The 72089-nt window shown below is 40.6% G+C and overlaps 1 protein-coding gene across 1 annotated transcript; it reads left to right on the forward strand.

Annotated features, from left to right (window-relative positions):
* Positions 1-36679: 36679 nt before the first annotated feature.
* On the forward strand, positions 36680-56116 carry LOC133825530 (uncharacterized; the record flags this gene model as incomplete). The annotated part of the gene is made up of 5 exons (XM_062258459.1): positions 36680-36739; positions 39829-39836; positions 39949-40211; positions 40444-40532; positions 56102-56116. Coding segments are annotated over 5 exons (435 nt in total), but the record flags the coding sequence as incomplete, so codon positions are not given.
* Positions 56117-72089: the final 15973 nt, after the last annotated feature.

Consider the following 72089-nt stretch of genomic DNA (forward strand, 5'->3'; position numbering starts at 1 on the left):
AGTTTCATTCGGTCCCACTGGAGCTCCTCTAGAGGTGTCCACAACACTTGCTAGGAATCCTATGCAACCTTCCTGCATCAGGTCTCTAGCCTTCAGTGCCGAAATCATAGGCACTCGCGGTCCATTCACCATCCCCACAAACACAAAAGGTACCTTACCTTCTGGTTCAAAAGTCACCATACGCCGCTTGCAATCAATCGTCGCTCCATACCTCGTTAACCAATCCATTCCTAATATCATATCAAAGTCATCCATGTCTAATTCAACCAAATCAACGAACAATTCTCTCCCATCTATCTCTACTGGTAATGCTCTAACCCATCTCCTAGAGACTACCAGTTCTTCTGTTGGCAACAAAGTCTGAAAATTCCTAGCATACACAATACTAGGTCTACAAAGCTGGTCTATCACCCTAGCAGATACAAATGAGTGGGTAGCCCCTGAATCAATCAATGTAGTATACAAAGAACCAACGCTAGAGATCTGACCTGTCACAACTGAGGGACTAACCTCCGCCTCAGTCTGAGTCAAAGCGAATACCCTGGCGGGAGCGAGACTGTCTCCCTGCTTTGGCTCCTCCTTCTTAGCTTGTGGGCAGTATTTCTTTAGATAGTTGGCACTCCCACAGATAAAACATGCCCTAATCTGGCACTCACCCTGATGTCGTCGTCTGCACCAAGGACACACTGGAAAACTCCTCCAGTTGTCACCACTGCCCTGACGGCCACCAATAGAACCCCGCACCCTCCTATCAGAACTAGGAGGAATAAATGAATCTGGTACCCTTCTTTTCTGCTCACTGGGGCCACTGCCCCGACTAGACCCAACAAAAGGAGGCACCGTCCTCCTGGCATTGCGCCTAACAGCGCTGTCCTTCCATATCTGATCCTCAGCCCTCTCTGCAGTAAGGGCCTTATCCATAGCTTGAGCATAAGTAGTGGTCTCTGGAATCAACGTAATATTCACATCACGGGCGATCATCACATTCAACCCCCGTTTGAATCTATCTCTCCTGGCCGCATCCGTCAGCACTAGGTCTGGCACAAACTTCGCCAGTCTGTCGAATCTCATGGCATACTCAGTAACTAACAACCTGTTCTGAGTCAGGTTGATAAACTCATCAACCTTCGCAGCTCGAACTGCTATGCTGTAGTATTTCTCATTAAAGATACTCTTGAATTCTTCCCATGTCATGACTGCAACATTCCTCCACTGACTCACTACTTCCCACCAGATGCGGGCATCCTCCCTAAGCATGTAGCTAGCACAAGCTACCCTTTCATTTCCTTCGACCCTCATAAAGTCCAAGATCAAGGAAATCATATTCATCCACTGCTCTGCCCGTTGTGGGTCCGATCCACCCTCAAAGGTAGAAGGTTGTTGCTTCTTGAATCTTTCGTACAAGGGTTCCCACCTGTTCTCAATCACAAGCTGAACCGGCACTGGCGCCACATTCTGCTGAATTGGTAACCTTGTAACCTGTGGAGGGGCCTGTTGCCTCATTTGACGGAGTTCTTCCTCTGTTCTCTGCAATCTAGCCTCCATTTCGGCTAATATCTGTTGCTAGTTCTGTGGGGCAGGTGGAGGGTCCTGACCCTGATTGTCATCCTCGGCTCTGCTGCCGCGGAGTCTAGATGATTTCCGAGGCATTACAACTATATGCCTGCAATCAGTGACATCGCTCATCAGGCATGATAACAAAATCCAATTCCACCTCCCATTCCCAACAACCAACCAAAATCAACAATCCAGATAAGATACAAATAGCATATAACACACAACGGGCCTTGCCCTGGCATCATGCATATGATATCTCATTCATCATGCTCTTTATAAACCAAGCAGGAAAACAGGGCATTTAAACACATATTCAAGTATATTAATCAACCATACCAATCAACCCTGAGTCGAGCTTTTCAATGGCAGCGTGCGTACATGTTCGGTCAATCTCCAGAACCAATAAACCTTGGCTTGCTCTGATACCATATGTGACGCCCCACGTCACTATGGCTGCTTTCTGGAATGACGACTGGCCCTACAAACCAACACGAGTCTTTCCAGCGTGCTTTATCCTCACTAGCATGCTTCCTGGGAAAACTTCCCAAGAGGTTACCCATCCCTAGATTACCCCAGGTCAAGCACGCTTAACTTTGGAGTTCTCAAGTGATGGGCCACCGAAAAGAAGATGCATCTTGTTGATATAGGTAGTACCCATCAATCCATTTAATCCCTCTTCAACTGTGTAGTCCCATACCTACACAGTCTTAGAATCATCACACTTGACCTTCCCCAGGAGGTGTGGGATTGCACAGCTTACTCGGTCTTTCCCCTTACAGATCACGGGATTCTGACTGTCACAATCAACCCCCCTTACGGGTCCGACGTCCCCGTCGGCCACACTTCCGGCTGGGTCAAGGCTCTGATACCATAGTTGTAACGCCCTACTACCTTAGAGTCGTTACTAAGTGGGTTTAAAATGTGCAATTAACTCGCTAAACGAGGTTTTTAGAACAAAAAGTGTGTTTAAACAAAAAGTCAAGGCTGTAATCTTTAAAAGTACTCTATTTCATTAAAAGTTCAAGAGTTTAACATATGGGATCCCAAAACGAGGTTTGTACAATATTTACAATTCAAAATAGATTTACAGATGACTAATTATCTAAAACATAGTTTAATACAGCCATTTCTCAAAATGCCCCCAACCAAAGCAGTCGGGCAGGCCAAACATGTACACCCCGCCCCCATGCTCTTCGTACTCATGGCTGGTTGACTTTCTCTTTGCCCCTACCTGCAACACAGAGCACCCGTGAGCCGAAGCCTAGCAAGAAAACTCATATAGCACATAACATATGCATATCATACAATCATTATAGCAGATAACTCATAGATAATTAGACAACCCATAAGATTTAAACACATATACGACCATGCCGTCCCATAAGCGTTACCAAAGCCTGGGATCTCAGTCTACACCGTAAGGATATCCCATGTATCCATTGGGGTCTCACCCTAACCACAAGCACCCCATGTGTTAAGTGATATTCCCGGCCCCACTGTCGTTCTCGGCCCTTCGCCGTTCCCGGCCCCTTTGCTGTTCATTCTGCTATTACCACATTTAGCATTCTCAAGTAACAATCTAACATATAATCATTCATTTAAAGCTACATCCTAGCAATGATACAACCTAGGGCCGCGCCGTGCAACAATACTATGGGCCTAAGCCCTGCTCTACGGGTGCTACAGTTTTCTTACCTGTATCCCGAGCTTTCCGATGCACGAAGGTCACAAGCACGGTCCTCTATCACGAGCCTCTCCAAAATCCTAGTCACCACACATATAAAACAATTTTAATACAAACCAATCCCAAAACCACTTCCCGGGACCAATCCCGTACTCTCGGGTCCTCTAATTCCCTAAAACAATGCATTGTAACCATCCCCCGAGTCCCCGGGCAAAAGCCTTAAAAATACAATATTTGGCTGTAAAAAATGGCCTAGGGCCGCGGCACTCCCATCAAGGGCCGTGGCACCCAGAGGCTTCCCCCTAATCCTGATGCATGCCTGCGCCGCGGCACCAAAGAACAGGGCCGCGACGCCCCTACCCAAACCCAGATTTCTGGGTTTTCTCCTGCATTTTTCCCGAGCCAAAACAACTCCAATTCAACCCAAACAAGTACCTAAGCCCCAAAATCAATTTAAAACCCCAATTGAACCCTTTAACAACCTATAAACATCTAAAACAAACTCAATTACACAATCACACTCAAAATCCAATCTTGAGTTTTTAATTCCTGAAACTTAAACCATGGCTTCCAAGACCTAAACCAGAGCTTGAAAACTATAAATCATGCCTCTAAAATCTTAAACCACATCAGATAAAAAAATTAAACATGCTAAGGATTTGTACCTCAATCAAAACTCAGCTTGAATTCTCCTCAACTCTAGCTTCAAGCCACCTTCCTTTTGATTACCCAAATTGAATTTTCAAATAAAACTAGCCATCCTATCTTTAAATTTCCACACTCAATCGCTGAAAATCAACCTTAAACTCAAGCAAAAATAGAGGATAACCCTTACCTTTGAACAGGCCTAGCTTAACTTTGATTTTGGTTGCCTTCAACCCTCTTGAATTTCCTCCTAGGTTCCCAAATTCAGCTTTCCTCTTCTTCCCTTTTTCTTCTAGCTTTTTCCTCAAATTCCAGCATAAACCCAATTATGACTAAGTATAAAATGTGATTCCTTTTTCCCTCAGCTGAACCTTATCTAACCCTTGCCTAATGACCACTTTACCCTTCCATTAGAATTCCTTCCTAACTAAACCTCAAGGGCACTCTTGTCTTTTCTCCTATTTTACAATTCTACCATTTTTTCCCCTCTAACCTTGTTACTCTCAGTAGTTACTAATGGTTACCCAGGTTACTCAATCACCAATAACCATTAACCACTAATTCTCAACTCAACTTACGAAATTCCCCAAAGTACCCCTAGGCTCCTCCCGAGCCGGGTATAAAATCCTGTTGTGACTTTTAAGTTAACTAGCTCTCCAGGACCGTCTCAGCACGTGCATCACATTAATATCACCACACTCACGTGGTACAAATCACATAATACAATTATCACATTTATGCCCTCAGTGGGCTAAAATTACCAATTTACCCCTATCATGCAAATGGGGTCCACATGCATATTTATACCACCTAAACATGCATTCTAATCACATACTCATTTAAATTCATATATTATCATGTTAATTCACTTATTGCCCTCCAGACACGCTAATCAAGGTCCTAAACCTTATTAGAAACTTCGGGTGTTACAACCACACTAGCTAAGAATCCAATGCAACCTCCTTGCAATAGATCGCTAGCCATCAGAACAGAAATCATAGGTATACGAGGTCCATGCATAGTACCAACAAACACAAAAAGATCCTCACCTTCAAGCTCAAAGGTGACCATCTTCCTTCAGCAATCAATGGTTTCCCCATACTTCACTAACCAATCCATACCCAGAATCATGTCGAAGTCAGTCATAACTAACTCTATCAAATCCACTGACAACTCTCTGCCCTCCACTGTCACTGGAAAAGATCTGACCCATCTCTTGGATACTACTAACTCCCTAGTAGGTAATAAAGTTCCAAACCCCACAACATAATAATCACATGGTCTACACAGTCTATCAATAATTCTACTAGCAATAAAAGAATGTGTAGCACCAGAATCAATCAAAACATTATAAGGGGTTCCAGCACTAAGAAGCTGACCTGTAACTACTGAGGGTGAAGCCTCAGCTTCTGCTTGTGTCAATGTGAACACTCGAGCTGGGGCCGAGCTGTTGATTCTTCCTTTCTTGCTTTAGGGCAATCTTTCTTAAAATGACCTACTGCTCCACACAACAAGCAGGCCATTGCCCTACACTCTCCCAAACGACGCCTCTTGCATCTAGGGCATTCAGGATGAGTCTTCCAGGCTTCACTACCACCCTGACGACCCATTGAAATACCACAGGGTCGCCTCTCAGGACCTGGAGCTGGGAAGGTGCCAGGAACCTTCCTCTTCTGATCACTGGGGCCTCCACCCCTACTTGAACACACAAAAGGAGAACCTGTCCTCCTAAACTCTTTTCTGGCTGCATTGTCTCGCCAGATCTTGTTCTCTGCACTCTCAGCTGTGAGTGCCTTCTCAACCACCTGTGCATAGGTAGTAACCCTAACCACAGTGGTAATACGAACATCTCAGGCTAATCTAGGTTGTAGCCCTTGGAGAAACCTCTCCCTTCTGGTCCCATCGATGGGTACTAGCTCCATGGAAAACTTTGCCAATTGATCAAACTTCACGGCATACTTAGTCACTGACAAACTCCCCTGAAGTAACCTGATAAATTCTTCAGCTTTTGCTGCCCTGATGGCATCATTGTAGTAGTTCTCATTGAACAGAGTCTGAAACTCATCCCAACTAAGGGCATTGATGTTTCTGGTTTGGGATATAACTTCCCACCAAATTCGGGCATCCTCCCGAAACATATACGTGGCACAGGCTGTTAGGAGTGTGTCTTAAAGCATGTAAAAGACATTTGTTTTTTCTGTTAATAAATAAATACAATGGTTTATTATTATTGTTATATTTAGATTGTTAAATTATTGTTTGAATAATTTTGTAAATATCATAAAAATTCCATATTCATTATTGAGGATGTGATCTTGTATTAGTACGAGAGAATTAAGATCACATGGATGAATAAAAATAGTCAACAACAACAAATTAAAATTATGGAATTCTTTGATTGGAGTTGTAAGTACGGTTTACTGAGTATCATAATGATACAAATAATCTAGATTCAGATTATTGATGTGGTAAGACATCTCGGTAAAGGTGCTTTATATAATATGATTATATATGACATGGACCGATATGAATTAAAGTCTTTATCCAAAAACCATTTAACAATAAAGACTTGTAATTCATATCATAATTGATGATTATTTATAGATTAACCTAAATCCTGAGTGTTCATGAACTCCTGTTCATGTTTATTAAATCTTTTGATTCATTCGTTAAGGTCTCTTCATAGAATGAGGCTAATGACTTTTGTTTTGGAGATTTAATATCATGGATGGCTGGGAACATGTATCAAGAATACGGAATCTAATCTTTCCCAACAGATCGTATATTAGTTCCCTTAAGGGCTAATTATGGAAATGAATGATTTTGAGCTCAAATCTATAATTATATTATAGATTAATTATTCACTAGTGAATTAATGGTACTTAAGGAATAAGAAGTAAATTAGAAAGGTAAAATGATAATTCTTTCATTCCAATTTATGAACTAATTAATTAGAGGGTTGACCTATTGAAAGATGGTTATATCAATGGACGACTTAAGAAAAGATTTCTGTAAAAGTATATCTATAACATAAAGAGTGCAATTCTGAATTTATAGTGGAGAAATATCAGAATTAATAAATTAACTATTATAATTAAAGAGTTTAATTATTTATTTTCAATTTATTGGAGCTTAATGTTATAGGTCCATGGTCCCCGAAATGGTTCAAACAAACACTGACAAAGGTAAATACAAAAATGGGAAAAAAAGACTTATTTGATAAGTAAAATATTTTTCTATGTATCAAACATAATTATTGTATAATTATGTGTAGTTAATTAATTAAGAATTAATTAATTATTTGATTTAACAAAAATATAATTAATTTTGAATTAATTTATTTTTGGGATTTTTGGTATTTAAATAATAATAAAATTTTGGAAAAATCATATGCCATCACTGGCATATGGTACACGTGTAGCATAGTGCACAGTCACTGTGCTACACACATAAGAGACTGAGAAAGTTTCTTGGTTCCACAATTTTAGTTATTTAAATATTAAATAAATAATGAGATATTGTAATATGATTAAAATATTATTATTTAAACAAAAATCTGATTAGTTATTTTCAAATTGTTTAAAATAGCTAAGATTTTATTTTAATATATTGGATATATTAAATATAGGATATCAGTTTTTCAGAACGTAACTTTTCAGGGATAGAAAAATATCTAGAAATCTCTCTTAGAGAAAGAGAACAGTGATACATACAAAAGTCACTGTTCTTCACAAAACCTAGGTCCGAACTTTATCAGATCTCATGTGTTGAGAACATATGATAAATAGATTTTGCCTATTATTTTGTATAGCGAGCCCACACTCGTTCTTTGTGTGCTGAGAACATTTTGGAAGATCTTGGTGTGAGATCTCAAGGATTTTGCCATACAAAAAGATAGCAGCAAGGAAGGACCTGAGGTAATTTTTCTATTCATGTCTTTGATTCAATAAATATATACATGTGAAGAAGTAGATCTAGAAATCTTGTGGGATTAAATTAATAATTTGATTATTGTTCCGCTGTGTATAATCTCTAATTTGATCAATAAAAACCAACAAATGGTACCAGAGCCATCTTCACATTATATATATTGAATCTGTGTAGGTTTACTTTTATGCATTTATTTATTTTGATGAATGAATGGATGACTTAATATGATTGAATGCATGGAAATGTTGAATCGTTAATTGTATGGTGTTTTTTGGTTAGGATTTTTTTATGATTAGATCATTGTGTAAGCCATTAAAGGGCATAGGATTTATGTAATTTTATTTGGTTTTTGACACCATAAAATTGTAATTCCGATCACACAAAAGTCAGAACGGAGCCCGGGATTCAGAATTCAGCCGCCGCTCCTCCAAGGCCGCCCTCCGGGCCGCTGCTGGGACGTCGTACGGACGGGTCCGTACGGATCCGTACATCCCGGCCCCGGCAGCCTCGTTTGACGCCACGTGTCCTCGTCCTGCTGGTCCATAATTTTTTTATTTTTCTGAATTTTTTTTTAAATTTTAAAATGTTAAATATCCTATTTATTAGAAATTTGATATTTAAATAATGTGATAATTTTGTTATCCTAACAAACATTTTTTTAAAAAAATCTAATTTGAAAATTTAATTTTAAAAATAACAGATTTTATTTAATTATTTCAGTTTCTAATTTTAATTAAAAGTTGTTTTAATTAAAAAGAAAAATAAAAATAATGATTATTTAAAAGTTTGTTTTAATTAATAAAAAATAATTAGAAAATTGTTTTCTTATTATTATTCTGGACCAACAACGACACATATCCTACCGACAGCAAAGTAAGGAAGCCCGATGGAGATCAATACGTTTTTATTTTAATTTTTAATTTTATAAAGTGATTGTAAAATTAGAAATACCCAAAAGCACCCGGTTCAACATTTATTGTTTATTTATTTAAATCATTATTTTCATGTGATTGATAACATGTTCATCCATAAAAATCCACACAGTCATAATCATGCATCTCATTTGTAGAAACATGATTATTAGGATTGTCCTATATGTTTATATGAATTGTTTTACGAAATCAATTGCATGTAAATTACTTAGTTTTATTTTGAAAACTTGGTAAAATATCACACCAATATTTAAGTCTTTATGACTTATTTTCTTTAAACCAACTTTATTTTAAAAGTTTTTTTTAGTAAAGTTTAGATGAACATGATTGGTAATTTAAAATTGGATATGGACCTAGAAACTCGCTTTCTTTCCAATTTTAATTATGTTCATAAGGTTTAAAGATGTTATAATTAATTTGGATTTAATTAGGTTAAAAACACTTATTTCAAAATAGTGAGTGGGAGAGGGTTTATATCTCAAACATAACCCGTGGTCTCCATTATTAATATAACACCGTGAGATATGAATAGCGCCTTGTGACGGCTTTGTTTTCGTCCCCCTAAGGAAGGTGTCTAGACATATCAATAGCAAGGTTGTATTTCTTAAAAAAATAGGAACTAATGATGTATTTTAGGCTTGACCGACCCTAAGGCGGCATGTCCTAAGTTAAGTCATGAACTCCGAAATAATGGGTTACACTCACAAAGCTATGATTAAGCTTTTGCAGTTGATAATCATAACTTGGCCAAACTAAGCGGTACTTTAATGTTTAAAAGAGAAAATAAAGAGTTATTTTAAGTTTTCAACAATAAAGATAAGAATGTCTTATAAATTCTCTAAAATTAATTTGACCGACCCTAAGGCAGCACTTTAATTGTTAGAAAATTTTATCGTGGAAATTAATCTTTATTTTATGTGTTTTAATTGTGCTCATGCATCACGTTTAATTTCTGAAAACTTTGATATTTATTTTTCTAAATATAATAATAATATTTGTATTTTTTATTTTTTATTTTATTCAGAATATGTTTGTGTCTGGAAATCCCATCACTGCTTTGATCGCACAAGAAAAATTAACTGGTGATAACTTCATATAATGGAAATCAAATATGGATCTGTTGTTGGTTAGCGAAAACCACAAGTTTGTCCTAAATGAGGAATGTCTTGAAGAACCTGGCCTCAATGCCCCGAAACATGTTCGGGACAAATTTGATGCATGGATTCAATCCAACAACAAAGCTAAGTGATATATGCTTCTAAGCATGAGTGATGTCTTACGAACAAAGCATGAATCCATGGAAACTGCTTTTGAGATACTAGAATCTCTTAAGGAAATGTTTGGGCGCCCATCTGATCAAAGCTGTCATGAGGCTACTAGAACCTACATGAATGCTAAGATGAAGAAAGGTCAATCTGTGTGTGAGCATGTTTTGAACATGATCAATGTACTTCATGAAGCTGAGACGCATGGAGCAGTCATGGATGAAAAGACACAAGTAAGCATTATACCTGAGTCTTTAACTCCTGCTTTTTCTACATTCACAACAAATTATGTCATGAACAAATTAGATTTTAACATGACACAATTGCTGAATGAATTACAAACTTTTGAGTCTTTGAATAAGCCCATCTCAAGTCAGGCTGAAGCAAAACCATCATCTTCTAAGAAGAAAAGAAAAAGCAATAACAATGACTGCAAACCTAAAAAGGACAATCCGAAAAAGGCAAAGAAGTCATCCAAGGCACCTGAGAACAAAAAGAATAATGACCCCAAATAAAAAGCACCCAAAGGAAAGTGATTCCATTGTAATGTCGATGGTCATTGGAAGAGAAACTGTCCAAAGTATCTCACCGAGCTAAAAGAGAAAAAGAAAGGTAAATCAGATTTACTTGTACTCGAAGCTTGTATGGTGGAACAAGATAAATTATCATGGATAGTTGATTCTGGTTCCACTAATCATGTTTGTTCTTATTTGCAGATGCTTGAGTCCGCAAAGCAGTTGGAGCAAGGAGAGATGACTATGAGAGTGGGAAGTGGAGCGCTTGTTTCAGCTAAAGCATGTGGAACAGGCCGTTTAAATTTTAAGAACAATTTTCTAGTTTTGAATAATGTGCTATTTATTCCTGAAATTACTAGAAATATTATTTCTTTATCTTTGTTACATGAACAAAAATTTGGCATTTCTTTTAATAATAATATGATTTTTATTTCAAGGAATGGGAACAATATTTGTCATGCAAAACAAAAGGACGGACTGTACATGCTTAATCCAATAGAAAAATCGCTCAATAATTCTGAATTATTTAAAGTAGTTGTTCCACAAAGTAACAAAAGACAAAAGGTTTCTAAAGAAAATGACATGTATCTATGGCACTTAAGATTAGGTCATATTAGTCTAGATAGGATAAATCGGTTAACTAAAGATGGACCTTTAAGGGAACTAACAGTTGGAACCCTACTGGTTTGCGAATCCTGTTTAGAAGGAAAATTGACTAAACGACCTTTCCCTTCAAAGGGAAATAAAGCCAAAGAACCACTAGAGCTAATACATAGTGATGTATGTGGTCCAATTAACATTCAAGCTCGAGGTGGTTATGAATATTTTGTCACATTTACTGACGACTATTCTAGATACGGTCATGTTTACCTAATGCTTAAGAAGTCAGAAACTTTTGATAGGTTTAAAGACTTCAAAGCCTTAGCTGAGAAGCAATTAGGTAACTCTTTAAAAACACTCCGATCTGATCGTGGTGGTGAATATTTGGATTCTGAATTCAAAGATTTCTTGCTAGAGCATGGAATTCAATCCCAACTCACAACACCTGGAACACCACAACAAAACAAAGTTTCAGAAAGAAGAAACTGGACCCTGTTGGACATGGTCACGTCTATGTTAGGCTACTCTTCACTTCCCTTATCGTTTTGGGGATATGCACTTCAAATGGCTAACTACCTTTTGAATGTAGTTTCGTCCAAAGCTGTGACAAAGACACCTCTAGAACTATGGAATGGAAGTAAACCTAGTTTGCGACATTTTCGTATTTGGGGTTGTCCTGCTCATGTGCTAAGACATAAATCTGGAAAACTGGATTCTAGGTCTAAAGTGTGTATATTTGTGGGCTATGCTCCAGAAACAAGAGATGGATATTTCTATAGCACAAGTGATCAAAAGGTATTTGTTTCGAAAAATGCAACCTTTTTAGAACACGACTATATGAATGATTTTAAACCTCGGAGCAAAGTAATTTTAGAGGTCCTAATGACAGATAATATTTCATCTCCATCTTCTTCATCAGTTAATGATAAAACAACAAAAGATACCACAATTCCTTAAAAGGAAAAACCAGTGCAACGTCGTAGTGGGAGGATTATGAGACAACCTATTCGTTATGAACATGAGGCACACGTTCTTGTATCAGATACTGAAAATGACGATCCATTGACTTTTAAAGAAGCAATGGAAGACCCAGATGTTGATAAGTGGCAAGATGCCATGAATCAAGAAATGGAATCAATGTATTCCAATTCAGTCTGAGAACTTGTAGATTTTCCTGACAATGTTAATGCCATTGGATGCAAATGGATCTACAAGAAGAAAATGGGTGCAGATGGAAAGGTAGAAACCTATAAAGCAAGGCTTGTGGCCAAAGGCTACACACAGAGAGAGGGTGTGGACTATGAAGAAACATTTTCTCCTGTGGCCATGCTTAAGTCCATTCGCATACTTTTATCCATAGCTGCCATTTATGATTATGAGATATGGCAAATGGACGTCAAGACAACCTTTCTGAATGGCCACCTTGATGAAACCATTTATATGGAACAACCAGAAGGGTTTATAAAGAAGGATCAAGATCAAAAAGTATGCAAGTTATTGAAATCCATAAATGGATTGAAATAAGCATCAAGATCTTGGAACTTAACATTTGACGAAACTATTAAAACATATGGTTTCGAACAAAATGTTGACGAAGAATGTGTTTATAAATACATCAAAGGAAAATTTGTGGTTTTTTTAGTTCTTTATGTTGATGATATCCTACTCATTGGGAATGATGTAGAGACATTATCAAATGTAAAGAAATGGTTGGTTGACAAATTCCAAATGAAAGATTTGGGAGAAGTGAGCTATGTTCTAGGCATTAAAATTCTAAGAGATACAAGCTCCTAGCACTTTCACAAGCAAATTATATTGATAAAGTGCTTGAAAGATTCTCTATGGAGAATTCCAAAAAGGGTCAATTGCCGACCAGACATGGAATTACTCTTTGCAAAGATCAGTGTCCAAAGACACCACAAGAGTAAGAGGATATGAGAAAGTATCCCTATGCATCAGCTGTAGGGAGCCTAATGTATGCAATGTTATCTACTAGACCTGACATATGTTATGCAGTAGGGATTGTCAGGCATTATCAATCAAATCCAGGTTTGGAACACTGGATTGCGGTGAAACATATTCTCAAGTATCTCAGGAGAACAAGAGACTATATGCTAGTATATTCGGGTAGTGACCTCGAACCTACTGGATACATTGACTCAGATTTTCAATCTGACAAGGATTGTAGAAAGTCTACTTCTGGGTCAGTATTCACTCTTGGAGGTGGAGCAGTTGTCTGGAGAAGCATTAAGCAATCCAGTATAGCTGATTCAACCATGGAAGTTGAATACGTAGCAGCTTGTGAAGCAGCTAAGGAAGCAGTTTGGCTGAAAAAGTTCTACACAGATTTGGAAGTAGTTCCAGAAGTGGAGAAACCACTTGTTCTTTACCGTGACAACAGTGGAGCAGTGGTAAGATTTTATTAAGATTACTAAGGAGCTCGAGGTAGCTAATATTTTATTAGGATTACTAAGGAGCTGAGTCGGGGGTATGAAGACCGCGGGTTAAGAAAACATCCAGCTCGAGGTGCGAGCTTGAGTTGGAGGTTGTGGCTCTTTATAAAGTCAACCACGCAATGTAAACGTGCATATATCAGACATCACGTGTCTGATATATCCCTGGATTCTCGGACACGCAGCATAAACGTGCGTGTTCAGGCACCCACGACTGGGTTGGGCCGTGCGGCCCATTATCCCCCTTACCTATTGATTAGACCATACTTCATTTGTCAAGTTTAGGAATTAATCATGAATGTCACAGAAGTGACATGATGGGTCAGAAGGTCACGAGATGACCCCCCTTGCCAACCCCCAGGTGTCCTTTCCTATAAATATGGAGACCCTGGGAGTTGCAAGGGGTTGGATTCGATTGTGTAACGAAATACCCTATAAAGAATACCAGAAATATAGCAATAATATTGGCTGGTGGAGTAGAAGGATTTTAACCTTTGAACCACCTAAAAACGTATTCGTATCATCAGTTCATTTTAAGATCATTCATTTGTTTCGGTTCATTACTTAGCACTAATCCCATTCTCTTATTTTCTTAATTACCTGTTGGCAAATAACCGTGTCAACACCCGTGTAGCTAGAAATACACGTCTTAATACCAAGTCTCCCAATCCGAATATTATATCTCGAACCCTCTTATTGAAGTACCTAGTAGCTCGTTGCTGATAGACAACATTTTTCAATTGAGCTTCATCTCGTTTTTCTTCAATGAGGTCTAGACTCTCTTCGAATTGGGATTGGTTCGAGGTCTAATTGTAGGCATGGCTTCATATTGTAGGTATTTCGACTTCAATCGGCAACATGGCCTCACATCCATACGCTAGGGAGGAGGGAGTGTGCCCTGTCGAAGGTCGAGCTGTGGTTCGATAAGCCAACAAAACCTGAGGTAACTCCTCGGGCCACCTTCCTTTAGCCTCCTCTAACCTTTTCTTTGTGGGGCTTTTTAGGGTTTTGTTGACTGCTTCAACCTGGCCATTTGATTGAGGATGTGCGACTGAGGGGAAGCTTTTTATTATCCCATTATTTTTGCAGAAAGGGGTAAACATGTCACTGTCGAACTGGTACCATTGTCCGACACTATCTTTCTGGGCATTCCATATTAGCAGATGATATTTTTTACCACAAAGTATAAAAATTTTTATGAGGTAATCGTAGCAAGGGGTTCGACCTCCGCCCATTTCGTGAAATAATCGACCACGACCACAACATACTTTACTCTGCCTTTGCCTGTTGGTAGCGAGCCTATTAGGTCGATTCCCCACACCGCAAATGGCCATGGGGAGGTCAGCATGGTAAGCTCGGTAGGTGGAGCTCGTGGAATTGAAGAAAATCGCCGACACTTATCACATCTTTTAACATATTCAAATGTGTTTGCCTTGACTATGGGATAGAAATACCCCTGCCTTATCACCTTTTTGGATAGACTATGCCCCCTAGTGTGATCTCCACAAAATCCTTCATGAATTTCTTCCAGGATTTGCCTTGCCTCGGGTGGAGTTACACATCGGAGCAATGGCATAGATAACCTCTTCGATACAACCTTCCTTCCACAATAGTATATCTCAGGATCTGATACATCAGTTTCCGAGCCTCGTTCCGTTCTGCTGGGAGAATTTCGGTTTTGAGGTAATCGACTATTGGGGTCATCGAGGCAGGTTGAGAATCGATCATGCATACGTCCTCCTCGTCAGGCTCGCTGATACTTGGGGTCGATAGAAACTCTACCGGGACTACGTTCAATGTATTGACCTTGCTTGTTATGGCGAGCCTGGCCAAAGCGTCTGCATTTGAATTTTGTTCTCGGGGAACTTGCTCTATAGTGTAGAACTCAAATTGTCCGAGCGTAGCCTTGGCTTTTTCTAGATATGCAGTCATTTTCACGCCACGAGCTTGATATTCCCCTAAAATTTGGTTGACCACCAGCTGTGAATCACTATAGTAGTGTATAGCCTTTGCTTAGAGTTCCTTAGCTATTCAAAGTCCTGCAAGTAATGCTTTGTATTCAACCTCGTTATTCAATGCTTCAAAGTTGAACCTTAAAGCAGAATGGAATCGACTCCCTGCTGGAGTGATCAGCCCACTTTAACAATCTTCTAGAAGCTTCCAGTTTAGATAAAACTTGTTGTAGTGGCTGGTCAGTTAGCACATGAATAGGGTGTGCTTGGAAATAAGTTTGAAGCTTTCAAGATGAATGTATCAGGCTAAGAGCTAGTTTTCCCATTAAAGGATATCTCAATTCTGCCCCCAATAACCTTTTGCTAACATAGTACACTGGTTTTTGTACCTTCTTCTCTTCTCAGACGAGCACGACACTAATGGAATCCTCGGTTGTAGCAAGGTACAAGTACAAGAATTCTCCCGTGATAGGCTTCGACAAGATGGGTGGTTTGGCGAGATGTTTCTTTAGGTTATGGAATGCAAGCTCGCAATCCTCTGACCACTCGAACATTTTGTCCTTCTTAAAAGGTTGAAAAAAGGAAGACAGCGGTCTGTAGAGTTTGAAGTAAACCTACTTAGTGCTACCATCCGTCCAGTTAAACTCTGGACATCCTTATGCTTTTGAGGTGAGGGCATATCAATCAATGCCTTGATCTTGTCAGGATTAACCGCTATTCCCCGTGCATTCACTATAAATCCCATAAAATTTCCCGAAGACACTCCGAAAGAGCACTTTTGAGGGTTAAGTTTCATGTTATATTTCCGTAGTACAGTAAAGCATTCAGAGAGATCATCCACATGGTTACTCTTATGTTTGGACTTGACCAGCATGTCGTCAACATAAACTTCCATGTTATTCCTTATCTGCTCGGAGAACATTCTATTTACCAGCCTTTGGTACGTAGCTCCAACGTTTTTGAGCCCGAAAGGCATGGCATTGTAGTAGTATAGCCCTTTATCGGTTACAAAGCTCGTATGCGCTTGGTTCGGTGCATGCATGGCGATCTAGTTGTATCCAGAGTAAGCGTCCATGAATGAGATGATGCCATGACCTGCAGTGGCGTCTACGAGCTGATCTATCCGAGGTAAGGGGTAACAGTCTTTAGGGCATGCCTTGTTAAGATCGGAGTAGTCGATATAGGTTCGCCATTTGCCGTTGGGTTTTGGAACCAACACTGGATTGGCAATCTAGTCTGGATAGAAAGCATCTCGTATGAATTGATTTGCCTTTAACCTGTCGACTTCTTCCTTGGGGGCCTTCTTTTTATCATCGTCCATGAGTCTTTGCTTTTGTTGCTTCGGGGGGAAGCTTTTGTCAATGTTAAGTGTATGGCTCATGACATTTGGACTGATTCCCACCATGTCCGAGTGTGACCATGCAAATACATCCTGGTATTTTGCTTCTTCAGAAAGATTCTTACCCACCTTTACCATCTTTGTGGGCTTTACTTCTTCGAGCTTGACCTCCTCGAGCTCTTCTAGAGGTTCAAGGTCAGCCCTTTCTTCTATTCTGGGGTCGATCTCTTCATTTATCTCAAAGACTGTCCCATCCTTGTTCTGAATAACTACAAGTGTCTGTTCGCTTGTTTTTTTTTTCCCTTTATGGAGATGATGTAGCACTCCCTTCTCGCGAGTTGGTCCCCTTTCAACGTTCCGATGCCACTAGAAGTCGGGAACTTGATGGCTAGGTGCCTAACAGATGACACTGCCCCCAGCCCAACTAGGGCGGGTCTTTCGAGTAGTACATCGTAGCCAGATGGGAGGTCCACCACGACAAACTCCATCATCTTGGTTACTGAGACTGGATAGTCCCCCAAGGTCATGGGGAGTTCAATAGATCCCATACAGGCAATCCCTTCTCCTGAAAAACCATATAGTGTGGTTGCACATGCTTTCAGATCGTGAAGCGCGAGTCCCATCTTTTCTAGAGTGACTTTATAAAGGATATTCACCAAACTCCTGTTATCAATCAGGACTCGACTTACCTTCTTGTTTGCGAGTTAGAGGGTTATGACCAGGGGGTCGTTATGGGGAAACTGGACGTGTGATGCATCCTCTTCAGTAAACGTTATGGGCTGAGTCTCAACCCTCTGTTGTTTTGGAGCTCGTGGTTCGGGTTCGTAGGGAGAACCGTCCCCTGTCTTAAGCTCATTCACATATCTCTTTTCGGCGTTCTTGCCCGATCTTGCGATATGAGGTCCCCCCGAGATGGTTATTACATCTTCTCCATCAATCGAAGGGGGTCGCTCGTCCTCCCGAGCTTGGGAGTTATTGTTTTGGGTAGGTTGTGCAGCTGTTGCCCTTTGGCTTGTTGAAGCTTGATTGGGATTTTGGTTTCTGACGTATTTTCTGAAATAACCCCTCGAGATTAAGCCTTCAATCTCGTTTCTCAGCTGTCGACATTCATCAGTTGTATATCCGATATCTCTATGAAATCTACAGTATTTATTTGAATCTCTCTTTGCCATTTGGTTCCTCATGGGGTCAGGTCATCTGAACGGGACCTGGTTTTCATTAGCCAGGTATATATTCTCCTGATACTCGTTGAGCTCGGTATACACTTTGTATACAGAGAAACATCTGTCCCCTTTCTTCTTCTTCTCTCCTTCTGCCTCAGGGTTATTCCCTTCGTTTTTCTTCCTTTTAGAAGGGTTATCCCCTGAGGGTTTCGAAGTCGATGGGTTTGTCGGGGTCGAGGCAGATTTTACATTCATCATTGTAGTTACGGGTTGAGAGGTCAAGTTCAATGCTGATCTCGCCTCTTCTACATTGACAAACCTTTGGGCCCTCCGATTGAACTCGGTTAACGGCCTAGGTTTCCTTTGTAAGTCTTCCCAGAGGGGACTTCCTGGCAATACACCCACTCTAACCGCCATTAGGTGACCGCTATCGTCAAAATCTCGAGCTTGGGCCACTTCTAAGTTAAACCTCATCAGGTAACTTTTTAACGACTCATTTTGTTGTTGTCGGACGTTGGTTAAGGCTGAGGTCTCGGGCCTGATGCCAACCATAGCCTTAAATTGTTTTTTAAAGTCTCTAGGCAATTGATCCTAGGATGTGATCGAATGCCTTTTGAACTCCTCAAACCAGTTTTTTGTTGGTCCTATAAGTGTGGCTGGGAACATCATACACCTAAGCTCGTAACCAACATTGGTGGCTCGCATGATGGTGTTGAACGTGCTCAGATGGCTATAGGGGTCTGAGTTTCTGTCAAATGGCGGGACATGAGGTATCCTGAATCCCTGAGGAAACGGAGTGCTGGAGATATGTGGGGCAAATGGCTCGAGCTCTTCATCGACTCTTCAGCCTTGCCCTTGTTACGTTCGTTCTATAAGAGCGTGAATGCTCTCTCTAGTTGATCAATCCTTTCCTGGACTAAATCCATTGAGGGTCTATCTTGGACCTGAGGGGGTTGGTTATCGTTAATAAAAACTCCAGCTCCCTGTCACGGTATAGGATTATACTTTGACTATTTGCGGCCATTCAGATGGTCTCGCAGATCCGGGTTTAGAGGATCATCTTGACCCCGATTATGGTTTAGGTGTTCCCGCAGATCAGGGTGATTCCCTCAATTCCTGACATGCCTCGGTTCTGTGTTGTAAATACTCACGTACCGAGTGTAATATGAGCTTTCACTTACATAACTCGTAGCTCGGTGATTACGAGGTGGGTCCTCTGCTGGCCTCCTTGTCCCAACAGTTTGTGATCTTGACATTTGGCTTCCCAAAGGCTGAGGAGCCCTGCAATCTCGGGTAGCTTCTCTTTCATTCCCCTGTCCATGCCTAGCCCGTCGATTTCCATCTCGATGTGTAGGTCGTGGAACCTCTCGGACTGGCGAAGGGTGCCTTATTGGCGATGGTGGGTGTCTTATGGGTGACGGTGGTTGTCTCCCATTGCTGGGCCTAGATGGTCCAGAGTATGCCCGGTCAGGCTCCAGGTTGTTTTGTGTAGCCTCAGGATTCAGATTCCAAGCCGCTAAGGGGGCTCGGTTATTTCCCGATCCTGTTGGTGCTTCTGCAATCAGGTTGGCCGTACCCTCAGCCCAGTTACTCCTCTGGGGCCTTGGCTGAATTGGCTGGGATGTTAGTGGTGGCTCTTGCTCTGCCCTCCTGGCGACCGTGCTCCCACGAGGACGTTCCCTAGGCCTCTGAGGAGGTGCCTGGGCATTAGCAGCCTGTCTGGCTAATTCTTCGTTGCGTTTTGTTGCCTCTGCCAACTGTTTTCCCAGTTGGCGATTTTCAAGTTCCACAATTGGAACATATCTTTCAGGATTGTAATAAATATCCTCATTAGGCCTGGGGGTAGGCGGCCCTCGGGAGTTGGACGAATCACTCTTCTCTTCAGGATCTGGGTCCACCATGGGCTGCTTTCCAGGCCATCGTGGGTAATCCTTAGCATGAGGAATTTGCTCCTCAGATATATTGGGCATTGGTCACTCACCCGTACTGGGGTTACTTGCAGCGACCATTGATGATTCAGGAGACTTTCTGACTAAACAAGTTCACGTCTTGTTTAATAGCTCTCAATGAAAGCACCAAACTGTTGACGCTGTTTTTTGTCAACTTAGAAAAGAAGAGCAATTAAACGAAAAATACCATAGGAAACAATATATATAGACACGATTTTTTACGTGGTTCAGCAGTTAAAATCTGCCTAGTCCACGAGTCTGTGTTATTAACGCTTTGGAATTCTCTCAAAGCTTTCTGGAAGCAATTATATAGAGTTTTCCTAGTCTCAGTTTTTTCATCCATACAAATGAATAGTCCCACTCTATTTATAGAGTTGTTTACTAAATATCTCCCCACAGAATTTGGGAAGATATGATACAAATCAACTAAAATAAATACCATTAAATGCATTAGTTACTACGTACGCGGTAATATCTCATGATATTTGGAATTTAATAACAGATTACATCAGATCCCTTAAACATAGGAATTTTATAACAATAAACATGTTCATACACAGCTTACGAGCTTAGGCATTTGACTCACATGCCTTCGATACCGTTCACCCATCGCGAGCTTGTCACTTCGATTTGCCTCTGTTGTCAACAAGTAACGTTGACGAGACCATCCTCTTCGAGCTCACAAAACTCGAGCTCGAATCGTCTTGTCTGAGGGCAGGAAATGAATCAAGATATTTATACAAGTGTTGAACCATTGCCATTGTGATTTTCAAGCCTAACTTATAACCTCGGAACACCTCCAAGACTATGTAGTTTTCGAGATCACTAATCCCGATGTTGTCGCATTTACTGCTCAGCGAGACTGTCTCTAACTTGCTGATTACATGACGACTATGCTTATTTTGAGCTTATACCTTACAAGCTTGAGTTTTGAGATCAAGATTTCCATTCTCGAAATCAGGGTGTAATAGGGCCCATAATACATGTTTTAATAAGGTCTCGCTGAACTTTTTTTTTTTTTTGGAAAATTTTGGTATTTTCCTAAATAAGTAACGATTAGTGGTCGTTTGCAAAATATAGCAAAAGAGGTGTTTTACATAAAATATGAAATATATTAAGATGCATTACAAAGTCAATCACACAAAACATAATAATAATAACTTATTGCTACAAAAAAAAAAAAAAAGAATACAACTTATCTAGATTTATTAACATTTTTTTTTGACAAATAATCAAGTAATTAACTTAAAAAGTTCAATATATATGTCAGATATCAACTTAAAATTTGATAAAACATTATAGTTTATTTTTTAGGAGATAAAATATTATAGGTTTAATAAGTCAAATATCATACAAATTATTAAGATTTGTCCCGCCCTCTATAATTTTATTATAAAATATCTGTTTGTTTCGAGTTTTTTTAGAGGGCAATTAATTTGTGTTCTCATTAGGTTGATTTTGAGAATGAAAGTTGTACCATACATTTAACATAAGGATGTTTTTTTAGCATACATGTTTTTTTTTCTCTTCTTACTTCTCAATAATTAATGGGGTATTATATTAATACCACCAAATTTATTAAGATACCCCATTTATTATTAAAAATTAACGTAAATTATATATTTTCTTAACTTATGTTAACTTTTCTTTTCAACTTTTTTACATTCTAAAAAGAATACACATAAATAAAAATATATTTTATATATTATTTTTATATAATTAGACTTAAATATATATAGAAGACTTCTTAATGGTTACTACCCACAAATGAATATTAGCAATTATGATGATGTGGCAACACAGTAACTTGGTATAACAAGTCACCAACAAGTAAATATTTTTTTCTAAATTAATTTTGAAATTTTATATATATATATATATATATACATTAAGTTTTTTTTTAAATTACAAAGACAAAATTAAAAAATGATTGAAAATAACAAAAAAAAATGAAATTAAAAAACGTCAACAAAAATTGAGAAAAAGTGTTTACAATAAATTTTTTAAAAATAATATAACTTGGTTTTTTTTTAATTATTGGGGTGCCTTTATATATTATTGGGATGTAAATATCATCATTCATAATTAATTAATAATTATTTATAAAAATAACCGTGACTAGCATGAAGCACCATATTGTTTCCCCGATTTTTTTCATTTATTTATTCAATTAAGAATAGATAACATTTTTCCCCCGAACTATGACAGATTCAAATCATACCCCCCAAACAATGAGCGATCACATCATGCATCTTGAATGATTCGCGATGTTGCAAATTCCCCATGAACTAGAAACATGAGACTTTTATTAGATTTTGTCCTATGTGGCTAACAGAATAATGATGTGGCATTTTGCTGCTGATGTGGCAATGCCACATGTTGAATAATTAGAAAATTTTCTCTCCAAACTTTGACCACTATCAATTGTGCTCCTTTTATTAATTTTTTTCTTAAAAAATAATTCAAACCTTAAAAAAATTAAAAATTCATTTTAAAAGATTAAGAAAATTAAAAAAATACTAAAATTTTCAAATTATAAACAAATTTGCAATTCATCAAATAGAAACTCATATTATAAATTTTTTATTTTATAATTTTATAAGAAAAATTAAACAAATGGGTGTCTTCAACTACCCCGAATCAATGAAGTGAGAATGAAATATATGACTGTGAAGAGTAGAATCTCAAAGATTACAATTACCATTGATATTACTATAGGTCGTCGCTTGCCGTCGACCCTCCAATTCCAAATTTGCGCGGCACATACGTCCTTTGCTCTTTTGTCTTCTCGCATCCTCTAACTGTCTATGTTGTGTCCTCCGACCGTCCATCTTGCTGCAGAACCTAGAGTGACTGGGAATGATAGAGCAGATGTAGTGAATTAGAAGAAGGACGAAGGGAAAAACTTAGTTGTAGGGTTTATCTTTAATTTTCATTTAAAATAGATTTATTGTATATTCTAAAAGAAAATAAATAGAAAAAAACTTTAATTTTTATTAATTATATTTTTAATTTTTGAAGAATTTAGTATTTTCATTTTCTTAATGTTTTAAAATTATTTTTGTAAAACAACATTAAGGTTTTAATTATTTGCTTAAGAAAAAAATAGATTTTAAAAAAATTAATAAAAGGGGCGCAATTTGGTAGAGGTCATAGTTTGGAGGCAAAAGTTTTAGTTATTCTACATGTGGCATTAACACATCAGCAGCAAAATGTCACATCATCATTCTGTTAGCCACCTAGGATGAAATCTGACAAAAGTCCCACATTTGAGTAATGTGTATAGTTTGGGGAAATTTTTAACATTGCAAATCATTCAGTGACACGATCTGAATTGGTCATAGTTTTTTTTTTTTTTTGGGAGGCAAAAATGCTATTTATTCTTCAATTAATCAAGACAAAATATTTATGTATTTAAAATAACATAAATATCAGTTAATTCACAATTAACTTTACCTTATAAAATCTAATTAAATTATTATCATATAATAAATTAATATCATTCTCTTTTAATATTAATTGAAGACTAATAATATTATTTTCAACTAATATATAGTTTTCAAATAAAATATATTAGTGAAATTAATTACATATAATTATGTGTTTGCCTTGAAAAATTAATTGCTTTTTCAATTTAGTCCGTTCTCAATTTATCTTGTCAAATAACATCCACACAATAGAGTGTTGTATAGGGTGACTTGGAGACCATGGACCTATATCATTAATACCAAGCCATGATTAATAAATATATCTATACATTAAATCTACACATAAATAGGGAATGAGATTACTTCTTGTAGCCTCTCAAGATTCCTTGAGTCTTTTGTATAATCAAATGATCTTCCTATCAAGCCAAGTGTAACGTCCTCTATAAATGATCAACCAGGTCATAAATTCTTGGCAGAGGATACTTGTTCTTGATAGTCAACTTGTTCAGTTCTCTATAATTGATACACATCCTCATAGAACCATCTTTTTTCTTCACAAAGAGATCTGGTGCACCCCATGGCGAGAAACTGGGCCTGATAAAACCCAAGTCTAGTAACTCCTGTAGTTGAATCTTTAGTTCCTTTAGCTCAGCTGGAGCCATCCTATAGGGTGCCCTAGACATTGGATCTGTCCTTGGCGCCAATTCAATCACAAACTATATCTCCTTGTGTGGAGGTAATCCTGAAAGATCCTTTGGAAACACATCCAGAAACTCACAGACTAATCGGGTCTGTCCTGGTCCCACTGGCATGACCTGAGTGGTATCCACAATGCTAGATAAGAACCCTATGCATCCCCCCTACAATAGGTCTCTAGCTCTAAGTATAGATATCATAGGTATATGAGGTCCATGCACAGTGCCAACGAATACAAAAGGGTCCTCACCCTCAGGCTCAAAAGTTACCATCTTCTTCTTGCAATCTATCATTGCCCCATACTTTCCTAACTAATCCATACCCAGAATTATATCAAAATCAGTCATCACCAATTCCACCTAGTCAACTGACAATTCCCTGCCATCCACTGTAACTAATAGTGATCTAATCCATCTCCTGGTAACCACTAATTCTCCAGTAGGCAGCATAGACCAAACCCCACAAGATAAAGGTCACATGGTCTACACAATCCATCTATAATCCTACTAGCAACAAAAGAGTGTGTATCACCCGAATCAATCAAAACATTATAGAAGGCTCCAACAGTAAAAAGCTGACTTATAACCACCGAGGGACTAGCCTCGGCCTTTTCCTGGGTCAAGGTGAACACTTGAGCTAGCATCAGGCTGTCCACCTTCTTGGGCTCTTCCTTTCTCGCTTTCGGGCAGTCCTTCTTCAAATGTCTTACACTGCCGCAAACAAAATAGGCCTTCGCCTGACATTCCTCAATATGGCGCCTCCTGCACCGGGTACATTCTGGATATTCTCTCTAGGTCTTATCGCCACCCTGGCGGTCCATCTATATGCTCCGTAGCCTCTTATCTGGCCCTGGAGTTGCAATGTATTTGGATTCTTTCTCTTTTGGTCACTGGGGCCTCCGCCCCTACAAAAACCTGTAAATGGAGGTCTCGACCTCCTAGAATCCCTTTTTGTCGTATTCTCATGCCAGATCTTGTTCTCTATGCTCTCATCTGTAAGCGCCTTCTCCACAACTTGTGCATAGGGGGTCAATCCTGACACAGTGGTAATATGAACATCCCGAGCTATCATAGGTTTTAGCCCCTAGAGAAACCTCTCTTCTATTCCCATTAGTGGGCACCATATCCCCGTCAAAATTTGCCAATCTATCAAACTTCAGGATGTAGTCAGTCACTGTCATGTTACCCTGAAGTAGCTTGCTGAACTCCTCAGCCTTAACAACTTTAACTGCGTCATTGTAGTACTTCTCATTAAGAAAAATTCTGAACTCTTCCCATTCGATGGTGGTTACTACTTTGGTTTGGGATACCACCTCCCACCATATTCGGGCATCCTCTCAAAACATGTAAGTGGCGCAAGCCACTCTGTCATTACCACCTACCCTCATAAAAACAAGGATGGTGGTTATCATGGTCATCCACTGCTCAGCCTTCAGTGGATCTGAGCTGCCCTAAAAAATTGGAGGGTGTTGTTTGTGGATCTCTCATACAAGGGTTCCCATCTATCTCCCCCTAACTGGGGTTGTACTGCCGCTGGTACCTCGGAATGTATCACTGCCAACACTACGGGATGTGGGTTCCCTGTTGGAACCTGTTGTTGTCTCAAGAGGCGAATCTCTTCTTCCTGCCTCTCTAATCTGGCTTGCATGCCAGCAAGCACCTGTTGCCAGTTGTCTGGGGCTGGTAGTGGGGCCTGGCCCTGGTCATTCCATTCTCTGGCCTATAATTCTTGGACAGCCAACCTCTCTCACCTTCGAGGATTCATACCGATATCTACCCACTCTACAGTAATCAAATCGACCGTTAGGTAAGTAATAACCATACCTCATGCCATGTAATGACCCACTACTCTAGTCTTTTGGACCATTAATGAAACTATACATACAAATCCTTAATAAAACTTACATTTGCGAAAATACCATAACTTTATTGGAAACTTGTAGAAATAAGAGTTACTTTCATAAAATAAGTAGGATATGGGATCCCATTGTCTTTAAAAACAAAACATGATTTAAAATGAAAGGAATTACATAACAAGTGCGGAAAATACATGTAAACCATAAATAAAAGACTACATCCTCGAAATCGAACTCTCAACTCCTTGAATCCATTCATCACCGATACACATTCTCCCAAGCATCCACGAATCTTACCGCCACTATAGCTATTTTCCTGCACATATAAAAAAGGAATGAGCCTAATGCCCAGCAAGGAAAAATCTAACACATAGTTCATATACATAATTTCATAAGAAACATAAAAACTTAACATAACACTTTATCATACACATACTATAATGGCCATTATTACTTGGGGACCCATAGACTAAACAAGTCATATGCCCATGAGATTAGTGGGGTCCTACTAGCTAAGTAGGTCATATGCCCATAATCTATTTGGGGTCTTGTTAGTCATATGGGTCATATGCCCAAGCCTACAAACATACATATTCATAACATATTTTATAACATATCTCATAACATAAAACATAAGATAACATAAGCATAAAACATATAGATTATATCCTATTTTCCTTACCAAGGTTACCGGGATGTGAGGACAGAGTTTGGGACTTTTGGAACACTCCTAAAACCATATATAACAGGGTGAGTAGATTTGAAGAAAAAGAAATGAAAGGAATGGAAGGACTAAACCTTGAGAAAAATACTTACCAAAACCTTTTTGCTCAAGAACTTAGATTTCCTAACCAAAATAAAGATTAAGGTTAGAGGCTGAGTAGAAGACTATGAGAACTTGAAGGAAAAGTACAGAATTGAACTAGAGTTTTAGGTTACCTTGAAGACTTGTAAGACCAATCTACACCTCAAACTGAAATACTATAAAACCTTACTTCCCCAAGTGTTTGATAAGCTTATGGTGATCAAGCTTATGATTCCCCAACCCAGGTGTTTACACTCTCACACTCACTTAGCACTTGCAGCCTCTGAACTTAGAGTAAAAGGTGAATAATGGCTGGGTACTAGGTCCTATTTATAGAGTTTAGGAATGAAAGGATCTTAATTTTACTTGAATAAAAATAATAGCTTTTTAGGTGAAAATAATTTGAATAATCGTTCAGCAGAGGCTGAAGACTCGTTCAAAAAGATGCTGGACTTATCAAGAGGTTGAATGGCTGAAAGGAAAAAGAATTCAAAAACTTTTGAAATATACTGAAGGAGGCGATATATCGCCCCCCCAGGCGATATATCGCCTGGGCCAGTATGCCCGAGGCTATCGTGCATCGTCTCGTGTTTTTCGTATCTACGTGCTGCGATATATCGCCCCCTATAGCTGCGATATATCGGCACACGCTGATTAATTAAACAGGAAATTACACATTTTTAGCTAAGTTTGAATGGAGTAAATAGCCTTGACTAAGCCCTCAATGTATTCAAAGCTGCTGACTGACCTTATAGCATTCAAACTTTTACCCTTAATAAATTTAATCCTCAAAATACTTAATCCTTAATCATCTATACATAACATGTGCTTAAAATCCTATTGGTCCTTATCTAAACCTTATAGTATAATAAATATTATCCTTAATATCAGTCATATAATCAAACCTTAGGTTAACATTAATATTCTTAAACTATAGGTTAAACTTAGTGTTGACTGCGTTTTTAGCCAACGACGTGAGAACGTCAATAACGACAAGTCTTCAAGAGAAATAAAAACGACAACAGACGGTATAAACAAGAAAAGTAAATAACACAGGAGATTTTATAGTGGTTCAGCCCCGATTGTCGGTAATAGCCTAATCCACTTAGAGTTGTGATTTATAGATCCGTACTCAAGATCAGATGGACTGAGCCAACTGAGTTTCTTCAGTACAGATTGTGAAAATACAAGAATTCTCTCTAATTTCAGCACTTTCTCTCTCTAGAATAGACAGACCCAATTTTCTCTCTCTAGAAAGAAGAAGCAAAAGAAGAACCCCCCTCTCATCCCATAAGCTCTCTATTTATAGGCCTGGGATCCTCAACTGATATCCCCTTATGATAGGGATATTTTATTATATTTATTACATTTAAACATTCAAAATGTAACAAACCCCCCATTTGTGGGAAGAATGAGAGATTCCCGCATATGTTGTTGGAGTTGTGTCTGACTTAGTCTCCTCTAGCTAGTTGGTCCACCTCCTACTCACTACCCATGCAAGTGCTGGTTGAACATGCATGGTGGTAGGATATGCATGGTGGTAGGACATGTTTTTGGGTGGGTTGAACGTGCATGGTGGTAGGACATGCACTTCTCTCCTCTAACATGACACTCTCCTCTAGCATGCCATGTTCCCCCTTGAACCAATCTCCTTGGCTTCTCCTCGGACCAAGGTGGTCCGAGGCAACCTCCTTGGCACCTCACCTTGGACAAGTTCAAGGCATTCTCCTTTAGCATCTCCCAAACATGTCCGATCGAACATTGTATAGGCTCTCCTTATCAAAATCTAAGTCTCCATTCTCTTGCATGAGACTCCTCCTCCTTAGCTACTTACCTTGGACACGTTCGAGCCAACACTTAGAAAACCTTGGGAGGCTTACCTCCTACACACCCTTGGGGTCTCCTAGGACCACTTTCTCCTTGGGGTCTCCTAAGACCACTTTCTTGAGTTCTCCTCGGACCTCATCCTTGGTTCTCCTAGGATCACTCTCTTGGGGTCTCCTAGGACCATTCCCCTTAACTCTCCTAGAATGCATTCCCCTTAGCCTCCTAGGATGCATCTTCCTATTTTTTGGGTATAACACTTAGAAAATATACAAGTACTACTATGAGTGTCCAAATAATTCCCGGTCTGAACCAAAAAATCCACAGTTACAAAGATAATGCTATAAATACTATAATACTACTATCTAACTAGCTAAGTAAAGTTCTTGGACTCTACATGCCACCTGCCGGTCAAAGATCAACCAAATGCAATGCTAATAAGCATGCCAACACGTATATGTTCATTCATGGTGCTAAAAAGCACTTTCTGATATTCATCAGCAAATAACAATGCTAATAAGCATTTCTGGCATCCATGGGTAATTAATGATGCACATAAACATATTCAGATATTTACACATGTATAACAATGCTAATAAGCATGTTCTTTATCATTCATGCAACGTTCAAGGGCCAGGCCCTATCAGATTATCTCATGCTTCCTAAACATGCACACAGATAAGGCATTTATTTCTTATTTGAGCAGTTAATCACATAAATAATTATCTAACCCTGAGTCGATCTTGTCCTTAGTGGCGACTGTACATGCCCAGCCAGTCTTCAGGAACCCTTAAACCTTGGCAACTCTGATGCCAAGTTGTAACGCCCTACTACCCAGGGACCATTACACTGTGTACTTTAAATTGTGTTAGAATTACACTACAAAAACACCCTTTTAGGATATTTTTTTAGGGCACTCACCTATATGCGAGCCCTAAAAACAACTCCTTGTCTTTTTAGGGCTCGCAGAGCGAGCTCTAAAAACTGATGCGTGTCCTAAAAGTTTGATTTGTTTTTTTAACAAACATATCCTAGAATTTTTAGGGCTCGCATTTTTAGTAATAATAAAATTTTAAATAGTACAGATATATCATGAAATAGAGTTTGGTGTGGTGGTTTTCTACCCATTTAATTATCTCAAAGGTTTGAATCTCGGGTTTACAATTTCGTTTCCTTAAAAAAAACAATATATCTGGAGTTATCAAGTTTCGAACTCACACCCTTGAAGTCAAGTTAAGTCTTTACCATTACACCAACACAACTTATTGAACAAAAACTGACCATTAAAATATTTTTATAGGGGTCCCAATTTTTTTTTTTGCCTTGGTCCCAAATAACTTATCATAATAGACAAACGTTTTTACAAAACTACAATTAGGGTTCATACTTCTTTTTTTCAGCAGCACAAAACCACAAAGAGAAGAAAGGGAGAAAGGGCTCGAGCCGTACGATGGTAGGGGAGGCTCGGACTAGGCTCGATGGTGGCAGGGGAGGCTCGGGCTATTGGTCGATAGTGCAGGGGGCTTGGGGTCGGGCTGTACGGATCAGGGGAGGCTTGGGCTGGGCTCGACGGTGGTTGGGGGTTCGGGGGCTCGACGACGGCTGGGGGGTCGGCTCGATGGTGGGTGGGGTTCTCGGGGCTTGCTAGGCTCAACGGCGCGGGGGTCTTGGGGGTGGGATCGACGGTGGAAGGTCGGAGCTAGCTGGGCTCGACCGCGCAAGGTCGGCGCTGGCTGGGCTCGACAGCATGGGGGCTGGGTTCTAGAGGCTGGCTTGACGGCGGCAAGGACCTCTCAACGGCGGCAGTGGTCTCGACATGAGCTAGTTGCAAGTATTTTGTTATTAATAATTATTTATATTTATTTTATTGCAGGTATGCTTTTTTAAAATTTGTAATGGACTGCTTTAATAATTAGAATTGTTCTGTTATTTATTTGGCTGCCTGAGATTGTTTGATATGTTGTGTATGTAGGTTTTTTAAATTTGGGGATGTTCGATTTGCAATTATTATGTTGCCGGAATTGATAAAAAATTGATGGATCTTTATTTACTAAATTTCTGTCAATTTTTTCGAAGTAATTATAGTATTTATTGAAATAATTATAAATATCGATTTCTAATCCAACGATTTAAGTTTACGGACTTTAGACATCGTTATTAAAGGATTTTATGGTTTCTTTTTAACGTCCAAGGGATGGTTTTTGAATGGTAATTCTATACTAAACTTTAGAATGCAGCTTGATGAGTTTCGAGCATATGTTTTATTATAAATGAATTACTATTATTATGATTATTTTATTAATAATTATATATATGGAAATCATTAATGAACGATAAATTATTATGACCCCTAATTGAATTGATTATTCTTGTTGTGTAAATATCTTTGAAAGTTTATTGATTAAAGTTTTCTGAGCACTAAACATTAGACATTGGTTTGTTTGTACTCTTTGAAATTTTTTTGATAAAAAATGGGCATGTTTCTTTTGTTTGTTCACCTTATTTTTTGTTTGTAGGAAAGTTTAATAATCATAACTTTGTTCACAACTTAAAATTAAATTCATAGATGCTATAATAATTAATTATTGCTCAAATGTAAAATAATAATAATTTTATATTATAATGTGATTTTTCATGTTTCAGGGATGATTTTATTAAGAAATTCATGGCAGTCAATCCTTGCTTTGGAAAGACTATTGGTGACGAGGGTGAGTACAAGGACAAGGACAAGAAGAAGAAAAATATGTATTTTGACAATGAATTTAGTGTTTTATTTTATTTGTGATTTTTATTAGAGTATAAGTTTTCTTTTTTGAGTGGTTAATTATTTACTTTGTAAATCTAGTTATATTTTTTTTATTTGATTTGTAAATTGAATGTATAAATTTTGTTATTTTAATCTATAAGTTTTCAGATTTGTATATAAATGTTTCATTTAAATCATAATTTTTAATTTAAAATAAAAATAAATAAATTTTCTAAAAATTGAAAATATAACTTTTAAGGGCACGCAATGCGAGTCCTAAATTTTTTACATAAAGGCACTCAACAGGATCTTTTAGAGCTCGCGTCCAAGCCCTAAAAAAAATCTTTTAGGGCACGCGGTGCGAGCCTTAAAAAACTGTACATTTAAAAGCTCTCAAATAGAGGGCTCGTGCCCCACGAGCCCTAAAAAACATTTTTTTGTAGTAGTGTTGCTAATCAAGTCAATTGGTTATAGACGTGTAACTAAGGTTAATGTCAAGGGTAAGGGTGAAAAATTTTGATCAAGGGAAAAGTTTCATACATACATGGGATCCTAGAATATTACAAACAAATATTTAAAAGGGTGTATATACATAGAAAGTTACTGTCGGCCAAACTAAGCGGCAAAATTAGGGCTGCAACCCTTGTTCCTCTAAGATATCCTCGGTCGTAGTGGATGAGAAGCCACATATGCACATGCCGCCACTGAAGCTCTCCAACTCATGGCTGGTCAAGCTTTCCTTTTCCCTTACCTACACCACATAGAACCCGTGAGCCAAGGCTCAGCAAGAAAACTTAAACATGTGCATGAACAGAGAATACATATTCTCAGATACTTATCTAGCATGTCCAGCAGTAATAACCTACTAATACATGCATACAATTACAAATAAATGGTCATTGGATCATTCTGGGGCCACTGCCCTAAGTAGTTGACCATAGAGTCAACCTCGGGGCCCTATGCCCTAGCTATGTGACCATAGAGTCACCTGGGGCCCCTACCCATAGCTTTGGGTAACTAGCCATAGAGCTAGCCAAACACTCTTGTTTTCCTTCAACCATTGGTTCGCCCAACGTAATAGTACATTACTGATTTGGACCAAAGCATTTCAACTAGCGTGCAGCGCGCTATTGTCGTCATTGACTAATAAGTGAAGCCCTGAACCAGGTATTCAAAAATAGTCACAGAAACAGATATAGAGAGGCACACTTCAACAATATAAGCATGCATATATACTAATCGTAATATATCATCAAGTAACCGCAAACATAGTAATAACCATGCTCCTTAACGGGGCCAAGACCTAGCTACGGAAACGATACGAACAGTCATGTAGCACTTAATCAGATACAGAATTTCCAAGTATGTTTAATCAACATAATCATTCTCAGGGGCCCAAGCCCTAATGACATATATCACGTATTGGGTGTAGTTTTCTTACCTCAGGTCCGAGTATAGCGTAAATATGAACGATCCTCGAGCACGATCCTGGTTCTAAGCCTTTAGTGATAACCTAGTCACTACCATAATATAGGATTCCATCAATAACAAGCAAATAAAGGCTTCCAGACTGAATCCTAGCCTCAGGGACCTCGAATTCTACTAAATCGGGTTGTAGAATCCATCTCGAGCCCTTAGGAATAAATTCTCCTCACTAAAAACTCATAGTGGACAAAACAGCCCAAGCGGGCCGCGACTTGCCCCTTGAGGGTCATGAAGTGCCCCTCTAGTTAAAGGACCTCCTCCTCCTCCTCCTCCTCGAAATGGGACACGGACCGCGACTTGCCCTTGAGGGTCACGGTGCGCCTCGCAGATAGAAGCCCCCCTAGGGCCCTGGGTTCGGTTGGGTCATGACGCCCCAAGAACAGGGTCGCAACCTTACCCTGTGAAGCCAGAATTCCTCCACTTCTCCCCAACCAAACTCAATGAAAACAATCCCAAAACCACCCTAAAACAACAATTCAATCCCCATAACAGATTTTATTATCCTCTAGCAACAAAACCCCACTAAAAACTGGATGAAAACTAATCAAAATTCAAAATCTCTTAGTTGAGCTACAAGCTCTAGAACACCTCACAACTCAAGGAAAAACTTGGCAGAAATTCAACTGAAACATGGATTAAAGTATTACCTTTGCTATGAGTGATGATCCTCTAGCCACAAGCTATCCCAAATCCTAACCCGAGCCTTCAATTCCTTGGTTTCTAGCGAAATTCTTCTTAATTCTTCAATAATTCACTTAGGAAGCTGAGAGAGAAAGAGCGAGAAGGAGAGTCAATTTGGGTGAAGGAGTGTTTCGATTGTTTTTGTGTTTCCTTAAGGCTTAAGTTTACTTAAGCTAATCCCGAGGCTCGGGGTACAAAAAACATCCCTGAGGGAAAAATGGTCAAAATCCCGGGTATTCCCTCCTGATCTCACTAACTCCAAATATATCCTCAATTATTCATTCCTATTTCCCGATAACCCAATACAATGCTAAATACCTAAAATACCCTTTGACTTGCCCCGAGTCGGGTATTGGGTCCCGTTGTGACTTTCTCGTTAACTTGCTCCCTAGGATCGTCTCGTGCCGAGTAACCCAAATAAACCCACATAATAATGTGGTCTCTCACATATATCACATACATGCACATATATACAATAATGTCCAAAACAAGTCAAATTACAAGAATTGCCCTTCTAATAAGAAACGACCCCGCATGCATATTTAACATTCTCAAACATGCATAACTAGTTATATTATCATATATCTCACATAATCACATAATCATACACAAATATATCATATAAAAATATAATTCCATATATTACCATCCTGGCCCCCTAATCAAGGCCCTAAGCCTTATTACGTAATTTGGGATGTTACACGAAGACTCACCCCTTAGTCTGCCAAGCCGTTCCTCAAACACACAAGGACGTGTGTGGGCAAGTAAGATTCATTGGTAGATTATTTAGACTCTCTAGATGTTCTCAACACAGGAGATCTAGAAATTTCAGAAAAGAGAGAAGGTTGTAGAGATTTTTAGAATTTTTTAAACTTAGGAAAAATTCTACTGATTATTTTTCTCTAACTAAAACAGCTGATTAAAAGGAATTTCTTTTGTTTATAATTATGAAGATAATAAAACAATTTTAATTTATTTTATTTTAATTAATTCAAAATGATAAGTTATCCTTTTATTTTAATTATTTATATCAATCAAATTAAAACAATAATTAGATAAAAAAAATAATATTTGTGTGAATGTGGGAATTTTTCCCTTGAGAAGTTCCTTCAAAAAGACCCCAATTGTGAAGGACGTTAAAAGACCATGAAATCCACTCTAGCAAAATGGCGCCTCACTCCACTAAACCCGAGTGCACAAGGGCCTCGCCTACGCACACCTCTACGCGCATACGTGTGCGGCCTCCCTAAAATGAGGGCCTCGCACGCATAAGTGTGATGCCTTCCTCAGACAAGGGCCTCACTATCAACCTTCCTTCGCGCGCATAAGTGCCCCGCCTCCCTGAAGTAAGGGCCTCACATAGCGAGTTCTAAACTACCTATGGGCGTGAGTGAACAACCTCCTTTGAATTAGGGCCTTGTTATACGAGGCTTGACATGCCTTGATGTCGAGGGTCACCGAGGACACCTATTAAAGAGGCACTACTTCTCCTCCTGAAGTAGGTGCCACCAGTGAACCACCCTCACATTTTGATCTCTCACAACATGTACGTGCACAACCCCCCTCATGTACGTATGAGGAATTCTCATAAACACCCAATCATCATTTGGTGTCAAGATAGAATTAGTAAAGGCGACTAAGTATTTTGCTCATGATAACTTGAAGCTTTCCCACACTTAGAAAAATACAAGGAAGCTTGGAGAAAAGGTGTATCTTGGAAATGTAAGAAGGACCATCATGTACGAAGCATGAGTACGAGTACGGGATGTACGACCCTGAGGAAGATGGAGGTGTGACTCTAACATTCGTATATGACAACTAGTGGAGGTAGGAATTAGTACGAAGAGTGGAGGCACTACCTGAGCACCCCTGACCATGTACTAGGGTCGACACCACGACCTCCTGCACCATTACGTCCTGTACCACTATGCTAACAATGTACCCATGTACTATTTTGTCCCCAGAGACCACCACGTATCAGGGGCCATTAGAGCCCAACTATATTAATACCTTCACCCCTCAGACTAAGGGGTTGGGAAATTCAATTTATACTAGGGCTATTGAGCAATATACGAGCATTTCCTTCATTGTTGTTCTACACTTTTGTTTCTTAAGTTTTTTCTAAGTTCTATCTACGTAGTTTTCATAACAAGCTTTGAGTTTTTTATCCTTATATCATAGTTGAGTTCTTGTTATCAACAATTTGAAATTCAAAATTCAAATCTCAGGGACATGTGGCAAATGTGTGTGGTATCACTCAATGTGCATGTTATAGTGTCTCAGAATTTTACTAAGCTAGATAGTAATCGTAGTAGCAGCAGCAGCAGCAGCAGTAGCCTACTACTACTACTACTACTGATGCTGCTGCTGCTACTGCTACTGCTACTGCTGCTGCTACTGCTACTGCTCCTGCTGCTGCTGCTGCTACTACTACTACAGCTGCTTCTTCTGCTGCATAAGTAGTAGTAGTAGTAGTAGTAGTAGTAGTAGTAGTAGTAGTAGTAGTAGTAGTAGTAGTAGTAGTAGTAGTAGTAGTAGTAGCAGTAGTAGGAGTAGAAGAAGAAGTAGTAGCAGTAGAAGATGTAGTAGGAATTGCAGTAGTTGCAGTAGTTGCAGTAGCAGTAGTAGTAGTAGCCGAAGTAGCAGTAGCAGTAGAACAAGTAGTAGTAGTAGTAGTAGCAGCAGCAGTAGTAGTAGTAGTAGAAGTAGTAACAGTTGCAGTAGCAATAGTAGCAGCAGTTGTAGCAGTAGTAGCAGTAGTAGTAACTTCAGCAGCAGCAGCAGTAGTAGTAGTAGTAGTAGCCGTAGTAGTAGAAGCAGCAGAAGCAGTAGCAGTAGCTGTAGTAGTGGCAGCAGTAGCAGGAGCAGTAGAAATAGCATAAGCATTAGTAGTAGTAATAGTAGAAGTAGTAACAGCAGCACGAGTAGCAATATTAGTAGTAGTAATAGCAGCAGCAGAAGTACAAGTAGCAGAAGTAGCTATATTTCCAGTAGCAGAAGTAGTACGAGTAGCAGAAGTAGTAGGAGTAGCCGTAACTTTAGTAATATCAGTAGCAGAAATAGCAGTAGCAGTAGCAGTAGCAGAAGTAGCAGTAGTAGTAATAGTAGCAGAAGTAGCAGTCGTAGCATTAGCAGTAGCAGTAGTAGGAGTAGTAGCAACAGTGGCAGTAGGAGTAGCAGAAGTAGCACTAGCCGTAGTAGTAGTAGCAGCAGCAGCAGTAGTAGTAGTAGTAGTAGTAGTAGTAGTATTAGTGGTAGTAGAAGTAGTAGTAAGATTTTAGCAGCTAGTAATAGTAGTAGCAGAAGTAGCAATAGTAGTTGCAGCAGGAGTACAAGTAGCAGAAGTAGCAATAGTAGCAGTAGCAGAAGTAGTAGGAGTAGCAGTAACTGTAGAAGAATCAGTAGCAGAAGTAGCAGTAGCAGTAGTAGTAGGTAAAGTAGCAGAAGTAGTAGCAGTAGTAGAAGTAGCAGTAGTAGCAGTAGCAGTAGCAGTAGTAAGCGTTACAGTAGTAATAGCAAAAGTAGTAGTAGTAGTAGGAGTAGAAGAAGTAGTAGTAGCAGTAGAAGAAGAAGCAGTAGAAGCACTAGTAGAAGTAGCAGTAGTACCCGTAGTAAGAGTAGCAGTAGCCGAAGTAGCAGTAGTAGTAGAAGATGTAGTAGTAGTAGCAGTTGAAGTAGTAGTAGTAGCAGTTGAAGTAGTAGTAGTAGTAGTTGAAGCAGTAGTAGTAGTAGTAGTAGTAGAAGTAGTAGTAGTAGTAGTAGCAATAGAAGAAGTAGTAACAGTAGCAGTAGCAGTAGCAGCAGTACTAGCAGTAGTAGCAGTACTAGCAGTAGTAGTAGTAGTAGTAGAAGAAGTAGCAGTAGTAGCAGTAGAAGAAGTAGCAGTAGTAGCAGTAGTAACAGTAGCAGTAGAATTAGAAGAAGTATTAATAGTAGTAGTTGTAGTAGTAGTAGTAATAGTAGTAGAAGTAGAAGAAGTAGCAATAGTAGTAGTAGTAGCAGTAGTAGTAGCAGCAGTAGAAGAAGTAGTAACTGTAGCAGTTGTAGCAGTACTAGCAGGAGTAGTAGTAGTAGTAGCAGTAGTAGCAGTAGTAGCAGTTGAAGAAGTAGCAATAGTAGCAGTAGTAACAGTAGCAGTAGAAGTAAAAGAAGTAGTAATAGTAGTAGTTGTAGTAGTAGGAGTAGTAGTAGTAGTAGTAGTAATAGTCGTAGGAGTAGCATAAGTAGTAGGAGTAGCAGCAACAGCAGTAGTAGCAATACGAGAAGTAGTAGTAGCAGTTGCAGTAGTAGTAAGAGTAGCAATAGCAATAGTAGTAGGAGTAGAAGAAGAAGTAGTAGCAGTAGAAGATGTTGTAGTAGTTGCAGTAGTTGGAGTAGCAGTAGTAGCCGAAGTACCAGTAGCAGTAGAAGAAGTAGTATTAGTAGTAGTTGCAGTAGTAATAGTAGTAGTAGTTGTACTAGTAGTAATAGTAGTAGTATTAGTAGTAGTAGTAGTAGTAGTAGTAGTAGTAGTAGTAGTAGTAGTAGTAGTAGATGAAGTAGTAACAGTAGAAGTAGCCGAAGTAGCAATAGTAGTAGTAGTAGTAGTAGTAGTAGCAGTAGTAGAAGTAGTAACAGTAGCAGTAGCAGCAGTTATAGCAGTAGTAGCAGTATTAGCAACTGTAGTAGTAGTAGTAGTAGCAGCAGTAGTAGTAGTAGTAGTAGTAGATGAAGTAGTAACAGTAGCAGTAGCAGTAGCCGAAGTAGTAGTAGAAGTAGTAGTAGTAGTAGTAGTAGTAGTAGTAGAAGTAGTAACAGTAGCAGTTGTAGCAGTTATAGCAGTATTAGCAGTAGTAGCAACTGCAGTAATAGTAGTAGTAGAAGTAGTAGTAGTAGTAGTAGTAGATGAAGTAGTAACAGTAGCAGTTGCAGTAGCAGTAGGCGAAGTAGCAGTAGCAGTAGTAGTAGTAGTAAGAGCAGTAGTAGTAGTAGTAGTAGTAGTAGTAGTAGTAGTAATAGTATTAGTAGCAGCAGCAGTAGTAGTAGTAGTAGTAGTAGTAGTAGTAGAAGTAGTAACAGTAGCAGTACCAGCAGTTATAGCAGTTGTAGCAGTATTAGTTGTAGTAACAACTGTAGTAGTAGTAGTAGTAGTTGTAGTAGTAGTAGTAGTAGTAGCAGTAGATGAAGTAGTAACAGTAGCAGTAGCTGTAGTAGTAGTAGGAGGAGTTGTAGTAGCAGTAGTAGCAGCAGTAGCAGTATTAGTAGTAGCAATAGCTGCAGCAGGAGTACTAGTAGCAGAATTAGCTATAGTAGCAGTAGCAAAAATAGTAGTAGTAGCCGTAACTGTAGTAGTATCAGTAGCAGAAGTAGCTGTAGCAGTAGCAGAAGTAGCAGTAGCAGAAGCAGTTGCAGTAGTAGAAGTAGTAGGAGTAGGAGCAACAGTGGCAATAGGAGTAGCAGAAGTAGCAGTAGCCGTAGTAGTAGTAGTAGTAGTAGTAGTAGTAGTAGTAGTAGTAGTAGTAGTAGTAGTAGTAGTAGTAGTTGTAGTAGCAGTAGCAGTAGTAGTAGTAGTAGTAGTAGTAGCAGTAGTAGATGTAATAACTGTAGCAGTAGCAGCAGTTATAGCAGTAGTAGCAGTATTAGCAGTAGTAGCAACTGCAGTTGTAGAAGTAGTAGTAGTAGTAGTAGCCGTAGATGAAGTAGTAAAAGTAGCAGTAGCAGTAGTAGCATTAGTAGGAGTAGTAGTAGCAGTAGTAGTAGTATTAGAAGCAGCAGCAGCAGTAGTAGTTGTAGTAGTAGTAGTAGTCGCAGTAGCAGTAGTCGTAGTAGTAAGAGTAGCAGTAGCAATTGTAGCAATAGTAGTGGGAGTAGAAGAAGAAGTAGGAGCAGTAGAAGATGTAGTAGTAGTTACAGTAGTTCGAGTAGCAGCAGTAGCAGTAGTAAGAGTAGCAGTAGCCGATGTAGCAGTAGCAGTCGAAGAAGTAGTAGTAGTAGTAGTAGTAACAGTAGCAGTAGAAGTAGTAGCAGCAGTTGTAGCAGTAGTAACTGTATTAGCAGTAGTAGCAACTGTAGTAGTAGCAGTAGTAGTAGTAGTAGTAGTAGTAGCTGTAGAAGCAGAAGCAGTAGCAGTAGCAGTAGCAGTGGCAATAGTCGCAGTAGCAGTAGCAATAGCATAAGCATTAGTAGTAGTAGTAGTAGAAGTAGTAGCAGCAGCAGGAGTAACAATATTAGTAGTAGTAATAGCCACAACAGGAGTACAAGTAGCAGAAGTAGCTATAGTAGCAGTAGCAAAAGTAGTAGGAGTAGCAGAAGTAGTAGGAGTAGTCGTAACTGTAGTTGTATCAGGAGCAGAAGTAGCAGTACCAGTAGCAGAAGTAGCAGTAGTAGTAGCTGTATCAGAAGTAGCAGTAGTAGTATTAGAATTAGCAGTAGTAGAAGTAGTAGGAGTAGCAGCAACAATGGCAGTAGGAGTAGGAGAAGTAGTAGTAGCCGTAGTAGTAGTAGCAGCAGCAGTAGTAGTAGTAGTAGTAGTAGTAGTAGCAGTAGTAGTAGTAGAAGTAGCAGCAGAAGTAGTAGTAGGAGTAGCATAAGTAGTAGGAGTAACAGCAGCAATAGTAGTAGCAGTAGCAGAAGTAGCAGTAGTAGTAACAGTAGTAGTAGTAGTAGTAACATTAGCAATAATCGTAGCAGTAGCAGTAGCTGCAATATAAGCAACAGTAGCAGCAACAGTAGCAATAGCAGTAGCAGGAGTAGGAGCAATAGCAGTAGTAGTAGCAGGAGAAAGAGAAGAAGCAGTGGCATGAGAAGGAGCAGCAGAAGCAGTAGTAGCAATAGTAGCAGGAGTAGGAGCAGTAGCAGTAGTTATCGTAGTAGTAGTAGTAGCAGTAGCAGTAGCGGCACCGGGAATAGTAGTAGCAGTAGTAGAAGTAGAAGTAACTGTAGCAATAGTAGTTGCTGTAGCAGTAGCAGCAGCAACAGTAGAAGGAGCAGCAGAAGAAGAAGCATCAGCAATAGAAGAAGCAGCAGAAGCAGCAGCAGTAGCAATTGCAGTAGTTAGGAGCAGGAGCAGTAGCAGTAGCAGTAGTAGGAGCAGGAGGAGGAGCAGGAGCAGTAGCAGTAGCAGCAGTAGCTGTAACAGTAGTAGCAGCAGCAGCAGTAGCAGTAGAAGTAGTAGCAGTAGCAGCAGTAGCACCAGTTGCAGTAGCATCTTTTGGTATTTTAGCAGCTAGTAGTAGTAGTAGTAGTAGTAGTAGCAGCAGTAGTAGTCATAGTCGTAGCAGTAGTAGTAGCAGTAGCAGTAGCAGTAGAAATAGAAGTAGTAGCAGTAGTAGCAGTAGCAGCAGTAGTAGTAGTAGCAGTAGTAGGAGTAGTACTAGTAGGAGTAGCAGTAGCAGTAGCAGCAGCAGTAGTAGTAGTAGCAGTAGTAGTAGCGGTAGCAGTAGTCACATTAGCAATAGTAGTAGCAGTAGCAGTTGGTGCAATAGAAGCAGTAGCAGGAGCAGGAGCAGGAGCAGTAGCAGGAGCAAGAGCAGGAGAAGTAGCAGGAGCAGTAGCAGCAGTAGTAGTAGTAGCAGTAGTAGAAGCAGTAGCAGCAGTAGGAGCATTAGTACCAACAGTAGTAGCAGCAGCAGTAGCAGTAGTAGTAAAAGCAGTTTTAGCAGTAGCAGTAGTAACCGAAGCAATAGTGGTAGCAGTAAAAGTAGCAGTAGCAGTTTCTAATATTTTAGTAGTAGTAGTAGTAGAAGCAGCTGTAGTAGTAGTAGTAGTAGTAGTACCAGCAGTAGTTGTAGTATAAGTAGTTGGAGCAGTAGTAGCAACAGTAGCTGCAGCAGTAATAACAGTAGCTGTGAAAGTAGTAGTAGCAGTAGCAGTAGCAATAGTAGTAGAAGTAGCAGCAGCAACATCAGAAGCGGTAACAACAATAGAAGAAGCAGCAGCAGCAGTAGCAATAGCAGTAGCTGGAGCAACAGCAGTAGTAGAAGCAATAGCAGGAGAGGAGTAGTAGCAGGAGCAGCAGCAATAGCAGTAGCAGTAGAAGCAGTAGTAGTTGTAGTAGCAGCAATAGTAGCAGGGGCAGTTGTAGTAGCAGCAGTAGTAGTAGCAGTAGCACCAGTAGTTGTAGCAGTAGTAGCAGCAGCTTGTAGTAGTAGTAGTAATGATAGTAGTAGTAGTAGTAGTAGTAGTAGTAGTAGTAGTAGTAGTAGTAGTAGTAGCAGTAGCAGTCATTGCAGTACCAATAACAGTAGCAGTAATAGTAGCAATAGCAGTAGAAGTAGCAGCAGTAGCAGTAGCAGTTGCAATAGTAGTAACAGTAATAGTAGTAGAAGTAGAAGTAGTAGTAATAGTAGCAGTATTAGTAGTAGAAGAAGTAGTAAAATTAGCTATAGCAGTAAGAGTAGCAGTACCAGTAGCTTCAATAGAAGTAGCAGCAGCAGCAGTAGTAATAGCAGTAGCAGGAGCAGTAGCAGTAGCAGTTGCAGGAGCAAGAGCAGGAGTAGTAGAAGGAGCAGGAGCAGCAGCAGCAGCAGTAGCAGTAGTAGCAGTAGTAGTAGCAGTACCTGCAGTAGGAGCAGTAGTAGTAGCAGTAGAAGCAGCAGTAGTAGCAGTAGCAGTAGTAGTAGTAATAGCAGTAGCAGCAGTAGTAGCAGTAGCAGTAGCAGTAGCAGCTTGAAGTATTTTAGCAGCTAGTAGTATTAGTAGTAGTAGTAGTAGTTGTAGTAGTAGGAGTAATATCAGTAGTTGTCATAGCAGTAGCAGTAGCAGTATCAGTAGCCGTAGAAGTGGGAGTAGTAGCAGTAGCGGTAGCAGTGGCTGCCGCAGTAGTAGTAGTAGCAGCAGGAGTAGTAGTAGTAGTAGTACTACTACTACAAGTAGTAGTAGTAACAGTAGCAGTAGCAGCAGTAGTAGTAGAAATAGCAGTAGTAGTAGTAGAAGTAGTAGTTGTAGTAGCAGTAGCAGTAGCAGTAGTAAGATTAGCAATAGCAGTAGCAGTGGCAGCAGCTGCAAAAGAAGCAGCAACAGTAGCAATAGCAGTAGCAGGAGAAGAAGCAACAGTAGTAATAGTAGAAGTAGTAGCAGTAGCTGTAGCACTAGCAGCATCAGTAGCAGTAGCAGTAGTAGTAGTAGTAGTAGTAACAGCAGCAGCAGTAGTAGCAGTAGTAGTCATAGCAGTAGCAGTAGTAGTAGAAGTAGCAGTAGCCGTAGAAGTAGCAGTAGTAGCAGTAGCAGCAACAATAGTAGTAGCAGTAGTAGTAGTAATAGTAGTAGTTGTAATAGTAGTAGTAGAATTAGTAGCAGTAGCAGCAGCAGCCGCAGTAGTAGTAGTAGTAGTAGTAGTAGTAGAAAGATATGCAATAGTAAGATTAGCAATAGTAGTAGCAGAAGCAGTAGCTGGAATAGAAGCAGCAGCAGCAGCATAAGCAGCAGTAATAGCAGCAGCAGTAGCATAAGTAGTAGTAGTAGTAGTAGTAGTAGTAGTAGTAGTAGTAGTAGTAGTAGCAGTAGTATTTGAAGTAGCAGTAGCAGTAGTATTTGAAGTAGCAGTAGCAGTCGCAGTAGTAAGATTAGCAATAGTCAGATTAGCAATAGTTGTAGCAGTAGCAGTAGCTGCAAAAGAAGTAGCTGCAAAAGAAGTAGCAGCAGCAGCATAAGCAGCAACAATAGTAATAGTAGTAGAAGGATCAGGAGCAGGAGCAGTAGCAGCAGCAGCAGTAGTAGTAGTCGTAGTAGTAGTTGTAGTAGTAGTAGTAGTAGAAGTAGCAATAGCAGTAGCAGTAGTAGTAGCAATAGTAGTAGTAGCAGTAGAAGTAGAAGTAGTAATAGTAACAGTAGTAGTAGTAGAAGTAGTAGTAGTAGTAATAGTAGCAGTATTAGTAGTAGAAGAAGTAGTAACATTAGCTATAGCTGTAGCAGTACCAGTACCAGTAGCTTCAATAGAAGTAGCAGCAGCAGCAGTAGTAATAGCAGTAGCAGGAGCAGGAGCAGTAGCAGTAGAAGTTGCAGGAGCAAGAGCAGGAGTAGTAGAAGGAGCAAGAGCAGCAGCAGCAGCAGTAGCAGTAGTAGCAGTAGTAGTAGCAGTAGCTGCTGTAGGAGCAGTAGTAGTAGCAGTAGAAGCAACAGTAGTAGCAGTAGCAGTAGTAGTAAGAGCAGCAGCAGGAGCAGGAGCATGAGCAGTAGCAGCAGAATCAGGAGCAGTAGCAGTAGCAACAGCAGCAGCAGTAGTAAGAGCAGCAGCAATAGTAGTAGTTGTAGTAGTTCTAGTAGTAGTAGTAGTAGTAGTAGCAGTAGCAATAGCAGTAGCAGTAGTAGTAGCAATAGCAGTAGTAGCAGTAGAAGTAGCAGCAACAATAGTAGTAGTAGAAGTAGTAGTAGTAGTAATAGTAGCAGTATTAGTAGTAAAAGAAGTAGTAACATTAGCAATAGCTGTAGCAGTAGCAGTACCAGTAGCTTCAATAGATGTAGCAGCAGCAGTAGTAATAGCAGTAGCAGGAGCAGGAGCAGTAGCAGTAGCAGTTGCAGGAGCAAGAGCAGGAGTAGTAGAAGGAGCAGGAGCAGCAGTAGGAGCAGTAGTAGTAGCAGTAGTAGCAGTAATAGCAGTAGCAGCAGTAATAGCAGTAGCAGCAGTAGTAGCAGTAGCAGCTTAAAGTATTTTATCAGCTAGTAGTAGTAGTAGTAGTAGTAGTAGTTGTAGTAGGAGTAGTAGCAGTAGTAGTCATAGCAGTAACAGTAGAAGTAGCAGTATTATAGCCGTAGAAGTGGCAGTAGTTGCAGTAGCGGTAGCAGTGGCAGCAGCAGTAGTAGTAGTAGTAGTAGTAGTAGTAGTAGTAGTAATAGTAGTAGTAGTTGTAGTAGTAGTAGTACTATAATTAGTAGTAGTAGCAGTAGCTGTAGCAGTAGCAGCAGTAGTAGTAGCAATAGCAGTAGTAGTAGTAGTAGTAGTTGTAGTAGCAGTAGTAAGTTTAGCAATAGTAGTAGCAGTGGCAATTGCTGCAAAAGAAGCAGCAACAGTAGCAATAACAGTAGCAGGAGCAGGAGCAGAAGCAGTAGTAGTAGTATGAGTAGTAATAGTAGAAGTAGTAGCAGTAGCATTAGCAGCAACAGTAGCAGTAGTAGGAGTAGTAGTAGCAGCAGCAGCAGTAGTAGCAGTAGTAGTCATAGCAGTAGCAGTAGAAGTAGCAGAAGCAGTAGCAGTAGCCGTAGAAGTAGCAGTAGTTGCAGTAGCAGCAGAAGTAGTAGTAGCAGTAGTAGTAGTAGTAGTAGTAGTTGTTGTAATAGTAGTAGTTGAATTAGTTGCAGTAGCAGTAGCAGTAGCAGTAGCAGCAGTAGTAGCAGCAGCAGCAGCAGTAGTAGTAGTAGAAGTAGTAGTATTAGTAGTAGTAGTAGTAGCAGTAGCAGTAGCAGTAGCAGTAGTAAGATATGCAGTAGTAGTAGCAGAAGCAGTAGCTGGAAAAGAAGCAGCAGCAGCAGCAAAAGCAGCAGCAATAGCAGCAGCAGTAACAGAAGCAGTAGTAGTAGTAGTAGTAGTAGTAGTAGTTGTAGTAGTAGTAGTAGAAGTGGTAGCAGTAGCAGTAGAAGCAGATGTAGTAGTAGCAGTAGCAGTAGTAAGATTAGCAATAGTAGTAGCAGTAGCAGTAGCTGCAAAAGAAGCAGCAGCAGCAGCATAAGCAGCATCAGTAGTAATAGTAGTAGCAGGATCAGGAGCAGGAGCCGTAGTAGTAGCAGCAGCAGTAGTAAGAGCAGCAGCAGCAATAATAGTAGTAGTAGGAGTAGTAGTAGTTGTAGTAGTAGTAGAAGCAGTAGCAGTAGTAAGATTAGCAATAGTAAGATTTGCAATAGTAGAAGAAGTATCAGTAGCTGCAAAAGAAGCAGCAGCAGCAGAAGTAGTAATAGCAGTAGGAGGAGAAAGAGCAGGAGAAGTAGAAGGGGCAGGAGTTGCAGTAGCAGCAATAGCAGTAGTAGCAGTAGGAGTAAAAGCTATAATAACAGTAGCAGTAGCAATAGTTGTAGCAGGAGCAGTAGCACTAACACTAGCAGCTTGTAGTATTTTATCAGCTAATAATAGTAGTAGTAGTAGTATTAGTATTTTAGCTGCTAGTAGTGGTAGTAATTGTAGTAGTAGTAGTAGTAGTAGCAGTATGAGCAGCAGCAGCAGCAGCAGTACCAGTAGAAGTAGTAATAGTAGTATTTGTAGTAGTTGTAGTGATAGTAGTAGTAGAAGTAACAAGAGCAGTAGCTGTAGCAGTAGCACTAGCAGCAGTAGTAGTAGTATAGTAGTAGCAGTAGTAGTAGTAGTTGAAGCAGAAGGAGCAGTAGGAGCAGTAGTAGCAGCAGTAGCTGCAGCAGTAGTAGTAGTAGTAGTAGAAGTTGCACGAGCAATAGCAGTAGGCGTAGCAGTAGTAGTATTGTAGTGGTAGTTGTAGTAAGAGTAGTAGTAGCAGTAGCAGTCATTGCAGTAGCAATAGCAGTAGCAGCAGTAGTTGCAATAGCAGTAGAAGTTGTAGTAGTAGCAGTAGCAGTAGCAGCAGCAATAGTAGTAATAGTAGTAGTAGTAGAAGTAGTTGTAGTAGTAGTAGTTGTAGTAGTAGGAGTAGTAGCAGTAGTAGTCATAGCAGTTGCAGCAGTAGTAGCTGTAGCAGTAGCAGTAGCCGTAGAAGTAGCACTAGCAGCAGCAGTAGCAGTAGTAGTAGTAGTAGTAGCAGCAGCAGCAGTAGTAGCAGTAGTAGTCATAGCAGTAGCAGTAGTAGTTGCAGAAGCAGTAGCAGTAGCCGTAGAAGTAGCAGTAGTAGCAGTAGCTGCAGCAGTAGTAGCAGCAGCAGCAGCAGCAGCAGTAGTAGTAGTAGTAGTAGTAGTTGTAATAGTAGTAGTAGAATTAGTAGCAGTAGCAGTAGCAGCAGTAGCAGCAGCATCAGTAGTAGTAGTAGTAGAAGTAGTAGTAGTAGTAGTAGTAGTAGTAGTAGTAGTAGTAGTAGTAGTAGTTGTAGCAGTAGCAGTAGCAGTAGTAAGATATGCAACAGTAGTAGCAGAAGCAGCAGCTGGAAAAGAAGCAGCAGCAGCAGCATAAGCTGCAGCAATAGCAGCAGCAGTAACAGAAGCAATAGTAGTAGTAGTTGTAGTTGTAGTAGTAGTTGTAGTAGTAGTAGTAGTAGTAGAAGTAGTAGCAGTAGCTGTAGAAGCAGATGTAGTAGTAGAATTAGTATTTGAAGTAGCAGTAGCAGTCGCAGTACTAAGATTAGCAATAGAAGTGGCAGTAGCAGTAGCTGCAAAAGAAGCAGCAGCAGCAGCATAAGCAGCATCAGTAGTAATAGTAGTAGCAGGATCAGGAGCAGGTGCAGTAGTAGCAGCAACAGGAGTAGTAAGAGCAGCATCAGCAGCAGTAGTAGTAGTAGTAGTAGGAGTAGTAGAAGTAGTAGAAGCAGTAGCAGTAGTAAGATTATCAATAGTAAGATTAGCAATAGTAGAAGAAGTATCAGTAGCTGCAAAAGAAGCAGCAGCAGTAGTAATAGCAGTATGAGGAGAAAGAGCAGGAGAAGTAGAAGGGGCGGGAGCTGCAGTAGCAGTAAAAGCTATAATAACAGTAGCAGTAGCAGTAGTAACAGTAGCAATAGTAGTAGCAGGAGTAGTAGCACTAGCACTAGCAGCTTGTAGTATTTTATCAACTAATAGTAGTAGTAGTATTAGTATTTTAGCTGCTAGTAGTAGTAGTAATTGTAGTAGTAGTAGTAGTAGTAGCAATAGGAGCAGCAGCAGCAGCAGTACCAGTAGAAGTAGTAACAGTAGTAATAGTAGTAGTTGTAGTGATAGTAGTAGTAGAAGTAACAAGAGCAGTAGCTGTAGCAGTAGCAGTAGTAGTAGTAGTTGAAGCAGTAGGAGCAGTAGGAGCAGTAGTAGCAGCAGTAGCTGCAGCAGTAGTATTAGTAGCAGTAAAAGTAGTAGTAGCAGTAGCAGTAGAAGTAGTAACAGTAGCAATAGTAGTGGCAGTAGCAGCAGCAATAGTAGTGGCAGTAGCAGCAGCAACAGCAGAAGCAACATCAACAATAGAAGAAGTAGCAGCAGCAGTAACAATAGTAGTAACACGAGCAGGAGCAGTAGCAGTAGAAGGAGCAGGGGCTGGAGCAACAGCAGCAGTAGTAGCAGTAGCTACACTAGGAGCAGTAGTAGCAGCTGTAGTTGTAGGAGCAGCAGTAGTAGCAGCAACGGTAGAAGCAGCTGCAGTAGTAGCAGTAGCAGCTGTAGCAGTAGCAATAGCAGCTTGTAGTATTTTAGTAGTAGTAGTAGTAGTAGTCATAGCAGTAGCAATAACAGTAGTAGTAGTAATAAGAGCAGCAGCAGTACCAGTAGTAGTAGTAGTAGTAGCACTAGTAGTAGTAATAGTTGTAGTTGTAGTAGTAGTAGTAGTAGAAGTTGCACGAGCAATAGCAGTAGCAGTAGCAGTAGTAGTATTGTAGTTGTAGTAGTAGTAAGAGTAGTAGTAGTAGTAATAGCAGTAGCAGTCATTGCAGTAGCAATAGCAGTAGCAGTAGTAGTAGCAATAGCAGTAGAAGTTGCAGTAGCAGCAGTAGCAGTAGCAGCAGCAATAGTAGTAATAGTAGCAATAGTAGTAGTAGTAGAAGTAGTAGTAGTAGTTGTAGTAGTAGGAGTAGTAGCAGTAGTAGTCATAGCAGTAGCAGTCGTAGTAGCAGTAGCAGTAGCCGTAGAAGTAGCAGTAGATGCAAAAGCAGTAGTAGTGGCAGCAGCAGTAGCAGTAGCAGCCATAGTAGTAGTAGTAGTAGTAGTAGTAGTAGTAGTAGTAGTAGTAGTAGTAGTTGTAGTAGTAGTAGTAGTACTAGAAGTAGTAGCAGTAGCAGTAGTAGCAAAAGTAGTAGTAGCAACAACAATAGTAGTAGTAGTAGTAGCAGTAGTAGTAGTAGCAGTAGTAAGATTAGCAATAGTAGTAGTAGTAGTAGTAGTAGCAGTAGCAGCAGAAGCAGTAGCAGCAATAGAAGAAGCAGCAGTAATAGCAATAGCAGTAGAAGCAGCAGTAGTAGCTGTAGCAGTAGTAGCAGTAATAGCAATAGCAGCAGTAGTAGCAATAGTAGTAGCAGCTTGTAGTATTTTAGCAGCTAGTAGTAGTAGTAGTAGTAGTAGTAGTAGTAGTTTATGTAGTAGTTGGAGTAGTAGCAGTATTAGTCATAGCAGTAGTAGTAGTAGTACCAGTAGCAGTAGCAGTAGCAGTAGCAGTAGCCGTAGAAGTAGTTGTAGTAGCAGCAGAAGTAGCAGCAACAATAGAAGTAGCAGTAGTAGTAATAGTAGTAGTTGTAGTAGTAGCAGTAGAAGTAGCAGCAGCAGTAGTAGGAGTAGTAGAAGTAGTAGTATTAGTAGCAGTAGTAGTAGCAGAAGTAGTAGCTGTAGCTGTAGCAGTAGCAGTAGTAAGATTAGCAATAGTAAGATTAGCAATAGTAGTAGCAGTGGCAGTAGCTGCAAAAGAAGCAGCAGCAGCAATATAAGCTGCAGCAGTAGCAAAAGCAGTAGCAGGAGCAGGAGTAGGAGCAGTAGTAGCAGTAGTAGTAGTAGTAGCAGTAGTAGTAGTATTAGTAGTAGTAGTAGTAGTAGCAGCAGCAGTAGTAGTCATAGCAGTAGCAGTAGCAGTAGCCGTAGAAGTAGCAGTAGTAGCAGTAGCTGCAGCAGTAGCAGCAGCAGTAGCAGTAGCAGTAGTAGTAGCAGTAGTAGTAGTAGTAGTAATAGTAGTAGTAGTTGTAGTAGTAGTAGTAGAAGTAGCAGCAGCAGTAGTAGTAGCAGAAGTAGTAGTAGTAGCAGTAGCAGTAGCAGTAGCAGTAGCAGTAGCAGTAGCAGTAGCAGTAGCAGTAGCAATAGCAGCAGCAGTAGCAGTAGCAGTAGTAAGATTAGCAATAGTAAGATTAGCAATAGTAGTAGCAGTAGCAGTTGCTGCAAAAGAAGCAGCAGCTGCAGAAGTAGCAGCAGCAGTAGTAGTAGTAGCAGCAGTAGTAGTTGTAGTAGTGGTAGTAGTAGAAGTAGTAGCAGTAACAGTAGCTACAGCAGTAGTAGTTGTAGTTGTAGTAGAAGTAGCAGTAGCTGTAGTATGATTAATAATAGTAAGATTAGGAATAGTAGTAGCAGTAGCAGTAGCTGCAAAAGAAGCAGCTGCAGCAGCATAAGCAGCAGTAGTAGTAATAGCAGTAGCAGGAGCAGGAGCAGGAGCAGTAGCAGTAGTAGCAGCAGCAGCAGTAGTAGTAGTAGTAGTAGTAGTAGTAGTAGTAATAGTAGTAGTAGTAGTAGTAGTAGTAGTTGTTGTTGTAGTAGCAGTAGCAGTAGCCGTACCAGTACCAGTACCAGCAGCAGCAGTAGCAGTAGTGGTAGTAGTAGTAGTAGTAGTAGCAGTAGCAGTAGCAAGATTAGCAATAGTAAGATTAGCTATAGTAGTAGCAGTAGCAGTAGCTGCAAAAGAAGCAGCAGCAGCAGGATAAGCAGAAGCAGTAGTAATAGCAGTAGCAGGAGCAGTAGCAGTAGCAGGAGAAGCAGAAGGAGCAGGATTTGCAGTAGCAGCAGTGGCAGTAGTAGAAGTAGCAGTAGAAGCAATAGTAGCAGTAGCAGTAGCAATAGTAGTAGCTGTAGCAGTAGCAGTAGTAGTAGTTGTAGTATTTTAGCTGCTAGTTGTAGTAGAATAGTAGTAGTAGTAGTAGTAGTAGCAGTAGGAGCAGCAGCAGCAGGAGTACCAGTAGTAGTAGTAGTAGTAGTAGTAGTAGTAGTAGTAGTATTAGTAGTAGTAGTAGTAGTTGTAGCAGTAGGAGCAGCAGCAGCAGGAGTACCAGTAGTAGTAGTAGTAGTAGTAGTAGTAGTAGTAGTAGTTGTAGTAATAGTAGTAGTAGAAGTAACAGGAGCAGTAGCGGTAGCAGTAGAAGTAGCAATAGTAGTAGTAGTAGTAGTAGTAGTAGTAGTAGTAGAGGCAATAGCAGCAGTAGGAGCAGTAGTAGCTGCAGTAGTATCAGTAGCAGTAAAAGTAGTAGTAGTAGTAGCAGTAGCAGTAGTAATAGTAGCAATAGTAGTAGCAGTAGCAGCAGCAACAGCAGAAGCAGCATCAACAATAGAAGAAGCAGCTGCAACAGTGGCAGGTGCAGGAGCAGTAGTAGTAGCAGTAGCAGGAGCTGGAGCTGGAGCTGGAGCTGGAGCTGGAGCAGTAGCAGCAGCAGCAGCTGCAGTAGTAGTAGCAGTAGCAGTAGCTACAGTAGGAGCAGTAGTAGCAGCTGTAGTAGCAGGAGCAGTAGTAGTAGCAGCCACGGTAGAAGGATCTGAAGTAGCAGTAGCAGCAGTAGCAGTAGCAATAGCAGCTTGTAGTACTTTAGTAGTAGTAGTAGTAGTAGTAGTAGTAGTAGTAGTAGTAGTAGTAGTAGTCATAGCAGTAGCAATAGCAGTAGCAGTAGTAGTAGCAATAGCAGCAGCAGCAGTACCAGTAGTAGTAGTAGCAGTAGTAGTAGTAGAAGTAGCAGGAGCAGTAGCAGTAGCAGTTGCAGTAGCAGTAGCAGTAGTAGTAGTGTAGTAGTAGTAGTAGTAGTATTAGTAGTAGTAGAAGCAGTAGGAACAGTAGTAGCAGCAGTAGCTGCAGCAGTAGTATCAGTAGCAGTAAAAGTAGTAGTAGTAGCAGTAGCAGTAGTAACAGTAGGAATAGTAGTAGCAGTAGCAGCAGCAACAGCAGAACCAGTAGCAGCAATAGGAGAAGCAGCAGCAGCAGCAGTAGCAGGAGCAGGAGCAGTAGCAGGAGCAGGAGCAGTAGCAGTAGTAGTAGCAGGAGCAATTGCAAGAGCAGCAGCAGCAGCAGTAGCAGTAGCAGTAGTTGCAGTAGGAGTAGGAGCAGTAGCAGTAGCAGTAGCAGGAGCAGCAACAGCAGCAGTAGCAGTAGTTGCAGTAGGAGCAGTAGTTGTAGTAGGAGCAGTAATAGCAACAGTAGTAGGGCAAGTTTCACCACTGCGAGGGGTGAGAAGATTTGGAGTAAAGGGCAAGTTCAGCCCTTGGTTTGTTGGCTTTGCCTATCGAGATTCTTGAAAGGATTGGAGAGGTGGCTTACAGGTTGGCTTTGCCACCGTCGTTGTCGGGAGTTCACGGTGTATTCCATGTCCCTATGTTGCAGAAGTATGTCTTAGATTCGACGCATGTATTGAAGTATGAGGATTTAGAGTTGCAGACAGACTTGTCCTATGAGGAGTGACCGGTTCGGATTTTGGACCGGAAGGACAAAGTTCTACGAAATAAGATGATTTTGTTAGTTAAAGTGTTGTGGAGAAATAGCAAGGTCGAGGAAGCGACTTGGGAGCTAGAGACGGTGATGCGAGATCAGTATCCCGAGCTATTCAGGTAAATTTTGAGGACGAAATTCTTAGTAGGAGGGGATAGGGGTAACGACCCAAAATCACTAATAAAGCTTAAAGGCCTTGATTAGTGTGCCGGAGGGCGTAATTGGTTTATGGGTGAATTTATTGATTTAATGCATGATTATATGATAAGCATGCTAATATGATTATATGAATATACATGTGATTATATGCTTTAATTGTGAGAACCACATTATTATGTGGATAAATCTGCAGCTTGCGGCTTGAGGTGATTCTAGGGAGCTAGTTAGCGGGAGAGTCACAACGGGGCTTAATACTTGACTTTGGGTAAGTGAAGGGGTATTTTAAGTATTGGATGGTTATTTAGGTTATCGGGTTATGGAAATAAATAATTGGAGATATATTTGAGGTTAGGAAGTCTAGGTGAGAATATTGGGAAATTTTACCATTTTGCCCTCGGGGACGTTTCCGGTACCCCGAGCCTCGGGATTAACTTAATTGCCTAAAAATAGACTAAGTAAATCACAGAATTCGGTGGAACATTAAGGAATCGACCCTCTCTCCTGTCCTCTTTCTCTCTCTAAGGAAACCATTGGAATCCAAGGGAAACTCAGCTGGAAACTCTGTGATTTGAGCTAGAGTTTTGAAGGATTAGCTCAATTTTAGCAAAGGAATTAAGCCAGGACTGAGGTAAGGATTGAATCACACTTTTTGTTGTTGAAATTCTGTGGTTTTGATTGAGTTCTAAGGGGTTTTTTTGAGTTTTGAATTTGAAGATTGAATTGAAGCTAGGAACTTGGAAGCTAGCTCAGAAATTTCTTAGAGAATTGATTCTGCAGTGAAAGTAAGCTCGAATTTATGGTTTAATTGCTAAACTTTAGTGTTTCCATGGTTGGTTTTGATGTTTTAAGCTTTTGAGTTTCAGAGATTGAAGTGATATTTTGATGAGTCTATAGGCTAAGTTTTTGCTGGGTTGTGTACCTGGAATTGTGTTAGAAGCTTTGTGATAATTGAGTTATGGAATTAGGATAGTTTTGGATGGTTTTGAGAGAGGTTTGAGAGTCAAAAATGGAGATTTTTCTGGGTTCGAAGGGTTCGGGCAGCGGCATAGTTCTTGGTGAGCCATGGCCCTTTGAAGCTGATGCATGCTGAGGAAAGAGGGCGGTCCACAGCATGGTTATTGTAGGGCCGCGGCCCGTGTCTAGTTTTGGGTGTGGGGGAGCCTCTGGTTGGGTCCATGTCGTGGCATGGGAGGCTTGAGCCGTGACCATTAAGGGAATGTGGGATTTTGGGATTTTAAGCATGAGAATTTAACCTAGGGTGCTCGGGATCGAATCTACTGCCGCGCTTGGTGGAATTCGATGTTCCGGAGATTAGAACTTTGTCTAGAAGCCCTTCTTTACAATTATTGATGGTATTCCTTATCTTGGTTGTGACTAGCTACTAAGCTAGGGCCTAGGAATCGGATCGTGCTCAAGAAGCATCGATTGTGATCAGCTTATTTGGAAACTAAAGGTAAGAAAACTGCACCCGGTTGTGGATTGATAATGGGACTAAGGGTTCCCTATTTTGTATGCTTTGTAAAGGATGGTATTATGCCATGTAAGCAGTAAACTAACGGCCTAAGAGTGCCAAAGTTTACACTAGCGCACAGGGCGCGGCTCGGCCACTGGTAGCTGAGGACAGCTTATTATGCACTGAGCTTGGTTTAAGTGGGCCGAAGTCAGTGGGGTAAACAGAGGGCGCGACCTAAGGTGTCAACCCTGATTATTATGTGAATTATTTGTAATTATTGATTGGTGGATTGTTATGTTGTATAGCTGGGTGATGATTAGCTGAATCTTTGGTTGAATCTTCATGCTTTGTGATTACTGTGGTATGTTAAGTGTATGAACATGCTTAAAGGGTTATCCTAATGTTATTATTGCTTGTTATGTAATATGATATGTTTTCTTGCTGAGCCTTGGCTCATGGGTGCTTCGTGGTGTAGGTAAAGGCAAGGGCAAGCTTGATCAACCCTGATTCGGAGAACTCTGAGAGCATAATGTACATGATCAGCTGCTTAGCTGCCACGGTTGAGAGGGAGACAGGAACAGGAGAACCAGAAATGTCTGTTTTTCCCTTAGAGTGGCTAATGGTTGTTTGAACTGTGGAAATTTTGTAAACTGACTTTTGAACGATGTTCCTTTTTGGGATCCCATGTGTAATAATGTTTAGTTACCCTTTTGAGACCAAAACCTTTTAACCCTAGTTCATTAGTGGTTTCAGTATCATGTTTTTCACTAAATGACTTGATTTGCAAGTCATGCACCTTTATAAGTACACAGTGTAGCGGTCTTGGCTATCCAGGGCATTACAAATAGTCTACATGAAATATCTGTTTGGGTCGATTTTGGGTCAGGTTGTGCAAGGGAGATCGTGGTTTTGAATTGGGGAAGAACACAAGAAATTTGGGTTCAATTTTGGGTTTCTAGCAACCCATCGTGACCGCACTACGTTATGGCGTGACCATGCTAGGTTCCCAGAAAAGGTTGAATTTTTGGGTAACGAGACAAGGGGCGCGACTGCGCCAGTGCCCCAGAAACCCCAAAATTTATGTGGGTGCAACCGCACCAGGTGCCCCGAATGGATGATTTTCTAAATTTTGGGAATAAAACTTGGGTCTTGGGAATCCATTTTAGGGGCCCACTCTGAGGTTTGAGGGACGTCTTAGTGCCTCAATAACTAAGAATACTGGTTCTAATGGCTAGAGTTTAGATTGGAACTCGGGAACGAAATTTGATTCCTAATAAGTGTATACTTATCTTGTGACTAGGTTTTCTGCGAGGCTCGGGATAGAGATCGTTCTTGGGGTCGTTTCACTATTCGTGCAAGATGTGAGGTAAGAAAAGTGGACATTGCACATAGAGCAGGCATTAGCCCTACTGCATCTTGAAATGGTTATCACTACATGAACTAAATGAGTTAGATGGTGTATGGTTATTATGTATCTAGATTGTTTGTAGGTATGCGGTTATTACCGTAATCCTAGTGTCGGGAGACACACTCTATTAGGCATCGCCCGTACATATTGTGCTTGTGATGCAGATCGCTTGATATTGATTGTTATAGAATGTTATGATGATTATCGATTATATGTATGGCCATGATTTATAAAATATGTGAACTGTTTTCTATATCACTTGTTATAAGTTCATGTGTAATTTTTATGCATGTACTGTGAAACTTTTCTTATTGAGCCTCGACTCACGGGTGCTCTATGGTGTAGGTAAGGGAATTGTAGACATAATTGACCATGAGTTGGAGAGCTTTGGAGCGACGCGTACATATCCAGCCAACTCGGCCGCCAAGATCGAGTAGTATAAGGAACTTAGGTTACCAATCTGAATTTGCTGCTTAGGCCGGCTACTTTTGTAACTTTGAGTGTAATTACTTTTCATTTAAAAAACTCTTGTTGGGATCCCTGTAATCATTTTAAGTTTTAAGGAAGGAAGTTTGTACCCTTTTAACCAGAATTTTTAATACATGACCTTTGATTAGTCTTAATTACACTTTTGAGTCCAAATGACTCACCTAACGAGTTAAGCACTATTGTAAACACACAGTGTAATTGTACACAAGAAATATGGGTTAATTTTTGGGTTTCTGGCAACCCAGCATGACAACGCTAGGTTGTGGCACGACCGTGCTAGGGTCCCAGAAAAGGATGAATTTTATATTGAATGTTTGGGTCACAAGATGCGGGCCACCATCGCACGAGTGCCTAAGAAACTCCAAAATTTATGTTTGCCTGACTTTGCGCCAAGTGCAAGCGCGACCGCGCCAGGTGCCCTGAATGGATGCTTTCATAAATTTTGGGAACAAGGCTCGGGGCCTTAGGAATCCATTTTAGAGGCCTACTCGGGGGTTCGGGGGACGTCTTAGTGCCCCGATAACTAGGAATACTGGTTCTAATGGCTAGAGTTTAGATTGGAAATCAGGATCTAAATTTGATTCCTGATAAGTGTATACTTATGTTGTGACTAGGGTTTCCACGAGGCTCGGGAAAGAGATCGCGCTCGGGGTTGTTTCACTATTTGCACACGACGTGAGGTAAGAAAAGTTGACATTGCCCATAGAGTGGGCATTAGCCTTATTGCATCTTGAGGTGGTTATGACTACATTAACTATATGAGTTAGATGGTGGATGGTTATTATATATCTTGATTATTAATGAGTATGCAGTTATTACCATATTCCTAGTGCCGAGAGACACCCTCTATTTGGCATCAACAGTACATATTGTGCTGGTGATGCAGATTGCTAGATATTGATTGTTATAGAATGTTATGATGATTATCGATTGTATGTATGGCCATGATTTATAAAATATGAGAACTGTTATCAATATCAGTTGCTATATGTTCATGTTGTAATTGTTATGCATGTCTTGTGAAACTTTTTTTACTGGGCCTTAGCTCACAGATTCTCTATGGTGTAGGTAAGGGTGATCTAGATGTAATTAACCATGATTTGGAGAGCTTTGGAGCGGTGCGTACATATCCGGCCAGCTCAATCGCCACGGTCGAGTAGTATGAGTAGTTTAGGTTACCAACCTGATTTTCCGCTTGGGCCGGCTACTTTTGTAACTTTGAGTGTAATTACTTTTCATTTAAAAAACTCTTGTTGGGATCCCTATAATCGTTTTAAGTTTTAATGAAGGAAGTTTGTACCCTTTTAACCAAAAATTTTAATACCTGACCTTTAATTAGTCTTAATTACAATGTTGAGTCCAAATGACTTGCTTAACGAATTAAGCACTATTTTAAACACACAGTGTAATGGTACACAAGAATTCTGGGTTTGTTTTTGGGTTTTAGACAACCCAGCATGACTGCGCTAGGTTGTGGTGCGACTGCGATAAGGTCCTAGAAAAGGTTGAATTTTAAATTGAATTTTTGGGTTACGAGATGAGTAGCGCAACCGTGCTGGGCAAGGTGCGACCGGGCCATTGCCCCTGAAACTCCAAAATTTCTATGGGCGCGTTCGCGCCAGGGGCAGGGGCGGCCACACCAGGTGCCCCGAATGGATGATTTTCTAAAGTTTAGGAATAAGGCTCGGGGTCTCGGGAATCCGTTTTAGGGGCCCACTTGGGGGTCCGGGAAGTCTTAGTTCCCTATTAATTGGGAATACTGGTAGTAATGGCTAGAGTTTAGATTGGAACTCGGGATATAAATTGATTCCTGATAAGTGTATACTTATGTTGTGACTAGGGTTTCTGGGAGGCTCGACACATGGATCACGCTCGGTGTCATTTCACTATTCGCGCAGGACATGAGATAAGAAAAGTTGACATTGCATATAAAGCGGACATTAGCACTATTGCATCTTGAAGGGGTTATGACTGCATTAACTAAATGATTTAGATGGTGTATGGTTATTATATATCTTGATTGTTTGCGAGTATGCAGTTATTACCGTAATCCTAGTGTCGGGAGACGCACTCTATTAGGCATCGACCGTACATATGGTGCTAGTGATGTAGATCGCTTGATATTGATTGTTATAGAATATTACGATGATTATCGATTATATGTATGGCCATGATTTATAAAATATGTGAGCTGTTATCTATATCAATTGTTATATGTTCATGTTGTAATTGTTATGCATGTCTTGTAAAACTTGTTGCTAGGCCTCGACTTACTGGTGCTCTACGGTGTTGGTAAAGGAGATCTAAACGTAATTGACCATGAGTTGGAGAGCTTTGGAGCGACGTGTACATATCCGGCCAGCTCGGCCACCACGGTCGAGTAGTATGACCAACTTAGGTTACCATCCTGATTTTCTCGCTTAGGCCGGCTGCTTTCGAATTTACTTTTCATTTAAAAAACTCTTTTTGGGATCCTTGTAATCATTTTAAGTTTTAATGAGGAAAGTTTGTACCCTTTTAACCAAAATTTTTAATACCTGACCTTGATTAGTCTTAATAATATTTTTGAGTCCAAATGTCTCGCTTAACTAGTTAAGCACTATTTTAAACGCAAAGTGTAATAGTTCTGGATTAGTAGGGCTTTACATAATATATTTATTCCCAAAAAATAAATATTAGTTAATTCAAAATTAACATTATCTTAAATCTACCATTTTGAATAATAATGTCATACTAAGATAATAATCAACTCTCCTTAATATTAATCCAAACATTGATTAATATTAATTTTAACTAATATCAAAATTTTCAAATAAAAACTAATTAGTCAAATAATTAATTAATTCATAATTACTTAATTACACATAATTATCACCTAGCCATAGAAAATTAATTGTTTTACAATTTAATCATTTTCTCCATTAATCTTGCCTGTGACATCTTTACCATTGACAGTGTAGGACAGAGGCGACTTGGGGACCATGGACATATAATACTAAGCACCAATAAACCAAACTATTAATTAAACTCTTTAATTAAATAACCTTATTGATATAATCAATATATGTAGTTTTGTCCTCCATTTATTGATTCGCTAACCAGAGCTTGTGAAGAATTATTGTTTTACCCTTCTAATTTCCTTTTATTCATTAAGTACCATTAATTCTTCAGTGAATAATTAATCTATAATCATATTATAGATTCGAGCTCAATAACTATTCAGCCCAGAATTAACCCTTAAGGGAACGAATATTCGATCTGTTAGGAAAACATGAACTCTATTATTGTAAAATCATGTTCCCAGCCATTCATGATATTGAATCTTAAAAACAAAAGTCATTATCATCATTATATTAAGAGACCTTAACAAATGAATCAAAAGATCCAATAAGCATAAACATGAATTCATGATAACTCAAGATTTATACTAATTTACAAATTATAATTTATTAAGATATGAATTAATTCTTTATGGCAAACGGTAAATTTATAAAGAAATTAATTCATATCGGTCCTGTCATATATAATAACTACTATAAAAAGTACATTTACCAAGATGTCTGTCAACATCAATAATCCGAATCTAGATTACTCGCATCCTATATTTCTAGTACACCGTACTAGCAACCATTCATTAAAGATTTCATACTTTAATACGGTTGACTATTTTATTGACTATATATGATCTTAATTCTCTTGTATGCATACAAGATCATATTCTCATAAATGAATATGGAATATTCTAATATTTATATATAAATTATTCAATCAATAATTATAATATTCAAACATAAAAAAATGTACTTTTATTTAAATCAATAAAATATCTTTTCAAATGCTTATAGGGCACCAACCCTAAAAATCTCCCACTTGCCCTTAAAGAAAGTGAGACATTTCTCTGAATCCCCCATTGCGTACATGACCCATAAAAGACTTTGTAGGAATTGTCTTGGTAAACGGGTTTGACAGGTCTTGTTCCTACACTATCTTCATAACTGTCACATCACCTCGGTGCATAATCTCTCTTACCAGACGATATTTTCGTTCTCTATGTTTTCCTCTCTTGTGACTTCTAGGTTCCTTTGAGTTAGCTACTGCTCCACTTTTGTCACAACACATGATTAATTGCTTCTCCATATATGGAATCTTTTCCAAATCAATGTAGAACTTCTAGAGCCAAACAGCTTCCTTAGTTGCTTTACAAGCCACTATATACTCGGCTTGCATGGTTGAATCTAAAATACAGGATTGTTTGATACTTCTCCATACTACAGCTCCTCTACCAAGAGTGACAACTGACCCAGACGTCGATTTACGACTGTTTTTGTGTGATTATAAATCATAATTAGTGTATCCAGTAGGGTTTGTTGACCCATGATTTGGCCAACGACACGGAGTCAAATATATGACAAAAGATAAAACGGCAAGTAAGAAAGATAATCTAATGAAAGAGAAGAAAACACCAGGGATTTATAGTGGTTCGGCCCCAAAAGATGGTAATGACCTACGTCCACTTAGTGCTATTATTAAGATTGAACCTCAAAGCAGTGATCAAAGAACTAGGGTTCTTGAGTTTCACAAGCTTTGAAAGAAATACAATAAAACGATGGATAATTGCACTATAACTCTCTCTTTTTCTCTATCTTAGCAAAAATATTCACGAATCAAAAGTCCCTTCCTTGAGCTATTTCATGTATATTTATAGGCTCAAGGAGGGTTACATATGCCAACGTGCCCTATCTTTCCTTAATAATCGCGTATCAAGATAATAATGAAGAAATATTCAATGCAATTATTAAAAAATTACAGTTTAAGAAGGAAATAAATCAGGTTATACAACCAGCCTTGTCGTATCTAAAAGTTAACCCCTGGCGAAGCGATGTGCCTCTGGTCGATAGTCGAGCAGCACTTCTGCCATGTGTCAACCACGTGTGAGAAATCCTTGCCACATCATCAGCAGCCATTTTTAGGGTAAACAGGGTTAAACTCACCCCATGAATATACAATCATATAATCTCTCGTTCTTTGAAGATACTTGAGTATGTGCTTTACCGCAATCCAGTGTTCTAAACTAGGCTTTGATTGATAATGACTTACAATTCCCATTGTATAGCATATTTCGAGCGTAATACACAACATATCATACATAAGACTCCCAACTGCTGAAGCATAGGGATACAATCTCATGTCCTCTTCTTCCTGAGGTGTCTTTGGACATTGCTCCTTGGAAAGAGTAATTCCATGTTTGGTCAGAAACCAACCTTTCTTGGAATTCTCCATTGCGAAACTTTCTAGCATTTCATCTATATAATTCGCTTGAAAAAGTGCCAAGAGCTAGTTCTTCCTATCCTTTGGATTTGGATTCCCAGAACATAGCTTACTTAGCCCGAATTTTTCATTTATAACTTTTCAGCTAACCACTTCATTACATTTGACAGTGTCTCTACATGGTTTCCAATTAGTAGAATGTTGTAACGTCCCAAAATTCCTAATAAGGCTTAGTGCATTGATTAGTATGCTGGGACGACATAATTGGATTAATATGTGATATTTGTGATTTTAATGAATGTTTATATGTGAATATGTGAATTATATGAGTTATTTTATGATATGACTTCTTATGCATGTTTATGTATATTAAATGTGCTTATAGGCCCGTTTTGGATTAGAAGGGGCATTTTAGTAATGTTGACCTGTGGAGGGTAAACTTCTAATTTTATATGCAATATGCTTGAGACCACAAGATTATGTCGATATAGTTGTGATATTTGGCACGAGTCGATCCTTTTGAGGAATTTAGCAGAAAAGTCACAACGGAGAGTGATAACCGACTTGGGGTGAGCCTACGGCACGAGTCGATCCTTTTGAGGAATTTAGCAGAAAAGCAGCACTTCTGCCACGTGTGAGAAATCATTGCGCGGCCGTTTTTAGGGTAAACATTCCCCCCCCCCCCCCCCCAAGTTTATTTATTGCGGCCAGCAATAAGTAAACTTATGAAACTGACCCTTCGAATACCCCACGAAATTTGTCAGAACTGCCCATGCTTTCTCGAAAAAAGGTGATCAATCATGTACAATCAAGTCTTTTTAGTTTCCCAATACCTTGTCTGGTGGTCATTACACTTCCCCATGTTTTGAAAAGTTACCCTTTATGATTACCTCGGCAACCGCTCCTCGGTTAATATAAATAACCCTTTAGAATCTATTTTTTACTTTTTACGCTTTAACTTTATCCTCAAGAAAACTAAAGAACCAGGACCTACATTTCCAAGAACCCAGAAACTCAGACAGATCACGAAGCTCTTGCCCAGCTGAATTAACTTAGCACCTCAGAACTTTACTCCATCTTTCATACAAGTACGTTTCTTCAAACCTTTCAGTTGTTGATACGCCATGCAACACTTGTTTTTCTCTATTTTTTATTTCTGAGTTCTTGGAGATTTTTACTGTTCTTGACTGAAACTGTTTTGGGGAAATTGGGAATGTTAACCGATGCTTGAAAGGGTGATGAAACAACATCTTGTAGGAGTTAAGAGCCAGTTTGGTAGTCGAGATTGTAGATTTAGGGCGTAAAATAAAAAAACTGGGTTTTTCCCGCCCCTTCAGAGTCGAAAAAGTTTTTTTCCGAAATTTTTTTTACTTTCGCTTTCCAATCTGTTTTTCAAACTGCTCGTATAGAACTTAGTGTTTTTGCTAGAATGCTGCTGATCGTATAAAAGTTTAACTTTTATACACAAGCAACGTTATTCTAACTCTCAACATAGATTTTTAGGCTTTACGTTCTCACCTCCCCTTTCTCTGTTCGCAACTTTTCATGCAAGATCCACGGGGAGGTGAAAGGCCTATCGACGATGACTTGCTTGCCCAATTACTTGAAGATGAGAAGCAACCGTCGTTGCTTATACTAGAAATTCCTTTTTCTCGAACCCCACCCAATAAACCTCAGTCAAACCTTCCAGCCATGGGTAGAGTAAAATCCACTGCCCAGAAAAAGAAAGCTTCCAACCCTTCAAATCAGCCTACTCCTTAGGCTGGAATTCCCTCGACCAGTGGTCGGGAAAGAAATATCCCTGACCCCAACATTCAAAATCGCGCTCAACCTCGAAACGCCATTCAACCAGATGTTGAATGGTACGTCGCCCTTGTCAGTCGGGTAACGATCAGGATGATCGCTAATTACATCAAAAAATATGGACGCCCTGGGGTGACACTAGTCCAACCCACTCAAGACCAACGGGTGAACTTGCCTGGAGGCGCTTTCAGCGCCTGGTCGAGGTACCACATTGAGGCAGGAGCGACGCTGCCTCTTCATCCTTTTTTCTAGGGGGTGGCCAATTACTTCGGGGTCACCCCTTTTCAAATAACTCTCAACGGATATGGAATGTTCGCTCCACTCTATGTCCTCTATAGCCACAAGAAATGGCACATCCCCACACCACACGAGGTCAACTATCTATTCGACCTAAAACCTAACCCCAACCAAGAAAACACGGGGTTTTTCCACTTTTGTCACCAAGAAACAGGTCGCACTTTCCTGACTGACTCCACTTATATCTCGAACGTGGGGAGGTACCATATGGAGTATTTCCTAACGACTGACATGGACGCGAACAACTTGGCTTTCACTTAAGGAGGAAAAGTCCTTGTACCACTGGTCGTTTATCTTTCTTCAATTTTTTGTTGTATTTCCCTTAGAAATTTTTTGCGTTTCAGGCCCATGGTTGCGACCAGACCCTACTCCAGACATGGAAATGCGATCAGCCCTCCTAGCCAGCATGACAGAGTAAAGTGTCAAACAGCTGGTCACAGAGGCCAACTTAAGGCTGGTCGGGCTTTTAGCACCTCACTAAGTCTTGAGGGAGTCAACAACGGGAAGTGCATTTGGTGAAGAGATTCCTGAACAGCACCCGGACGTGACACAACCTCGAAGGAGGACAACCGGAGTGACTATTAGGGAACCCTCCAATACTCCACAAGCTGCTGCTCGCCCCGCCCCTCAGGGAAAGGGAAAAAAGAAGGCCACTGTCCCTCTCGAACCCTTTGATGAATCGTTGGATGAGAACGGTACTGATTAGATAGTCTGCCTATTCCCTGTTGTTATCCCAAAAATTTGGAAAGAATGACGTGGCGTTGAAATGGACACGTGGCATGAGTTAGTAGGGAGATCTGGCTTAGTAATAGCCTAATACATTAGTTAAGGAATGGGACAGAGGGTCAAGCGAAATACGCCCAATCGAAGAGAGTATTTAGACTGGGGGTTGCTTGGCTCAGACCTCAGTTTAAAGACCCATATAATTAAATTGGTGCCAAGACCAAGAAAGTGAAAGGGAGGTATGAATTTTAGTTCAAGATATAAAAGCAGTAGGTCCGATCGGACCTAAGCTTAGGAGACCTTGTTAAGCTTGGTTCGAATAAGTTCAAAAAGAATAAGGCTCAAGTTTTACTCAAGGGGAAAGCCACATAGTGGCCGATCGGGTATGATATGGAAGAAGTGAACTTGGGCTTGAATGAGGTGAGTAGAAATGGTGGTGTCCGATCGGACATGATGCGTGTGGATACTTTGGACCATTTTGGTCCAAAGGGATGACTATGACCGATCGAACATACACATAGGAGGTACCTTGGACCATTCAAGTCAAGGAGAAGTAGATGGTGGCTCGGACCACCTTGGTCCGAGGAGAAAAGTCTAATGCCCGATCGAGCATTTGGTTGAGCGAAGAGGTTCGAACCTTGTTGGCCCAAGGAGAAGGATGTGTGCCCGATCGGACGTGGTACTTATGAGTACCTTGGACCATTTTGATCAAGGAAAGGTGGTGGCTCAGACCACCTAGGTCCGAAGAGAGAGGACCAAGGTCCGATCGGACCTTGGTTAAGCAAAGGAGGCTTGGACCATTTAGGTCCAAGGGGCATTATGCCCGATCGCGTAAGACCTCCCCCGATCGCACATGACCTCCCCCGATCGCGCAAGACACCTGCAAGAGCGCTCGGACCATGTTGGTCCGAAGATATGCTAGGAAGAAGATGGCTCGGACCATGTTGGTCCGAGGAGCAAAGTGTAAGGTCATTTTGGACCTTGATTGAAGGAGTCAAATAAGGTGGTTTGAACCACCTTAAGCCAAAGAAGACAACCATTGTGTCCGATCGGACACAATGGAGGAGTATAACTCGAGTGTAGTTGGCCTTTGGTCCAAGGATAGCCATGCGTATGCCACCTTTGACCTACGTAAAGCTTGAAGAATAGCCAACATGCATGAGAAGCTACGTCAAACTGCCCAAAACTACTTCAGTGAGAATCGGTCCAAGCATCCGGGAATCACTCAATCCTCACTCGAAATTAGGGATCAGTTATATTTTGAATGTTTATTTTGTAATATAAATATTAGGTAAATAATAGAATATCCCTATTAAAAGGGGATATCAGTTGAGAACCCAGGTCTATAAATAGGGACTTGGGACGATCGTAAAAGGACTTTTTGGAAAAATCAAGAGTGAATCTGTATTCTAGAGAGAGAAAGTGTGTTGTTCTTGAGATAAACCCATTTTTGCGTTCTAGAATATCTCACACTGAAGAAACTCAGTTGACACGGTTCATCTGATCTTGAGTGCAAATACAGTAATAAAATCTCTAAGTGGATTAGGCTATTACCGATCATCGGGGCTGAACCACTATAAAAACCTCGTGTTATTTACTTTAGTTCATAAAAAACTGTCTGTTGTCGTTTATAATTCTCTTGAAGGTTGTCGTAGTTGACGTTCTCACGTCGTTGGCTAAATTCACAGTCAACATTTTGGTGCTCTCGTTAAGAGCCTGAAGAGAAAACAGACAGTCCCTAAAGCGATATGGCGCCTAAGAACACCACCGCGGCCTCCAAGAGGGCAAGCACCTCCAGGGAGCATGCTAGATCGGAAAATCCTAACGTTCAAGATCGTGAGAATGAGCCTAGGGTCGTGCTTGAGGATGTAGCTCCTGAAGTTGAGGAGCTCCAGGAGACCATGAGCGCGTTCCAGGATGAGTTGGCCCAGTTCAATGCTAGGCAGGAGGCCTTTGCTGAGGAAATGGCCAAGCAGAGACAAGAGATGGACGCTAGGAGCGAGGAGATCCGTCGACAGCAGGAGGAGGCCGACAGGCGACACCGCGAAGCTGCACTTGCTCTGGAGGCAGCTGCGCAGTTGACCCGAGCCAATGCTCAAGCTATGCCTGGGGTGATACCCACTCAAGAAGCAAGGACCATAGAGGCTGGTCAAAAGAAAGCTGATAGACCAGCAAGAGGTGGTGGTAACCCGCCTGGTCATGAGGAGGAGGGAGTACGATCACGCACTGCCTCTACCCAAAGGGGGAATTCTAAGACCCCCTCAAGGAGCCATAGATCAGAGACTTCCAGGTCAGGAAGTCATAAGTCTGGCAGTAAGAAAACACCTTCTGAGCAGGGGCACAACAAAGCCCCTCGTGGCAAGGAAACTTCACACTTCAAAGATGGACATGGGCGTGATGAAGGTGACAGTTACCACACCAACCAGTCGAAAGAGAAGAATAATAACCGACGAGGGGGAGATAATCAACCAGCTCAAACGGGGAAGCCACCACGACATCCCAACCAGCATAATGGCAAGGAGCACGCTCCACCTAATAGACCCTCCGAAAAGACTCGGAGTACGGTGTTCGACCGGTTGGGAAAGAACACTGCTCAGAAGGACCTAAGGGACATCATTGATGACAGAAGGAGGACCGCTCCGTTCGAAGGGCAGGAGCCAATCCGTCCTACTAGTCGAGTAGAAATACTTGACGTAGATACGCTGGATAGGAGTGCCCGACCTAGCGGTCCCGAAAGTTCATCCCCAGCAGTGGCCCCAGCCATCCAAGCCCAGCTTGATGCTTTGACGGCGGCAGTACAAGGTTTATCCAAACAACCAGTTATTGATCCAGTAGACCACAGAAGTGGTAGCCCTTTTTGTGCTAGAATAAGAGCAGCCCAACCACCAAGGAAATACAAGGCGCCGGTATTGCCAGTTTATACAGAAAAGGCAAACCCGGTGAGACACGTTGGAAAGTTCGAGGATCAGATGGAGCTGCTTGGGGTGAGTGACGATTACCGCTGTAGAGTCTTCCCCACCACCTTGTCAGACACTGCCCAAGAGTGGTACTGGAAGTTCAAACCCGACTCCATCACCTCTTGGGAGAGCTTTAGGAAGGAGTTCTGCAGGCAGTTTAGCACTGCTCGAACCCCTCCAGTTTATGCCAACCACTTGGTGGATATTAGGCAAGGCAAAGATGAATCTCTCAAGAACTACATACAGAGGTTTATGAGAGAAGCCAATCGGGCTACCGCTGTTGGAGATGAAGGGAAGATGGTTGCGATCTCCTCGGGTATTATTTATCGAAGTCCTTTGTGGGACAGCATTCACCGCCATCCAATTTCAACTTTACAACAGTTCTTGGACCGTGCAGATAAGTACATGAAGTTGGACGATGCCATTGAGAAAGGAGAGAACGGGTTGAACAACCCAAGTGGATCGGGGGATACTCCAAAGGATAGCGGAAATGATCAAGGCGGTAGTAAGAAACGTGGGAATAACGGGTCTGACCACCGCAGTGAGAAGAAAGCTAAGTCTGGGTCGAATGACAAACCTACGAAGTATGAACCTCGATTCACCAACTACACTACTCTTTCGGCAACCCGAGTGGAGATCTATCTAGCCAGCCATCAGGAGGTCCCTTACCGAAGGCCCCCTCCAATCAAGAAGGAAATGAGTAAGAGGGATAAGAACAAGTTCTGTCGTTTCCATGGAGACTATGGTCATGACACGAACGAGTGTAACCACCTTAAGGATGAGATAGAGTTTCTCCTCCGTTCGGGGAAACTAAAAAAATATAAGGCAGAGAAAACCCAGGGAGAGGGAAGCAACAATAATCCTGGGTTCAAGCGACAACGGTCCCCACCTTTGCAACCTGAACCTGTGGACTTCACACTAGATACAATATGTGGAGGACCACATCTTGCGGGTGATAGCAGCAAGGCGAGGGAAAGATATGCTCGCACCCTTCGTCATGAGTTGGAGGCAGCGTCCACATCCGAGGTTATGACGATGGAGGAGAGACCATCAAAGAACCCAAGGTATGAAAGTGAGTCCCTCACCTTCACTGAGGAGGATGCCAAACACGTGAGGTATCCTCACAATGACCCTCTCGTAGTGACAGTTCAAATAGCTAACATGAAGGTGAAAAGATGTCTGGTTGATACGGGAAGTTCCGTAAACATTATTTATAAGTCCTCTTTTGAAAAAATGAAGCTATCCATCAATGACTTGAAACCATGCTCTCACGTCATTTACGGGTTTACTGGAGAGGGACTATCACCAGCTGGAACAATAAAGTTACCAGTCACCACGGGGGAAGCTCCCAAGCATGAAACCGTGATGACTGAATTTTTGATTGTTGACTGCCCGTCTGCCTACAATGTGGTTATTGGTCGACCACTACTCACCAACTTGCATGCGGTAGTTTCAATTTGGCACCTTTCTATGAAGTTCCCGACCAGCGCTGGCGTAGGCTACGTCCAAGGAGACCAAAGGGAAGCTAGAGAGTGTTATAATGCCTCCATAGCTAAGGCAAAGAAAGGTGCCAAGGAAAACAACATGATTGTGTGTGTTGAAGGAGGGGAAGTGGATGAGATGGACGTAGACCAGAGTCTTGTCGTAGTAAACGATGAAGAGGTGTTGAAGGAGTGTGACCAGGAGAGCACTCCCAGTTTGAAAGAGCAGAAGACCCCATCAGGTGATGAAGTCACCAAATAGGGCGTTGCCCAAAGCGAGGAAAGAGATATCGATCCTCGCTTTGGGGATTATGAGAGTGATGTGGGACCGTCCGAGGAGTTAGAAGAGGTCCCTATTGATGAGAATGACCCGACAAGAGGGGTCAAGATTGGGAAGAAATTGAAAGCTGAGGTGAGAGCACAGCTGATAGAGTTCTTGCGAAGGAATCAGGATGTCTTCGCCTGGTCTCACAAGGATATGGTGGGTATCTCACCAACTGTGATCAGCCATGTGCTCAACGTAGATGAAAGGTATCCAGCGGTACAGCAGAAGAGGAGGTTACTTGACAAGGATCGAGCAAAGGCTCTTAAGGAGGAAGTAGAGCGGTTGAAGGAGAACGGGTTTATTAGAGAGGCATACTACCCAGCTTGGGTTTCAAACCCAGTCTTGGTGCCTAAACCCAATGGAAAGTGGAGGACTTGTGTAGATTTTACTGATCTAAACAAAGCATGCCCGAAGGATTGTTTCCCTTTACCGAGAATAGACCAGTTGGTGGATGCAACCTCTGGTCACGAGACCTTGTCCTTCATGGACGCATATTCGGGATACAACCAAATCAGCATGCATCCTCCTGATGAAGAACATACCAGCTTCCGAACGGATATAGGGCTCTATTGCTATAGAGTGATGCCCTTCGGGTTAAAAAATGCAGGAGCCACCTACCAGCGCCTGGTGAATGGCATGTTTCGTGACTTAATCGGCAAAAGCATGGAGGTATACGTAGATGATATGCTGGTGAAGTCGAAAGAAGCTGGGGGGCACGTGGGAGACTTAGAGGATTGCTTTGCAATCTTGAGGAAGTATAACATGAAATTAAACCCCCTCAAATGTTCGTTTGGAGTGGGTTCTGGGAAATTCCTTGGGTTTATTGTCAACTCCCGAGGAATAGAAGCAAACCCTGAAAAGATCAAGGCTCTCATAGAGATGAAGTCTCCCACAAGAATAAAGGAGGTGCAAAGCTTGACTGGGCGGATTGCGGCTCTAAGCAGGTTCGTCTCAAAATCAACGGACAAATGCGTCCCGTTTTTTAACCTGCTTAAAGGAGGAAAGAAGTTCGAGTGGACCGCAGAGTGTGAACAAGCTTTCCAGGCAATAAAGGAACATTTGGCTCAACCTCCTGTTCTTTCTAAACCAGTTGATGGAGAGGACCTACTTGCATATCTAGCAGTCACGGAACACGCTGTTAGCGCTGCTTTAGTACGTGAGGAGGATAAGGTGCAGCACCCAGTGTATTACGTTAGCAAGCGTTTGATAGGAGCGGAGTCCCGATACCCCATGATTGAGAAGTTAGCTTACTGCTTGGTACTTGCATCACGAAAGTTGAGGCCGTATTTCCAAGCACACCCCATCAAGGTCCTCACTGACCAGCCTCTTCGCCAAGTTTTGCAAAAACCGGAGTCGTCTGGTCGGCTACTTAAATGGGCGGTCGAGCTAGGCCAATTTGAAATCAAGTACCAACCAAGGACTGCTATTAAGGGTCAAGCCTTGGCGGATTTCATCGCTGAGTGTACCGGAATCGTTGAGGTCCCTAATCAACAGGAGAGTGTTACTGGGTTAAAAGAAGAAGTTTCTGCTTGGCAACTTTTCGTTGATGGATCGTCAAACGAGCACCATTCAGGAGCTGGGATTATATTAGTCACACCAGAGAAGCACCGAATTCATTGTGCACTGAGGTTCGAATTCAATGCTTCTAATAACGAAGCAGAGTATGAGGCCCTCTTAGCAGGCTTGCGACTGGCTAGAGATGTACGTGCCCGGTCGGTGGAGATAAACAGTGATTCCCAATTGGTGGTTTATCAAGTATTAGGGGAGTACCAGGCGAGGGGCCTACGCATGGTGGCATACTTAAACAAAACTAAAGATTTACTAGCCCAGTTCGAGGAGTATACCATTAAGCTAGTACCAAGGGAGCAGAATTCCAATGCTGATGCTCTGGCAAAGCTTGCAAGTGCGAAAGATGCCGAAACACTGAATATAGTTCCAGTAGAGTACTTGGCAGAGCCAAGTATTGATAGAGAAGAGGCCATGCCGATTACGATAGTCGACACCTGGATGACTCCCATCATTGCCTACCTTGAACATGGGACGCTCCCAGATGGTCGTAATGAAGCAAGGAAAGTTATGAGGCAAGCTGCTAGGTACACCATGGTGGATGGAGTGTTTTATAGGAGAGGATACTCCTTACCTCTCCTCAGGTGCATAACCCCCGACCAGTCAAAGAGCTTATTAGCTTAAGTGCATGAGGGGTTTTGTGGAGATCATGCTGGGGGGCAGAGTCTATCTAAAAAGATCTTGAGGCAAGGATTTTTCTGGCCTACTATGAACGAAGACTCTATGGAATATGTGAAAAGGTGTGACAAATGCCAAAGATTCTCTAAGGTACCCAGAGCACCACCAAATCTTTTGAGGCAAATGCAAAGTCCGTGGCCTTTTGCAGTATGGGGCATTGATTTGATCGGGAAGTTACCCAAAGGAAAGGGAGGAGTGCAATTCGCTGTGGTCGCAGTAGATTATTTTACTAAATGGACTGAGGCCGAACCATTAGCCACGATTACATCGAAGAAAGTGTTGGACTTTGTTGTTAAAAATATAATATGTCGCTATGGTCTACCTAAAAAGATAGTGTCTGACAATGGCACCCAGTTTGACAGCGACATATTTACCGATTTTTGCACTCGGCATGGCATCACCAAAAGTTTCTCCTCGGTGGCCCATCCTCAGGCCAATGGGCAGGTTGAAGCAGTGAACAAAACATTGAAGGACACTTTGAAGAAGCGCCTGGAACAAGCTAAGGGTGCTTGGGCAAATGAGTTACCAGAAGTCCTTTGGTCGTATAGGACTACCGCTCGGACGGCAACTGGCCATACCCCATTCTCTTTAGCGTATGGGTATGAAGCCATGTTACCTGTGGAGATAGATCCACCCTCTCATAGAAGGACCGTTTACAACCAAGAGGAGAACCATCAGTTGTTGGCAGAATCATTGGACTTCCTCGAAGAGAGAAGAGAGGAGGCAAGCCTCAGAGTAGCAGCTCATCAGCAAAAAGTGGCACGCTACTTCAATTCCAGAGTGCGAGATCGAAAGTTCCAGGTCGGAGATTTAGTCCTAAGGAAGGTGTTTGTTAGAGACCCAGCAGCTGGTGTGCTAGGACCGAACTGGGAAGGACCATATCAAATTGAACAGGTCTTACCGCCCGGCACTTACAAGCTTGCTCGATTGAATGGGGAGCTGATCAGAAACTACTGGAATGGCGAGCACTTGAGAAAATATTATCAATAAATATTACTTGCAGAGTAGTAGCTTTGTATCAAGTGCTTAACTTGTTATTTAAGTTTTTTGTTTGTGAACTGGTTATTTGCTACCCAGTCGCATTATTTTGAACAATGTTATTTTGTTTGGAACTCGTTGTTAGACACGTTTTGTCATTTATTATTACGAGTAATAAAAGAGACCACACGCATTGTGGTCGTACCTTGCTACAAACTTTGCATATGTGTTGATTATTTTTGTTGGGCAGTGTTCAACTGTCATAATAATTTAAACAAAACAGGTCTTTTAAAAACTAATGTATTGGACAGTGTTCAACTGGTCGGTATCATAATATGGAGGACCAATGTTTAGATAATATTTATGTAGTGGTCAACTACTGATATATTTTCGTATATTTCATGTGTTTCACGAGTAGTACCTACTCGAACAAATCCGATCAAGTAGTAAGTGATCAAGGATTTATCCACCCTCAATCACTTGGGGGGCACATAGGGTATACTGGTATGTATTTCAACACAGGCAATAAGAGCACGAGCAAATATGTTTGTTTTTGGGCTGACTTGTAAGTTTAGGAGTCTAAAATAGCCGTTAAGCTAACTTGTTTTACAAAGCTTAAGTAACTTAGAATTTTTCAAATTCTAAGTTAAAAACTGATATTCGTGTAACAAGACATTTATGCTCATAAAAAGTTAGAGCAATAAGAGCATGAGGAAGTATATTTGGTGTGAACTTATGGAATGGTAAAAATTTCTAAGTTAAAAAACTAAATTCTCATGTGAAATTAAAGGCATCCAA

The sequence above is a fragment of the Humulus lupulus genome, chromosome 3 (genome assembly GCF_963169125.1).
Source record: "Humulus lupulus chromosome 3, drHumLupu1.1, whole genome shotgun sequence".
Lineage (NCBI taxonomy): Eukaryota > Viridiplantae > Streptophyta > Magnoliopsida > Rosales > Cannabaceae > Humulus > Humulus lupulus.